The sequence below is a fragment of the Oryza sativa genome, chromosome 11 (assembly GCF_034140825.1).
Source record: "Oryza sativa Japonica Group chromosome 11, ASM3414082v1".
Lineage (NCBI taxonomy): Eukaryota > Viridiplantae > Streptophyta > Magnoliopsida > Poales > Poaceae > Oryza > Oryza sativa.
Genome location: NC_089045.1, coordinates 23203235 through 23274326, shown reverse-complemented (window position 1 = coordinate 23274326; position 71092 = coordinate 23203235). Strand labels below are relative to the sequence as shown.

General features: G+C 44.9%; 6 protein-coding genes and 1 pseudogene across 6 annotated transcripts; 5 read left to right on the top strand and 2 right to left on the bottom strand.

Moving 5' to 3' along the window:
* Nucleotides 1-1086: 1086 nt before the first annotated feature.
* Nucleotides 1087-4170, bottom strand: LOC107276651 (pectinesterase). The gene is made up of 2 exons (XM_015761237.3): nucleotides 3709-4170; nucleotides 1087-2178 (listed from the first exon to the last, which is right to left on the bottom strand). The coding sequence occupies exons 1-2, from the start codon at nucleotides 4127-4129 to the stop codon at nucleotides 1484-1486; spliced, it is 1116 nt and encodes a 371-aa protein (XP_015616723.1). The 5' UTR covers nucleotides 4130-4170; the 3' UTR covers nucleotides 1087-1483.
* Nucleotides 4171-14447: 10277 nt separating this feature from the next.
* Nucleotides 14448-15447, top strand: LOC4350752 (uncharacterized). Its single transcript, XM_015761197.3, has one exon. It carries the CDS (start codon nucleotides 14528-14530, stop codon nucleotides 15185-15187), a length of 660 nt encoding a protein of 219 aa, XP_015616683.1. The 5' UTR covers nucleotides 14448-14527; the 3' UTR covers nucleotides 15188-15447.
* Nucleotides 15448-30228: 14781 nt separating this feature from the next.
* Nucleotides 30229-32179, top strand: LOC136353879 (vegetative cell wall protein gp1-like). The gene is made up of 2 exons (XM_066305170.1): nucleotides 30229-31528; nucleotides 32069-32179. The coding sequence occupies exons 1-2, from the start codon at nucleotides 30426-30428 to the stop codon at nucleotides 32097-32099; spliced, it is 1134 nt and encodes a 377-aa protein (XP_066161267.1). The 5' UTR covers nucleotides 30229-30425; the 3' UTR covers nucleotides 32100-32179.
* A 5920-nt stretch (nucleotides 32180-38099) lies between these two features.
* On the bottom strand, nucleotides 38100-41593 carry LOC4350751 (receptor kinase-like protein Xa21). The gene is given in 2 exon segments (XM_015759592.3): nucleotides 38100-38659; nucleotides 38810-41593. Coding segments are annotated over 2 exon segments (3135 nt in total). The 5' UTR covers nucleotides 41565-41593; the 3' UTR covers nucleotides 38100-38279.
* An 8355-nt stretch (nucleotides 41594-49948) lies between these two features.
* LOC136354051 (receptor kinase-like protein Xa21) lies at nucleotides 49949-54593 on the top strand. The gene is made up of 4 exons (XM_066305639.1): nucleotides 49949-50179; nucleotides 50582-50909; nucleotides 51032-53696; nucleotides 53958-54593. Exons 3-4 carry the CDS (start codon nucleotides 51677-51679, stop codon nucleotides 54311-54313), a joined length of 2376 nt encoding a protein of 791 aa, XP_066161736.1. The 5' UTR covers nucleotides 49949-50179; nucleotides 50582-50909; nucleotides 51032-51676; the 3' UTR covers nucleotides 54314-54593.
* LOC107279528 (receptor kinase-like protein Xa21) lies at nucleotides 50916-51671 on the top strand (annotated as a pseudogene).
* A 7411-nt stretch (nucleotides 54594-62004) lies between the features above and the next one.
* Nucleotides 62005-66054, top strand: LOC107276510 (receptor kinase-like protein Xa21). The gene is made up of 2 exons (XM_015760811.2): nucleotides 62005-64732; nucleotides 65530-66054. Exons 1-2 carry the CDS (start codon nucleotides 62020-62022, stop codon nucleotides 65928-65930), a joined length of 3114 nt encoding a protein of 1037 aa, XP_015616297.1. The 5' UTR covers nucleotides 62005-62019; the 3' UTR covers nucleotides 65931-66054.
* Nucleotides 66055-71092: the final 5038 nt, after the last annotated feature.

Here is a 71092-nt window from a genome sequence, read left to right as displayed (position 1 = left end):
TAGTAAAAGCCAAGTGTTTTTATGAGGCTTTGATGAGGGTTCGCAAAGTCTCCCTCGTCACTTAGCTCCAGTCCTGCTCAGTGCGAGGACAGTGCGGTGAAATACTCTGGCTAGCGTAAAAATGGGAAGGATGCGTGTTTTACATGCATATGTAAAATATATTTCAAACAATTTTGGTAAGTCTAAAAATATATGTAGTATTATTGTTCCTATATGGTCTTTAACATTATATTTTGATTGTTGATTTCTTTCATAATATTATAAAGGACAAAGAAATCCACATCATGAGAAAATATTTTAGGATCAAAATATAATAATACTACATGCATAAGACTAAGCACGGATATTTTTAGTTCATTTATTGGTCAAGTTTTCAAGTAGTGCTGATTTTTATGAACGTATTATTTCCTTCATCGTATAATAATTTACTATCGTTTGTCATAGATAGTTGACATCGTCGGACTTTTTCTGAATCAAACTTTTATAAATTTGATGTCAAGAAAGACTTGATAATAGGGCACCCTAAGTTCGACCCATATAACGCACTTCTCAAACAGGAATTAGGAGTGGCCTGCTATGTATGCATGCTGTAGTAAGATGTATTTAACTTCTCCATGTATAAGTGCTTCCTTATATTTTATGATGATGATGCCCCCCACCTCTCTCTCTCTCTCTCTCTAAGAATATTGAGATTGGCAAAATAGAATGTGCTGTACGACTACAGAAGTAATTAAGTAGTACTCCCTCCGTTTCGAAATGTTTGACACCGTTGACTTTTTTAAACATGTTTGACCGTTCGTCTTATTAAAAAAATTTAAGTAATTATTAATTTTTTTCCTATCATTTGATTCATTGTTAAATATATTTTTATATAGGCATATAATTTTACATATTTCACAAAAGTTTTTGAATAAGACGAACGGTCAAACATGTGCTAAAAAGTCAACAGAGTCAAACATTTCGTAACGGAGGGAGTAGTATACATATATGATTGCCAAGATACACATGCACCACGTATAGCTAGCTAGCTGCACAACATATATGGAGTATTTCTCATAACGTACGTACACACTACACGTACAGTAGTGAGGAACCATGATTGAATTAAGAAGGTACAAATTAATAGTACAATAGGATATTATATAGATGATGAATGCATGGTCACACAAGCATTTTTGCCGAGCGGGCCACACTAAGGTTGCCGGCCGGCCAAATTGTTGTTAAGATAGAAATTAAAGAGTGAGATTACATAACATAGGGGTGGTACCCCATCAAATTCATTAATCAAAGTTAAGGTACTGCATGCGATGAAGAAAGATCGAAAATAGGAAAAAGATCGAGATACAGCTGATCCAATCATGCACCAACGAGACTTCACTGCAGGGGCTAGCATGAGATGCAACTTATATAATTAAGGAGCTAGCTAGCAATATAAGCAGTATAGCAGTAATAGATGATGCATATATGGATCGATGGAGGGGAGCTAGTAGAGACCAGGCTTGTAGTTGAGAGCGTTGGGCAGCCACTGGGTGCCGTGGATGAAGCGGTCGACGGTGTACTCCTCAGCTTTGCTAGCGTCGACCACGGAGAAGCCCTCCCAGTTGACGCGGCGGCTGGTGTCCGATCCGGGTCCCGTATTGTTGAACTTCATGTACGACACGGTCTTGGTCGTCTCCAAGACGTGCTTGCTCTTGTCCCACTCCACCCAGCCCTTCGGGTGCACGATGCCGTCGAGGAACGACTGCATGAAGATGACGTGCGAGTGGTTCTTCCACGGGCGGCCGAGGAATGTCTCGACGCCCGTCAGGTTCTCGTTGGGCTTGGCCATGATGCTGCAGTTCTGGAAGCTGAAGCCGGTGTCGTCGCCGGGCTTGTCGCGGCCCTGCGCCGTGATGATGTTGTGCGCACCTTCCCTTCCGCGGCGCACGAGGAGATGGCATCTCTGGAACACCGCCTTGGCGTTGCCGAAGACGAAGTCCACCGTGCCTGAAATCACGCTGTCGAGGTACAACTGCAGTCCGTTCTCAGCGTACAAGGTGTCCTGAAAGCTCTCCAGCTCGCACCGGTACAGTACAGTGTGGTTGGAACTAGAGCGAAGAGCCAACGACTGGTTCCCCTCCGGTCCCGCCGTGTTCTGTATCGTCAGGTCTCGGGCCATGAAACCGCGGCCTGAGGCAGCTGCATACAGTATATATACGTACATACACTGATCAAAATAAAATTTCATATATATATATATATATATATATATATATATATATATATATATATATATATATATATATATATATATATATATATATGTCATTCCTTCCTATACAATACAATATATAAACATCAGCACATAACATATTATAATGTCATACTATAATTCAAAATAACATATTTCTTTTAGAAGTATTGGAATATAGTTAATATGAGTCTTTAACTGCAAATTAGTTATAAATAATCCAATGTCGTAAGCTTATAAAAATTAGCTATTTATTTTAAAAGATTATCATAAACTATGGTTTATAATCTAAATAATATAGCATGAAAACAATGAAAATTGTGGCAAGTGGATAGACATATTGTAAGCATCATATGCATGATTACATAATCTCGGTGTACTTAATTTATGCTCCAGTGCAGTCTAGCTAAACAAATTATTTGTAGAGAGGTTGGCTTCGAGTACATAATTCCTAATATTAATTATTCCAAAAAAAATGATGCCTTCGTACGTAGTTATATTTTACCATCCAATCGTGTTCTTGCTAGGCTATGTGAAGCTTTGCACACTTGCAAAAAATAATCCTATATAGGTTGTCTCCTATATACTGCGCAATAGATTTGGACTCTACAAGCTTGTGTATTTAACATAGTCTCGAACCATCCTAATCCATCAATTAATAAATAATGAGAACATACTTTAGTCTTAGATGTTTATACAAAAATCGATTCATTTTTTTCGAAAATGGTTGGCATATAAGGTGTAACACGCTGTCACTATTTTGTCATCTCACAAAATCTGAACTTAAAGTAAGATTTCATAAAGAAAATAGAAAATACAATAGGGAGCAAAGTGAACTAATTATAGAAAAACATAGAAAATTCTTAGAAAAAAGCTCTTTGCTTCCACTTAAACTAGAACACCCATTACCATAACCATTACATATTTTTCGAGTGCTCCGATGCTTACATGTAAATATACACGAACCAATTAGAGGGCGATGATTGTATAAAATAACACGTCTATTAAACACTAATAGTTTTTAAGATTTGTTTAAAAAATAAAGCCCATAAACAATCAATTCTAAAAACGAAAACACATTACTTTTAATTTACACTTTATTTGTGAAACGAGACTAAGCCAATCTTCTTTAAACTGATTAAGCAAATTAATGGAGGTAAATTAAATATTATATAATATAAAGACAACAAATAGTTTGTAAAAAAATATTTAAGAAATACTGGTGAAGAATGTTTTTGGGCAATCATACTTTTCCACTGCAGCACGAATAATCCAGTAGATATGTTTTTCTTATAGTTTCTAACACAACTTAATATGTATGCCCGCGCATTCCTTGCTAGTTAATAAAAAATATTCAAGCTAGCTAAGGTACGACTAATTAACTAATTAAATTAAGCAAGGCATATGCATGCAAATTAATTAAACACAGTTACATATTCTTTAGGTAGCCATAAGAGAATAATACTAGGACTACTTACTAACGGTAGCCGATGAAGGCATGTCGCCATGCTTGAGGGAGCCACGGTTGCCGGTGATCACCGTCTTGCCCACTCCGTCGCCGAACAAAGTCACATCACGCCTCGTGATGTTGAGCTGCTCGATGTACGTCCCCTCCCCGATACGGATAGTGTAGGACGACCGTACCTTCTTCGTGCTCTTGGGCGCTGCCGCCAAGGCAGCAGCGATCGTCCTGTAATCGCCGCTGCCGTTCTTCGCCACGGTCACCTCGACCACCGGAGAACGCCTGCCGTGCGCCGCCGCTGATCTGGCGCCGCCGCGCAGGAGACGCTGCAGCCGCGGCTTTGCCCAACCAGGGAGTTCTGCGCCACTAGTTGGGAGGCAGCAAACAAGAGCAGCCACGACGAGAAGAAGAGGCAGCTGCAGACTAGTGTTCTTCATGCTTGCTCTTGGCTCACTCTAACTGGACTGAACGAGTTGATGTGCCAGCCTCTGGTTAATTTCCTTCATATATATATCTATACACACACATGCCCGGCCGGCTGATAGATCATGAGCTGGAGCTAGGGCGAAGCTAGCAGTACAACTCCGAGCCTATATATAGCTAGCTAGGGATTGAAGGCTCAGCCCAAGTATTTAACCTAACCTAATTGCTAGATCCCTCCTACGTACTATTACCCTACTTCCCCTATACCTTGGTCGGCCACTTGTGAGTTAGTATATACTCCCTCCATCTACTTTTGATAGTCATATTTCCAAATCTGAAAATTTTATTTTTGATAGTCATATTTCAATCAACAACCCATCATCTTAATGACTTTCTCGAATTTAATGCGTGACTCTCCATTCTACCACACATGATTGGCTACATGGGTATTGAGAAATGTAAATATTAATGAATCGCTTGTTTACGAGGAATAACTAGTAGCATATTTAAATGAATGATAAGTAGAATTACTTATCCTTGGTCTGTGTGTCAAGGTGAAATATGACTATCAAAAGTAGATAGAGGGAGTACTAGTGTATCAATTATCATAGCGTACAATATTATATTATAAACCAGCTATAAACACGTATCGAAAAGATAAAAGAAGAGAGATAAGCAGCGGGCTACAAATTTATAGCCAGCTGCAGTATTGACTCCAACACACAATGTGTGTATAACGAGTGGGACCATATATTAATACTGTAGTATATATATATTTATAGATAACTATTATATGAATTGACTATTAAATTGACTATATATGATTTGGAGCTGTTAGTTGGCTATACTATTAAACAACTTGCTCTCAGTTGTGTATCCGACCAAAAAATGTTAAAATTAAGATAAGTGGCCTGTCATAATTGTTAGCCTAGCTACTGCTGCTGTATATCCTCCACTATATATTACTCTACTATAGCTATTGTATAGTAGTACTTAATTAGTACTAGTATATATAGGTCTCCTCCCAACGTTCATCTCGATCGATCCGCATCGGTCAATTAATATATGTTTGTGCTGTAGTTGCATGCATGCATGCATGTACGTAGGGCGGGTCTCTAGCTGAAGTAATTCTTTTCGCCATTGATCCCCTTGATGCTTGGTCGGTCCTGCATCGATCGATCATTTCCATCAATATCGATCACAAGCAAGCTAGGTTCCATTTTTTAGTATCGATCGTCTCTGTCTTAATAGTACTGAACGATCGCGAGAGAAGAAGATCGATAATTATGGGGAGCACCAGTCTTGGATGCATATTATTTGTACCTGTATTATTTCGCCGGTGCAATGTTAATTTCCCGCTCCATATTATCACTACCACAAAAATACTCATTGGTGCCAGTTATAAAGGCCTCATAGGTGCCGGTTTTGGGCCCGGCTCCAATTGGTCGGTGCTAGATCTGGAACCGGCACCTATAGCTTTCAACAAATAAAAAAAAAGAAAAATAATCCCGGCAACCCATCGCCGGCCGTCGGCCACCTCGCCTGGCGTACGCACCAGCCATCTCCACCTTCGCCGCCATCACCAGATCTGGAGGAAAAGGGGGTAGGGCGGACGAAGAGGATGAGGGAGGGCCCCCAGGGAGAGAGAGACCTGCATCGATCCATCATTTCCATCCATATCGATCACAAGCAATTAAGGTCAGATTGTCCATTTTTGAGTATCGATCGTCTCTGTGTCTTAACAGTGATCGATCGAGAGAAGAAGATCGATAAGGGAGCAGCAGTCTTGGATGGATATTATTTGTACCTGTATATATATATGCTGCTAGTACGTATACAAGCTAGCAATAGAGTCTGTAATGCAACACAGTTAATGCTTGTGCTATATATCAGATTAATTAATGGCCATACTATTGTCATATATATCTGCAAATTAAGGAGCTTCTTTTTAATTTCACTCTCAAGTTCTCAATTTGTTCAGTAGTACGTGGTCTGCCTATGAATATATGTTCAGACCGGAGACCATGATCACATGGTGGGCGCTGGCTCTGTATCTAACAATATATGCAAGCATGCATGCATGTTCTATGTTCCATCGTATCCTCATAAACCAACTCGATAGATCTACCAGAGATGACTCAAACTCAATGCTGGAGATCGAGACCATGATAGGGAGTGTTTAATTTGTATATTCGGTTTATTAGTCAAACACTAATTTAACCCAAATAAAATATTAGTCTGTTGGTAATTTTGCTGATTATCTTATAATAGTTTCAGTGAATATTTAAAAAGATGAAGCATATGGTTGACCAACGTTAATCACACTTGAATTTATCGTTTAGTCACTGGTAAAAATATTTAAAAGATGAAGCATGGCTGCATCCTGTCGGTCACTACTTCAAAAATTATTTTTGTTGACGGCCAAAATAAAAATTTATATATAACGTATATAGAAATCGCAGTGTAGTTACACTGTAGTTACAATACAACTATAGTGTAATTACATTATACTTGCGCTACAACTATACTATAGCACATCCACACAAGTAATATACATCACAAATTGACACAACTTTGAGTAATAAACTACAAATCCACATAAGCAACCGTGAGTATAACCTAATCTGAAATTTGGCAATGAAAATTTGCAGAACCTACAAGAGTTGGAAATGGCGGCGGCGCTAGCGGGTGAAGGAGACGGTGGACGATGCCGGCGGTCGAGGGTAGAGGCCGCCGGATCCAACGGTTGGCGGTGCGGTGGAGGCGGCTGCCGCCGGATCTGGCAAGCGGCAGTGGGGTGGCGGAGGAGGAGGCGACTGGCGGTCGGTGGAGAGGCGCCGGATCCGCGTCCCCCAAACGTGTCAAGGCTTGCGGTCGTTAGGCGTGTGAGGCAGCGGCGTCCGGCGGTCGGCAGGCGGAGGAGGAAGTGGCCGGCGGTGGGGCGGGGGAGAGGCCGTGGTGGTCGGATCCGCGCTCTGTAGCCCAGATCCAGTGGCCGATGGTCGGAAGGTGGGGGGAGGCGACGGTGTCTGGTGATCGGGAGGCGGAGGAGGAAGCGGCCGGCGGTGGGGAGAGAGGCCGTGGTGGCTGGATCCACACCCTGTAGGCTAGATCCGGCGGCCGGCGGTCGAAAGGTGGGGGAGGCGGTGCTGGCCGGCGGTCGGGAGACGGAGGAGGAAGCGACCGGTGGTGGGGGGAGAGGCTGCGATGGCCGGATCCGCGCCCCGTTGGCCAGATTCGGCGGCCGGCGGTCGGGAGGCGGAGGAGGAAGCGGCCGGCGGTGGCCGCTACTCGCGCGTGGAGTCGGAGGCCGCCGCCGGACTTGGTGCTCGGCGCGTGGATGCTCATTGACGGGAGAAAGAAAGAAAAATGAGAGAGAGAGAGAGGGATGGATAAGGTAAAAGAAAAAACGAGAGATGAGTGGTCTCGGACCGTCGGTGGGAGATAGATAAGGATTGGGTTGGGTGGTTTCTACCTGTGAAGAACAAAAAAAGGACCTGTTAGAGATGGATTGGGTTGGATCTGTGTAACACACTGAAAATTCGACCAACAAAATCAAAAAACTCTAAAAATACGGACCTTCAAAAACTTTTTAAATAAATTACATCATGCCGGTTTTATTCGCCTTTTTCATTGGATTTTGATTTCGTAGTTTATTAATCGCGAATAAAGAATAAGTAATTAGGAATAAACCCTAAAATTCATTTGGCTAAATAAATAATTGAAAAACAATTTAAAATAAAGATTAGGTGAGGAAAGAAATAAATAAAATATTATCGCGACCATATTGGTAACAATCAAATTTAAGTGCGATGGAATAAGAATTAGCCCTAATTAAAAATTCAAATAAATTATATAAAAATAAAATATGGGTAATATTAATCTAGGGTGAATACATTGGTTAGAATAACAGAGTAAACTTCATTTATGCAAAAATAAGGATTTATAGAATAAAATATATATAGGAAATAGGCTAAAATAGGGTTAAATGGGACCTGGCACTATTCATTGCACGCTAGGTGTTCGAGAGCGTCCCTAGCCCTGGCCCCTCCTCTGCCGCGCGCGCCTCGCGCCCCGAGCCGCCGCGCGCCCATCGCCATCGCCACATCGCGCCCCGCGCCCTTGCCCTGCCGCGCGCCTGTCACGCCGCCGTCGCTGCGCGCCGCTCGCCCGTCGCCGTCCCGCGCGCCGAGCCCCGTGCCGAGCCGCACCAAGCCCCGCGCTGCGCCGCCCGCCCGTCGCGTCACCGCCTCGAGCCCCGTGCCGCCGCGCCGTCGCGTCGCCACTCGTCGCCGTCACCCTGAGCCCCGTGGGCCGCCGTCGCGTCGCCATTAAGCCGGCCACCCCCCTCTCCTTCTTCCCCCTCTTCCCTATAAATACCTCCACCCCCTCCCCATTTCTTCCCACCCCATTCCCCTCTTTTCTCCTCTCTTCCTCTCAACCGCGCCGCCGCCTTCGTGCCGCAGTGCCGCCGCGCTTGGTGCCGCCGCGCCGTGCGTCGCCCCGCCTTGCGCCGTCGTCGCCGCCGCCGTCGTCGGTAAGCCGCCCCCCCCCCTTGTTCGGTCGCCGTTGCCGCCTGGGTAGGCAGGGAGCCGAGAGGGAAGGGAGAAGCCGGGAGGGAGAGAAAAAGAAAGAAAAGAAGAAGAGAGAAAAAGAAAGAAAAGAAGAGAGAAAAAGAAATGGAAAAATAAATAGAAAATTAGAGAGAGATTAAGGAGGTTTAGAACATTTAAAATAATTAGAATTTAATTATAGATTATTTGTAGTCGTAGAATTGCAAAATTTTATATAATTATAGATTATTTTTGGTAATCTCTATAACTAATCAATTCGCGGTAGATATTCGGATTTAATTACTAAGAGTTGTATTTTTCGTTGAATTTTAAAGAAGATACTTTTAAATCGCAAAATGACTTAGGTTGAATGAGCTTAAAATTGGAATAGCGTGGTTTCGCAAACTTTGTAGTCGATATAGAAAGATCGATTCGCGTTCGACTTTTTGAGTTTATTGGATTTTTATTTGAATTCTAATTGAATTCAAATCGTTTCTTCGCATGTAATTTTAGGGCACAAGGGAGTTGCGGATCCGAGCGAGGATCAAGACCCGCAGGACTACGAGCAAGGCAAGTCATCACTATTCTTTGAACATGTTGATCCCAATTGCGAAATTGTTCTGTTTACAAATAAAATTGCATGCAATGATGAACATCCTACTTGAGATGCGGCATGTGCAGACATGAGCGCCACATTGCCATGAAATTGATGACATGATTTGTGAAAGGAGAAATAAAACTAAACAACTATTTTCGACTGGGGCGGACGGAGGATTTGGGTGATATCTGGAAAAGGCTAGTACCGTCCCCGGTCAATTAAGGACCGAGCCATGAAGTTAAGCATGAAACGACCCCCGTACAATCGTACATCTCGAATGGGTATAGACCTAGCGGATTAGATAGCCGAGCAGAGGCAGTATCCCTGCATAGATGGTTCACCCCTAAGTGAGGCATGTGCGCTACCGTGGGGCAGCCGTTGAGGTAGGGCCACGTGGCGTGCTCCTACATCGGTGTCGCTATTGGTAGGACTGCCATAAGTGTGTGTGAGAGAGAACTTAACTTGAACCATAATTTAATATGTGTGTGAGATGTCTCTTTCCCAGGAGTGCCAGAACTCCTCTCACTGCTAGAAACATGGACGCCTAGAGTGCATGAGGATTTAAGTTCATGGAGTGGGTACTGCCAATGCGAGGTTATCGAAAAGCTTTGCCGTGACGCGTCTCATGTGTTGGGACGAGGCTCATGTGTTGGGCAGTCGCGGAGTACGGGTAAAGTGTACATCCACTGCAGTGTGAGTAAACCAAATCTATTCGAATAGCCATGCTTGCGGTTATTGAGCACCGGGACGTGTATTACACTTGGCTAGACTCAAAATTCTTAACTTGTGTGGGAGGGAAGGTGGACGTCCTCAGAAAACCATGACGACTCAATGGCGGGAAGCTATCCTTGGGATCACAATGGATGGTGGACAGAACCGTCGTTGTTTAATGTGAACACTGGTACTAAAATTTGATCAGTCTATGCTAGGTTTTAGGCTTGTGAAAAGAATTACAAAACTTGCTTTGCGCAAAAGAACCATAGCCATTCCTTGAATACCCGCTATCATGTACATTGTTGTTGTGTTGGCTTGCTGAGTACGGTTGGTACTCACCCTTGCAATATACAAACTTAATCAGAGGTTGGAGATGAAGCTTCGGAGGATCCCTACGCTTACTACCAGGAGGGTGATGAAGACGATGGCGCTCAGTAGGTCTTAGTTACGGTCGTTGCCTGTGGCAATGGTGTGCCGCTGCCTTAGCTCCGCTGCCTTATCTACTTCTGCTTTTGGAATGTATTCCGGACCATTCGGTCCTATGTTCTATGACTATGCCTGCGGGCCTATGATGTAATAATTCACACTAGAATCTCGTGTATGTGCACTTGGTATTTCTGCTATGAACTCGTGTGTACCAGACTACTTGATCCAGGGAAATGGTACTATTTACACAATTGATTCCTGTTATGAAAACGGGGGTCCACAATCTGTATGGCCCATCACAGGTATCTAATCACCTGTGACGGGTTGAGAATGCAACCCGTCACAGCTCTGACGGGTTGCATTCTCGACCGTAAACGGGTTGCATTCACAAGTGAGTAGATACCTGTGACGGGCTATAGCCGGATGGCTCACTAATGACGGCATCCCGTAGAACCCGTCAAAGGTAACCCTCATCACTGACCAACACTTATGCCCATCACAGGTATGCAGTCAAAGGGGTGAGGATATGGTGTAGTGTGATCATTTGCCTAGCCACAAGATATCTAAAAGTAGTGAAAAGATAATACTTCTTACCACTAGAATGCACCACGCCAATACGCAATTATAAGCCGTCAGATCTAAGACAGATTTAATCCCAACTATTAAATCAAGAATGAATCTAAGAGCTCCTTTGAATCGCAGGAATGGAAAAACAAAGGAATAAAAAAACACAAGATTCTGATAGGAATGTAAGTGCAAAACAGACGATTGCTAAACACAGGAATGACCATTATTTGATTGGACCGCAGGAATCAGACGAGAGATAAAGATTCATTCAAAGGATAATTTCTAAGATGTTAAAGCACTTACTAAATTGTCTCCAAATTCTCTATACGTTTGTCCATTTCAGAAGCATTTTAAAGGATATGATAGAATTTAATCCTTTGTTTAAAGATAGCGCTATTCCGAGCGCAAGAGCACGGAATATTGTTTCGAGCACCGCACATCATGTCCAGAGTCCACAGAAACTGGTGTTCGGTTGCCACGTTCGATCTGTGTAGATTAGTTCTATTTGAATTCGGGGTAAATCAATTACAGATCCGTAAAATTGGTGGTCGGATGAAAATAATCGTTGTAATTGGTTTATCTCTGTTTCCAATCGAGGTAGTTACGATATGGTGTGCAACAAACTGAGACCAAATCTTGTAGTAAACGAATAACCGTTGATATAAATAAAAATTGATGGTGCATGTACCTGCAGTAATTGGATTAACGACAACCATGCTTGGTAAAATCTTGTAGTAATCGAGTTACTGTTGACATAAATGTGCATGTGCTTGTAGTAGTTGGATTATGAATAACATTGGTTGATCAAATCATGTAGTATTCGTATTACTGTCGATGTAAATGAAAATTGATGGTGCATTAACTTGTAGTAATTGCATTATTGCCAGCCTTGGTTGATGATTTCTTATAGTGAGTGCATCAAGCAAGAAAAAAAGGAAAAATAAATAAGGAGGGAGTTACTGGGGCCTAATTAGTTTGCCCCAAATAACACGTGAATCAATTTTTTACTTATACATTGAATCACTCCATCCTAAATCACGGGACAAAAAATAAAGATTTTACATGCACATCATAGTAAAAGCACAAGAATAAAAATTTTACACACAAACACATCAATACACGCCATCGCCAGTTCCTCGTGACGGCTGAATGGAGTTTTTGTCCTGGTAGTGAGAGCAAGAAGACAAAGCGGTAGAGATGCAGGCTGGAGCCGAGGCAGCACCAAGTCTGGCCTCTACGACCTCGGTAGGAGCCGGATCCGGCGACGGAGCTAAAGATGGAGGTCGCCGTTGCCGTTGTCACCGCCTCACTGTCATAAACTGGGCAACGACAGAGGTGATGAAACAAATCACAGTTTCTTGCCGATGTTACCAAATCGATTGACCATCACAAACATGATCTCCGCCATGCAAGGGAGAATAGAGAAGCACGCCAAGCTGAGTGCTCAACCCAATCGAAGTCAGACTGCATAGAATCAAGAAGGATATAGAATTTAATTAATCATAGATTGTATACAATTCTTGCGAGAAATCAAGAATCTCATTAGGAATTGCTGAGAGAACTCACCGTCCCCATGACGTCCACCTTGTTCGCCATGGGCCAGACGTCTCTTCAGCATCGATCTGAAGCAGATGCTGCGGCAGCGAGGCCTAAAGCAGTGCCTTCGCCTCAAGCGCCGCCGGCCACTGCTCGCCGGCCACCGCCATCAACCGCCACGGTGTCGTTGTCCTCCTCCATGGTGCGTCGCCGATCTGTGGGCTGGGATGGTGGATCGATTCAAATCTAGAAAAAAAAAGGAAAAAATGAAGTGGGGGCGAGAGTGGTTGGTTGGGTACGGGAAAAATAGAATAATAGCAGAAATAGAGTAGTTTTTATCGGAGTAAATCATTTTTTCCAATGATTTACTCCGATAAAAACTACTCTATTTCTGCTATATATTCCATTAATGGTGGGAGCACGATGTGGGACGTGGGGTGGGATCGAAAGGGAAGTTGTTTTTATTATCGAAGTAAATCGTTTACTCCGATAACGGTAGGAGTGGGATGACGGAAAGTGCGGATCGTAACCAGAGAAGTTGATTTTATCGAAGTAAATTGTTACTCCGATAACGGTGGGAGTGGGAGTGGGATGATCGAACATGGGGTGAGGTGGGCCTGGCTGATACACGTTTGGCGCTTGGAATATAGGAGCGCGCAGCGCTCCCAATAATAGTTCTATGAAATTCTTTAAAATTCCTATGTTTCCTCCAAATCAAAGGGTAGTAAGTAAAAGAGACTCGGTAAAAGTAGAGTAAAAGGAAAGAGTTTTCACAGGGCTCTACGAGGGTTCGCAAAGTCTCCCTCGTCGTTCCAGTCCTCCAGTCCTCCTGCCAGCGTGAGGATAGTGCGTTGAAATACTCTGGTTATAGGGTAAAAATGGAAAGGATGCATGTTTTACATGCATATGCAAATATCTTTCATACAATTTTGGTAAGTAAATATCCCCTTCGTTCTAAAAAATATATTTAGTATTATTGTTTCTACATGGTCTTTAACATTATATTTTGATTGTTGTTTTCTTTCATAATATTATCAAGAACAAAGAATTAAATCCACATCATAAGAAAATATTTTAAAATCTAATATAATAATACTACATGCATGCATAACACTAAGCACGGATATTTTTAGTTCATTTATTGGTCAAGTTTTCAAGTGTTGATTTTCGTGAAAGCAAGAACACATTATTACTTTATCATATAATAATTTACTCCCGTCTGTCATTGGTGGTTTATATTGTTTGGCTTTTTTCCGGATTAAACTTTTAATTAAAGTTCAGTTCTATCTGCCAAGAAAAACTTGATAATTGGGCACCTATGCCCGACACATAAAACACACTTCTCAGACAGGTATTAATAGAGTCGTGCAAGACGCGACTTATGTACGGCTAGTATTGATTGATGTCGCCAGGCGTTAGCTAGATGGCTAAGCTGCTTTGCTATATCCCGGCGCCTGGCCTATTCTCAATCTACCGACAAGCTAATTCTCTAATGAAAGAAGCAAATTCAGATTTTATGGACGATGGTTGTAATATTTGTTAATTTAATTTCGAATTAATAATTGTAAAATTATGTTTACCTTGAGTAGGTAATTTAGAAAATAACCAACATATTTAGCCTACAATTAAATATTTACTATATATATAAAAGAATATGCCCCCATATAAAAGCCCGTGCAATGCACGGGCTGATGACTAGTATTACTAATTGGTGAAATCCCATATTGATAACATATATTCACAACGATGATTCAGCATTGTGGGTTGTGGTCTGAAGAAAAAACAGTCAGTTTCCATTAATTAATGGGCGCCATAGCTGTGTACCATTGTATAAATAGAGAACTCTAAACAAGGAAAAAGAATGTAGGGAGGGTATTCGCAGCCATACTTGTGAAGTCCTCCGGTTAGACAGAGCCTAATTAAGGAGGTCACTTGTTATACTAATATATATAGATATATAAATACCATGCAGAGATATCGTGGCGTAGAGGAAAACAGCTTGATTCTAATTAACGACCATGGCTTCATTCACGCCTAATTGCTCTACGTTGTTCTTTTTCCTTGTCTTCCTTGCTGCAGTATTCGTCTCTGCTGCGGCAGCCTCCGAGCACGGCCGGGTGTTGGAGGAGGATCAGAACATTCGGTACCGTGTGGAGGACTCGGAACTTCCGGACCTCTACTACGAAATCTGCATGTATGCGAGGGAGCACAGGCCATGTAGGAGGGTGATGGCCACCATCCCGGATCTAAAATTCAAGCTCTCCGGCCAGGTTGATTTAGCCTTGCTGCTCTCTCACGTCATAGCCAACCGGAGCGCCGAGGCCAAGGCCCTGGCCGATCCGTTGCTCGCCGCCGCCGCCGCAAAGAAGGGCGGTGATGAGCTCCCCAAGTGTCTCGCATCCTGCGCCGCCAGCCTCGACGACGTGTCCAAGGCCATGTCCGGGCTCCCCGCGGATATCGATGTCGAGAGGTACCCGAAAGTCCAGAGCTTCCTCCGCAACAAGTTCGAATCGGGCGCCGCTCCCCCACTATGCAAGAGCGGCTGCCCCGACAAGACTTCCACCGCCGATGAGGCCGCCATCGCCGACAAGTTTCATGCCATCTGGGCGCTCATGGATTGCGCAGAGACACTCGCCCAATACTACGTCCTCCCTCCGCCTCCGCCGCCAAAACGCTAATTAATTAATTGACCTACTACTACGTACGACAGGGAACATGGTCGTCATCACTCATCATATTGCAGACAAATACTGCATGCGTCCATTCCAAGTTTTTTTTTTGATAATCGATTAAGTTCTCAAATCAATTATATGTACTCCTATACTTGGAGACTGATTACAGTACATTTATATCGCAGTTCGTTCATTCACATGTACTCGCAAGTGCTATATATATTATATTTTGATATGAGATAACATTCACGAGAGTCTTCCGGCCATTCATCCCTGTGCGCTTGATCAAACCGAATATTCCTACAGTTAAGCCGCCTTGAATATAATGCATTCTTTCATTTTTTTAACCATAAGCTAGCCGGCAGTTGCTGCCTCTCTTCCTCCTCGTCCGAGCGGCCTTGGTCTTCTCCGCTAGCTGCAGGCTCCGAGCCTACGACGGAGATGGGTTTTAATTACTCGGGTGGATATTCACCAATTTATTGCATGTTAACTAAATAATCATAAAAAATCTCAAAAAAGTTGACAAGAAATATTGATATATAATATACAAATGCAAGTTCAAATTCAACTTTTATAAGTTAGAACAAAAATAATAAATTTAACTATGAATATGCATACATTAATCAGAGATTGATTTGTTACAACTTGTAGAAATCTTGCATGTTTGTGGGGTGACATATTACATATGAATCTATCTTGTCAATTTTTTTTTGAAATTTTCTTATACTCATTTTGTTGATATGCAACAAATAGGTGGATATTGTCACGCCCAGTAATTCACTAGTAATTTTCGAACTAATTTGTGCATAAAATCCTCATTCAGAAATCAACCGAGGTATACACCTGACAATTTAATATACAGATTCATCAAAATAACTAAAGCGATAAATACTTACATAAGAGACAATTAGTCCTCACCACAAAGAAAACTGCAGCGGAAAAATAAATCTAGCGAAGCTTCAGATCCACTCCCACGGGCAGCTCAACTGGGATATAAGCCAAACGTCTTATCCTTCGCAACGTTTTTTCAACTGAGGTTTGATTGATTATTGCAAGGTGAGTACATGAATACTCCGCAAGCCACAAAACAAATATGCAAAAGCACGGGGATACAAAAGAATAGCATAATAGAGCTCATATGCAAAAGCAGCATTTAGCGAAACATTTAAGAACTATAAAACCATAGAGTAATTAATTATCAATATTAATCAACAGTAAACAACACTCCAATGCTCCCCAGGCTCAACCAAACCTGAACAGCCAACCCCGGTCATACAGATCAAACCTCTAAACTAGGAATTAATCATTCCAAACCAGGAGTTAAATTAACTATCATTAATTATCACATTATTATTATTAATGAGTAGTGTTGAACTAATCACGAAAAACATTGTTAGACCCACCCATAACCGCGGGCACGGCTATTCGAATAGTTTTACTGTGGCCAGAGGTGCACAAATTTACCCACAAGACACAACTCCATAATATGTCACCATGTCATCATGTGCCCATACTGAACATGTCACCATTTGTGTAGTTGTGACAAGACCCCTCACATAACTCAACTCAGAGCAGTGCACCGTTCCTGGTTCTTCCGCGAACGGCATGGTTATGAAAATAATAAAGTCATGCTCTCTTAAGCATGAGCATGATGTTGAAAAAAAGAAAAGAAGAGAATAATGTATAGCCATGCCTTCTCCTTAATTATAAAAGAAGGATTTTGGAGAAGGAAGAAAGCACAAAAGAGAAGCATTTTCTTTATTTTCCACATTTCATTTCCACCATATATCACACACACACTTTGCACGATCTTGATCTTGAGTATGTTTAGTCATCTATTTTAGTTTAAGTTTTTGACTTAGTAATAAATGTGAATGCAAGTATGCCATATTTGATCCCTACCAAACTCCACATATCAACCTTAGAATAGGAATAAAAAGGCAAACTGGTGAGGAATTCTTATTAATACACTTGGAGAGATCAAGTGAATCATTTGAGGAACTTGGATTTCTTTTGCAAAATCATTTGAAAACCTCCGGAATAAAAGTTGAATAAAGATTGGGTGATTAGTGTTCTAATTGTTGTTCTGTCTCTCAACCGCTCAAGACAAGGAGAGGCACTGTCTCATGGGAATCTGTCGCGTCCCAAAACGACTCTAAAATACATCCTCTAAATTATGCCTAGAATAATTAAAATCCATGTGAAAGCCTTCAAAAATTAAAATGTGCAAAGTTAAAAATCAAATAGGGCTTGGAGGATTTTTGTATATTTCCTAAAAGCCTAAAATGCGTAAATAAATTTTAGTGGAATTTTTAGAGCACAAATAATAATTAAGAAGAAATAAACAAAGTTAAAAAGGTTTTATAAAAAGAAAAACCCTAAAAGTTCCCTTTCCCTCCCCCTCTCCCTCTTGGGCCGGCCCGGCCCAGCTCCCTCCCCCTCTCTCTCCTCTCCCCGCGGCCCATCCAGCCTCTCCCCGCACGCGCGCCGCTGACGGGCGGGCCCGCCCGCCACCCTCGCTGACGGGTGGGGCCCACCCATCATCCCCTTCCTCCCGCCGCTCCCGCCGCCCCGCCCGCGCCATGCGCCGCCGCCGCCGCCGATTCCGCCGCATCCCGCCATCCCCGCGTGCATTAAAGTGGGGGGAATTATTCCCCGGGATCCCCTCCCCCTTTCCCCCCATTTTTCCCTCCCTCTCTCCCTCGGATTCGTTTGGAAACCTCTCCCCTAACCTCGCCGGCGCCATCAATGGCGGCCGGATCTTCCGCGCTCGTTTCCCCCTCGTCCGGCCGCCCTCTCTCACTCCCAACCCTATATAAACCCTCCCCGAGCTCCCCACCTCCGTTTCCGCCACTCGTCGCCCTCTCTCCCCGTCTGTCACGACCGGAAATAACCCCACGGGCGTTCCTTACGTGCGTGTATTATTCCTTGTCCCAGGAGGCAAGGTACACCAAAAGTTGATACAACTCAGAGTTTAACAAGCGGAAGCGTAAATAGATAATTATTACACGGGCAACGAAGGCCCAGCACACACAAAGACAACGAAAAACAGCGGAAGACTAAGGCGACGACCACAGGCGCTTGACGGCAGGCACGAGCTAGACACCAAAGCCTTCATCTTCCAGGGGCTCCTCTTCTGGGTTTGGGAAAAATTGAGCAAGACTGAGTACAACCACCATACTCAACAAGACACACCCACAAGTGCAGCATAAATGTAAAGGAGTACAACGGAGTTATAGTATAGGGGTTAGGAGTTGCAGTAAATAGCATTAAAAGACACTTAGTTGCTCAAAGCTATTTTGTAAACACGATTCTAGAGCTATACAATATTATTAATCAAGGCCGTGAACCCACACGAACCTGCCTTAACCCAAGGCCTATGATGATTCAGACCGAACTGGCAACCCGACCCTGGGTCCCAGCTCGTCCCAAGCCAACAAAGGCCAACCATTCCTCATTTTAGTTGTTAAGCAAGTTTTAAGAATTAAAACACTAACTTGGGTACATTGCTCGGCTTGCCCATAACCGAGGGCGCGGCTATTCGAATAGATTATACTCTGATCAGAGGTGTACATCTTTACCCACAAGACACATCTTCCTCACGTGTAACCACGTGCCACATACCACCACGGTATACGAACGGAAGACGTGACATAGTTTCCAACCCATCCTAGCCATAGACAAGAGTACCGACCCAACCCCACCTACGGCCGGAACCCCCGGGACAGGCAGGCAGGATTGAGCCCCCTAGCAGCAGGACACCCGCCCTGTGCCATGACATCTCGACTACCGGGCCGCAGCTCGTGTAGCCTTCATTTGTCCTAGAGATGTCCATCGAACCCCCGACTTCGTCCATCTCCATCCGTGTACTTTTGTTTATAACCAGACTGAGCCACAAACTAAGCCTTACCCACTAGACATGTGGAAGTACGGTAGTGCTTTGCAACAGAGGCCCGAAGACCGATCCTTATATGGCCGAGGTGCTACTATCAAAACCATGCACCACGAGCCCAGCCTAAAACCATTTTGAGGATTTTGAATAGAGGGGGAGGTGTGAATCCAATTCCGCAACAATCCAACAATTCCATAGTATCCAAGTGATATGAATATTACCACAGTCTAGAGTTATAAAACCACCTAATGTTGCCTAATTAATCAGCGAAGCATCTACCTAAAATCATACTAGTGATACCACAGGTAGAGTGTCCACTAGTTGGGGTTTTGTTTATTCTAGGGTGAACAAAGAAATAATAACAATAACAATAATAAGGTCATAACAAAGGTAAATAGGCACGGCTAAATAAAACAGTGATAACGCGGGAATTTAAATAAAGCGATAATGCAATAATTTAAATCAAAGTAATTTCACAAAATGGGATCCAATATGTTCAAAGAATGATGTGACTTGCCTTGCTCGCTTTCCTAAACGCCGGCTTCAACTTCCACGAAGAGCGGATCCTCCGAAGCTGCAGTGTCTACACGACCAACGGAAAAGAAAAGGCTTTTACTCTAATAAACTCCATATAACAAGTAGGAACAAAGCACAAAAATGGGTTCTTGACTTCTTAAGGAAAAATTAGAGACTTGAACGGTCCAATTCCGAGTTCAAATGGCCAAGTTATAGCCATTTGAAGTTTATATGCTCTTTAAATGAATATTTGCGAATTTCTTCATTTAAATTTTAATTTAAAATTGAATTTATTGCGTCAGCCGAGGGGAGGGGCGCGCGGACCGGGTCCACGGGAGTGGGGCCCACGCGGCAGCCTCACGGTCCACGGTGGACTGGGTGCACGCGGCTCACACCGACCGGCGCCGTGGGCCCCACGCGTCAGCCGCACCCGAGGGCGCGGGCGGCTGACGGCCGGGCCCCACGCGGCAGCCGCTCGGTGCGCCCGAAGGCAGCCACGGCGGCGCGGCCGGCGGGAGGCAGCGCCCGCGCCCCGATGGTCGCCGCTGGCGACCACCGGCACGGCGGAGCAGCGGCCGAGAGAGGGGAGGGAAAGGGGGAAACGACGCGGCGGTCCACGGCTCACCCCGAGTCGACGGCGATGACGGAAACGGCGACCGGAGCGGAGGAAGGCGGCGGCGCAGCTCGGGTCGATGGGGTCGACGGCGTTCCGGCGGTCGGCGAGCGAAACGGAGGGGTGGACGGGGTCGGCGAGGACGCGGCGAAGCCGAAGGAGGCGGCGCCGAGGCGGGAGATGGTCCGGCGACGGCGGAGAGGATTTTGAATAGAGGGGGAGATGGTCCGGCGACGGCGGGTCGCGCCGTCGTTCTCTCTCTCCGCTGTCGCCGCCGAGCTCCGGTCCGCCGCCGTCGTCGCCCCGGACCATCTCCCGCCTCGGCGCCGCCTCCTTCGGCTCCGCCGCATCCTCGCCGACCTCGTCCACCCCTCCGTTTCGCTCGCCGACCGCCGGAACGCCGTCGACCCCGTCGACCCGAGCCGCGTCGCCGCCTTCCTCCGCTCCGGCCGCCTTTTTCGTCGTCGCCGTCGACCTAGGGTGAGCCGTGGACCGTCGCCTCGTTTCCCCCTTTCCCTCCCCTCTCTCGGCCGCCGCTCCGCCGTGCCTATGGCCGCCGCCGGCGTCCATAGGGGCGCGGGCGCGCCGCCTCCCGCCGGCCGCGCCGCCGTGGCCGCCTTCGGGCGCACCGAGCGGCTGCCGCGTGGGGCCCGGCCGTCAGCCGCCCGCGCCCTCGGGTGCGGCTGACGCGTGGGGCCCACGGCGCCGGTCGGTGTGAGCCGCGTGCACCCGGTCCACCGTGGACCGTGAGGCTGCCGCGTGGGCCCCACTCCCGTGGACCCGGTCCGCGCGCCCCTCCCCTTGGCTGACGCAATAAATCCAATTTTAAATTAAAATTTAAATGAAGAAATTCGCAAATATTCAATTAAAGAGCATATAAACTTCAAATGGCCATAACTTGGCCATTTGAACTCGGAATTGGACCGTTCAAGTCTCTAATTTTTCCTTAAGAAGTCAAGAACCCATTTTTGTGCTTTGTTCCTGCTTGTTATATGGAGTTTGTTAGAGTAAAAGCCTTTTCTTTTCCGTTGGTCGTGTAGACGCTGCAGCTTCGGAAGATCCGCTCTTCGTGGAAGTTGAAGCCGGTGTTTGGGAAAGCGAGCAAGGCAAGTCACATCATCCTTGAGCATATTGAATCCCAGTTTATAAAATTAATTTGATTTAAATTAATGCATTATCGCTTTATTTAAATTCCCGTGTTATCATTGTTTTAATTAGCCATGCCTATTTACCTTTGTTATGACCTTATTATTGTTATTGTTATTATTTCTTTGCTCACCCTAGAATAAACGAAACCCCAACTAGTGGACACTCTACTCGTGGTATCACTAGTATGATTTTAGGTAGATGCTTCACTGATTAATTAGGCAACATTAGGTGGTTTTATAACTCTAGACTGTGGTAATATTCATATCACTTGGACACTATGGAATGGTTGGATTGTTGTGGAATTGGATTCACACCTCCCCCTCTATTCAAAATCCTCAAAATGGTTTTAGGCTGGGCTCGGGGTGCATGGTTTTGATAGTAGCACCTCGGCCATATAAGGACCGGTCTTCGGGCCTCTGTTGCAAAGCACTACCGTACTTCCACATGTCTAGTGGGTAAGGCTTAGTTTGTGGCTCAGTCTGGTTATAAACAAAAGTACACGGATGGAGGTGGACGAAGTCGGGGGTTCGATGGACATCTCTAGGACAAATGAAGGCTACTCGAGCTGCGGCCCGGTAGTCGAGATGTCATGGCACAGGGCGGGTGTCCTGCTGCTAGGGGCTCAGTCCTGCCTACCTGTCCCAAGGGTTCCGGCCGTAGGTGGGGTTGGGTCGGTACTCTTGTCTATGGCTAGGATGGGTTGGAAACTATGTCACGTCTTCCGTTCGTATACCGTGGTGGTATATGGCACGTGGTTACACGTGAGGAAGATGTGTCTTGTGGGTAAAGATATACACCTCTGATCAGAGTATAATCTATTCGAATAGCCGCGCCCTCGGTTATGGGCAAGCCGAGCAATGTACCCAAGTTAGTGTTTTAATTCTTAAAACCTGCTTAACAACTAAAATGTGGAATGGTTGGCCTGGGTTGGCTTGGGACGAGCTGGGACCCAGGGTCGGGTTGCCAGTTCGGTCTGAATCATCATAGGCCTTGGGTTAAGGCAGGCTTGTGTGGGTTCACGGCCTTGATTAATAATATTGTATAGCTCTAGGATCGTGTTCACAAAATAGCTTTGAGCAACTAAGTGTCTTTTAATGCTATTTACTGCAACTCCTAACCCCTATACTATAACTCCGTTGTACTCCTTTACATTTATGCTGCACTTGTGGGTGTGTCTTGTTGAGTACGGTGGCTGTACTCAGTCTTGCTCAATTTTTTCCCAAACCCAGAAGAGGAGCCCCTCGAAGATGAAGGCTTTGGTGTCTAGCTCGTGCCTGCCGTCAAGCGCCTGTGATCGTCGCCATAGTCTTCCGCTGTTTTTCGTTGTCTTCGTGTGTGCTGGGCCTTCGTTGCCCATGTAATAATTAACTATTTACGCTTCCGCTTGTTATACTCTGAGTTGTATCAACTTTTGGTGTACCTTGCCTCCTGGGACAAGGAATAATACACGCACGTAAGGAACGCCCGTTGGGTTATTTCCGGTCGTGACAAGTTGGTATCAGAGCCCCCTTGACCCTAGGACGAGCCGTAGATCCCAAGCCTTAGTGATATTTTCGAAATAAAAATCCTTTCTTACTTGTGAAAATCCTCTAGTCTTTCTCTGTCCTGCTGCTTCATTTATCGCCAAAATCTAATCTTGAAAATGTTGCTTTTCTATTTTGTTTTTGTTTGTAGATGGCCGGCAGCATCAACCGTCGTGGTCTGGACTTGACTGGCTTCGTTTTGGAGCTGCGGGGCATGTGCGTTGTCTTGGGGTATCCACATGGAGTGGACTACCAGGGCAAGCCGCTCCCGGAGCAGGAGGGTGACGATGCAGAGCCCCACGCTGCTTGGGAGGTCACTGCAGTGATCCTCTCTGGCTCACCCGAGAGGACTTCGTTGGCAGTCACCGCGGGTGGAGATTCCTTCTCCGCCGCTTGCCAGAATGCCGCACTCCTCGCCATCGGCACTCTTCAGCAGCGCTACCCGGACGAGTTGCAGCACTCGCCCTACCGCTACCACCCTCGCCGCGGAGGAGCCCGCGACTACGCCACCTTCGGGGATGCTAGCTCGGAGGATGACGCTACCATCATGCACCTGGCGCGCATGGTGGAGGCGTACGACGCGGCCCGTATCGACTTCCACCAGATGGTGCGCCGTGGGATGGTCGAGAACAACATGAAGATCCTGGAGCTGCGTCAGGAGAATCTGCAGCTGAAAAAGGATCTGGACGCGCTGGAGGCGCAGCTCTGTCAGCTCAGGATCGCCCAGGGAGAGGTCTGCCGTCCCAAGCGCCGCCGCGTCTGCCGTAGCCAGAAGATCACCGCCCGCAAGAGTACCTCCAGGCCCGAGCTTATTCGTCAGTCCCTAGCGTGGACCTGCTTCGTGGAGACCCCTCGTGCCGAGCCCGTGCTCGTGGTTCCTCAGGAGGGGGAAGCCTCCGGCGTTGGCAGCACGGAGGATGCGCTGCTGCTCACCTTCCGCCCTGGCCCGTCGCAGAAGTAGACGAGCAGTTAGTAGGCTTGCGCGTGTGTTCTTTCTCGTTTGTCTTCCTGTTGGAGTCGTTCGGGGCATGGTTATGCCGGTGTGTGGTATAACTATGTCGGAGCCTGTCTTTATTTTATTTGTTTAAGCAACTTGAACCTTAATGAACCAATTTAATAGCAGTATTAAATTCAAGAATTATGGTAGTCGTGGGTGGTTAGTTTTAATTGTCAGCTCTCTCTGTTTGCTGGTTCCGTGTGGGGTTTTCAGATGGTGACAACCAGGAGAACCGCTGCTACCGGTGAAGGCAGCCAACCCGAAGGCAGCAACCTCAACGACCATGGCAGCCCACCTCCACCTCCTCCTCCGCCTCCACCACCACCACCAGACACCAACGCCATCCTCACCCAAATCCTCGTCCAGCAAGCCAACATGATGGCTGCTTTCCTCTACCACATCCAAAATCCACCACAGCATAATGCTCCACCTCCACCACCACCCCCACAACACTCTAAGCTCGCCGAGTTCCTCCGCATCCGCCCACCTACCTTCTCTAGCACCAACAACCCCGTGGATGCGTTGGATTGGTTGCACGCCGTGGGGAAGAAGTTAGACACTGTGCAGTGCAATGATGAGGAGAAAGTCATCTTTGCCACCCACCAGCTGCAGGGGCCCGCATCTCTATGGTGGGACCACTTCCAGGCTACGCAGCCCGAGGGGCAGCCTATCACCTGGGCCCGCTTCACCGCCGCTTTCCAGAGAACCCATGTGCCCGCCGGAGTCATGGCTCTTAAGAAGAGGGAATTCCGGGAATTGAAGCAAGGCAACCGCTCCGTGATGGAGTATTTGCATGAGTTTAACAACCTGGCCCGGTACGCCCCGGAGGATGTTCGGGAAGATGAGGAGAAGCAAGAGAAGTTCTTGGTGGGAATGGACCCTGAGCTGTCCGTACGTCTGGTCTCCGGGGACTATCCGGATTTCCAACGCCTGGTGGACAAGAGCATCCGCTTGGAAGCCAAGCACAAGGAACTGGAGTCGCACAAGCGTCACTTGGCGAATTTCCGCAACCAACAGAGGGCTAACCAAAGGGTCCGCTACACCAACCCCTATCCAGGGGGATCGTCCTCGCAGCAGCAACAGCAGCAGCAACCTCGCTCCGCGCCCCGACCTCAATTCGTGGTGCGCGTCCCACAGCCGCAGCAACAGCAGAGTCAGCAAGGGACTCGTGCGCCCCGTCCTCCTACGCCAGCCGTGTAGCCTGGTCAAGGCCGCAGGGACGTTCAAGGTCAGCAGCGTCTGTGCTTCAACTGCTTCGAGCCTGGGCACTTTGCGGATAAATGCCCAAAGCCGAGGCGCCAGCAAGGCCAAGCGCCGCCCCGCTCCAACAACGGTAGTAAGGACGTCATTCGGGGTCGTGTGAACCACGTGACTGCCGAGGATGTGCTGACAACTCCAGACGTCATCGTTGGTACGTTCCTCATCCATTCCATCCCTGCTACCATTTTGTTCGACTCTGGAGCTTCCCACTCGTTTATATCTGTGCCATTCGTGGGGAGAAATCAGTTGGGGGTAGAAAGGCTTAGGAACCCTATGCTCATCACCACCCCTGGAGGGGTTATGACAGCGAAGTTTTATAGCCCTGCCGTTCCTATAGAAATTCAGGGAATTCCGTTTCCCTCGGATCTGATTCTTCTAGACACCAAGAACTTGGATGTGATCCTTGGGATGAATTGGTTGGCTCAATTCCAAGGAGTAGTGGATTGTGCAAGACGCACTGTCACTCTGTACCGAGGGCCGGAACAACCGGTTGTTTTCTTTGCACCCTCAATCACTGTCGGCAATTCAGAACTTCATCAGATAGGACTGTCGGGAACCCCTATCGTCAGTGAGTTCGGAGATGTGTTTCCGGAAGAACTACCCGGTATGCCGCCCAAGCGAGAGATTGAGTTCCGGATAGATCTTGCTCCAGGAACAACTCCTCTGTACAAACGACACTACCGTATGGCAGCAAATGAACTGGTCGAAGTCAAGAAACAGTTGGAAGAGTTAAAAGAGAAGGGGTACATACGGCCGAGCACTTCCCCCTGGGGTGCTCCCGTAATTTTTGTGGAGAATAAAGACAAGACAAAGAGGATGTGTGTTGACTACCGAGCTCTCAATGAAGTTACTATCAAAAACAAGTACCCTCTTCCTCGGATCGATGATCTGTTTGACCAGCTTAAAGGTGCCGCGGTATTCTCCAAGATTGATCTTCGTTCCGGTTATCACTAGTTGCGCATCCGTGAAGAAGATATCCCGAAGACTGCATTCACCACGCGATACGGACTGTATGAATTCACGGTGATGTCGTTCGGTCTTACGAATGCTCCTGCTTTCTTCATGAACTTAATGAACAAAGTGTTCATGGAATACTTGGATAAGTTTGTTGTGGTCTTCATCTACGACATTCTGGTGTACTCACAATCAAAGGAAGACCATCAGCACCATCTCCGTCCGGTGTTGGGAAAGTTGCGGGAACATCAATTGTATGCCAAGCTTAGCAAGTGTGAGTTCTGGTTGTCCGAAGTCAAATTCTTAGGGCACGTGATATCTGCTAAAGGAGTTGCTGTGGACCCCGAAACAGTGACCGCTGTCACTGATTGGAAGCAACCCAAGACAGTTACTCAGGTTCGCAGCTTTCTGGGTTTGGCAGGATACTACCGGAGGTTCATCGAGAACTTCTCCAAAATCGCTCGACCCATGACACAGTTGTTGAAGAAGGAAGAAAAATTTGTATGGAGTCCGCAGTGTGAGAAAGCGTTCCAGACGCTCAAGGAAAAGCTGGTTTCCTCGCCAGTTTTAACCTTACCGGATACTCGCAAAGACTTCATGGTGTACTGTGACGCTTCGCGCCAAGGATTGGGGTGCGTGCTCATGCAGGAAGGTCATGTGGTAGCCTATGCCTCACGCCAGTTACGGCCCCATGAAGGCAACTACCCTACCCATGATTTGGAGTTAGCCGCTGTAGTTCATGCTCTAAAGATCTGGCGACACTATCTCATTGGGAATCGCTGCGAAATATATACCGATCATAAAAGTTTGAAATACATCTTCACCCAGTCGGATCTGAATCTTTGGCAGAGAAGATGGTTAGAACTCATCAAGGATTATGATGTGGGAATTCACTATCATCCTGGTAAGGCCAATGTGGTTGCCGACGCTCTAAGTCGAAAAAGCCATTGCAACACTCTTGGCGTCCGTGGCATTCCACCGGAACTTAATCAACAGATGGAAGCCCTGAACCTAAGCATAGTTGGTCGTGGATTCTTGGCTACGCTGGAAGCCAAGCCTACCTTGCTCGATCAAATCCGCGAGGCTCAGAAGAATGATCCGGATATGCGTGGACTCCTCAAGAATATGAAACAGGGTAAAGCCGCTGGTTTCACAGAAGATGAACACGGAACCCTATGGAACGGAAATCGGGTATGCGTTCCCAACGATAGAGAACTTAAACAGTTGATACTTCAGGAAGCTCACGAAAGTCCTTATTCCATCCACCCTAGCAGTACGAAGATGTACCTGGACTTGAAAGAGAAATACTGATAGGTTAGTATGAAGCGGGAGATTGCAGAGTTCGTAGCCCTTTGTGATGTGTGCCAGCGTGTCAAGGCAGAGCACCAACGACCGGCCGGACTTCTCCAACCTCTCCAAGTACCAGAATGGAAATGGGATGAAATTGGGATGGATTTCATCACTGGACTTCCAAAAACCCAAGGCGGATATGATTCTATATGGGTAGTTGTGGACCGACTAACCAAGGTAGCTCGGTTTATTCCTGTGAAGACCACCTATGGAGGGAACAAACTAGCTGAACTCTATTTCGCCAGGATCGTAAGTCTGCATGGCGTCTCCAAGAAAATTGTATCTGATCGGGGAAGCCAGTTCACCTCTCACTTCTGGAAGAAGCTCCAATAAGAGTTGGGTACCCGATTAAATTTCAGCACCGCGTATCACCCGCAAGCAGATGGTCAAACCGAGCGTCTAAATCAGATCCTAGAAGATATGCTTCGCGCATGTGTCCTAGATTTCGGGAAGACCTGGGATAAGAGTCTCCCCTATGCCGAGTTTTCCTACAATAACAGCTACCAAGCCAGCATACAAATGGCACCCTATGAAGCGTTGTATGGACGCAAATGTCGGACACCGCTATTGTGGGACCAAGTTGGGGAAAGCCAAGTGTTCGGGACAGATATCCTGAGAGAAGCTGAAGCTAAAGTCAGAACCATTCGGGATAATCTTAAGGTGGCACAGTCTCGGCAGAAGAGTTATGCAGATAACCGACGCCGTAACCTGGAATTCGCAGTGGACGATTTTGTGTACCTTCGGGTCACGCCATTGCGAGGTGTACACAGGTTTCAGACGAAAGGGAAGCTTGCACCTCGGTATGTGGGTCCTTTCCGTATCATTGCTCGACGCGGGGAAGTCGCTTACCAATTGGAGCTGCCCGCCTCCTTGGGCAACGTGCATGATGTGTTCCATGTGTCACAACTCAAGAAATGTCTTCGAGTGCCATCCGAGCAGGCCGATTCAGAGCAAATTGAAGTCCGCGAAGACTTGACCTACGTAGAAAGACCAGTGAAAATCCTGGACACCATGGAGCGCAGGACCAGGAATCGGGTAATCCGTTTTTGCAAGGTCCAATGGAGCAACCACACCGAAGAAGAAGCTACTTGGGAGCGTGAAGACGAGCTGAAGGCAGCCCATCCCGATCTCTTCGCCAGTTCTTCCGAATCTCGGGGTCGAGATTCCGTTTAAGGGGGGTAGGTTTGTCGCGTCCCAAAACGACTCTAAAATACATCCTCTAAATTATGCCTAGAATAATTAAAATCCATGTGAAAGCCTTCAAAAATTAAAATGTGCAAAGTTAAAAGTCAAATAGGGCTTGGAGGATTTTTGTATATTTCCTAAAAGCCTAAAATGCGTAAATAAATTTTAGTGGAATTTTCAGAGCACAAATAATAATTAAGAAGAAATAAACAAAGTTAAAAAGGTTTTATAAAAAGAAAAACCCTAAAAAGTTCCCTTTCCCTCCCCCTCTCCCTCTTGGGCCGGCCCGGCCCAGCTCCCTCCCCCTCTCTCTCCTCTCCCCGCGGCCCATCCGGCCTCTCCCCGCGCGCGCGCCGCTGACGGGCGGGCCCGCCCGCCACCCTCGCTGACGGGTGGGGCCCACCCGTCATCCCCTTCCTCCCGCCGCTCCCGCCGCCCCGCCCGCGCCAAGCGCCGCCGCCGCCGCCGATTCCGCCGCATCCCGCCATCCCCGCGTGCATTAAAGTGGTGGGAATTATTCCCCGGGATCCCCTCCCCCTTTCCCCCCATTTTTCCCTCCCTCTCTCCCTCGGATTCGTTTGGAAACCTCTCCCCTAACCTCGCCGGCGCCATCAATGGCGGCCGGATCTTCCGCGCTCGTTTCCCCCTCGTCCGGCCGCCCTCTCTCACTCCCAACCCTATATAAACCCTCCCCGAGCTCCCCACCTCCGTTTCCGCCACTCGTCGCCCTCTCTCCCCGTCGGAATCGAGCTCGCGCCGTCGTTCTCTCTCTCCGCCGTCGCCGCCGAGCTCCGGTCCGCCGCCGTCGTCGCCCCGGACCATCTCCCGCCTCGGCGCCGCCTCCTTCGGCTCCGCCGCATCCTCGCCGACCTCGTCCACCCCTCCGTTTCGCTCGCCGACCGCCGGAACGCCGTCGACCCCGTCGACCCGAGCCGCGCCGCTGCCTTCCTCCGCTCCGGCCGCCTTTTTCGTCGTCGCCGTCGACCTAGGGTGAGCCGTGGACCGTCGCCTCGTTTCCTCCTTTCCCTCCCTTCTCTCGGCCGCCGCTCCGCCGTGCCTATGGCCGCCGCCGGCGACCATAGGGGCGCGGGCGCGCCGCCTGTCACGTCCTGATAAATTCATCCCGAAATAAAATTCATTTTCTAAAAGGAATAATAGAATTAATTAAAATTCGAAAAGAAATTGGCAAACACTAAAATACGTACAAGAAAAATTCGAATGTGGCCCGGAGAATTTTTGTTAAATTCTCCTTGGTCTAAACGGAGCCCTCAAATTTTACTTGAATTTTCAGAGCACTGGAAATAATTATTAAGCAACAAAAACAATTATCGGAGTTTATTAAAAAGAAAAACTAAAAATAATCCCCCTTCCTCCTTTGGGCCGAGTTTGGCCCAAAGTCTTTCCCTCATCCCTCCTTTTTCCCCTTCTCTCTCGGGCCTCCTCTCCCCTCGGCCCAGCTCCCTCCCCCTCCCTTCCTTTCTCAGGCCGCCCCTCCCTCCTCTCCTTCCCGGCCCACTCCCTCCTCTCCCCTCCCACCTGGGCCGTGTCCCGGCCCAGCCGAGCCTCCCCAGGCCGCGCCGCACGCGCCCGTCACGCGCGCGCCCACGCGCGCTGACCACGCGCCCCGCGTGGGTCCCACCGCCCGGTCGTCGTCCTCCTCCCGCCCAGCTTCTCTCTCTCTCTCCCGTGAACCCTAGTTTCTTCCTCCCTCAAATCCACGCGAATCAATGCCATTCTTTCCAAATTGATTGGGGGGAATTAATCCCCATTCCTTCCTCTTTGATTTCCCCCGTTTTCCCCCTTGAATGGCGCCCCCAATCGTCGGGAACGGCCGCGCCTTTCCCGGCCACCTTCCATGGCCGCCGGCCGCCTTTTCCGCCGCCGTTCCCACCACTCCCGTGCCCGGCTCCCTCTCCTCCCCTATAAAATGGAACCCCCTCCATGCGTTCTCTCGTTTTGGCCCCTTCCCGAGCTCCCCCGTGGCCGCATCACCTCTCCCCGCCTTCTCCTTCTCTCTCTCCGGCGCCGGCCAGCATCCAGCCGCCTCTCCCTCCTCGCCCGAGCACCATCCGGTCGCGCCGTCGCCGCCCTCGGCCTCGCAGCCGCCTCCTCTCCCCCGGTCAGCCCTCCGTTTCGCGGGGAAATCACCGGAGACGTGTCCTCGCCGGCAAAACAGTGGCGTTGCCGCCACTGTACTGCCTCCAGCCACCTCTGCCGCGTCCCCTGTGCGCCGGCCGACGTCGCCACCACCTCTCCCGGCACCGGAACGCCATCCTCTTCCCCGGCCAAGCCACGGCGTCGCCCGTATTTCGCCGGAACGCCGTCGCCCGCGCCGTCTCTCCCTCGGCCTCGTCGGCACCCACTCCGGCCGCCCCTTCCGCCGTGCCAGTGCGCCGGCCGACGTCGCCATCTCCACCTCCGGCCTCGCAGCGGCAAGGTTGCCCTCGGCCTCGCCTCCCCTTCGACCGAACCCCGCCGGTGTTCGTCGTCGTCGTCATCGTTCCTCCTCGCCGGCTCGTCGTCTCGCGGCGCCGCCTCCGTCGTCGGCATCGCAGCGGCGTGTTCCACGCCGTCCTCGTCTCCGTGCAGCCATTGCCGGCTGCCCTCGTTGCCTCCTCGCCGGCCCCGGTCGTCATCGTTGTCGTCCTCTCGTCGTTCCCGGTCGTCGTGGCATTCGTCCCTCCGTCAAGCCGTTCTCGTCCGTCGTCCGCGTCTGTCAAGTGTGCCGCTGCAGCCCCGTCGTCGTCTTCGTCCTCGCCTCCGCGTCGTCAAGCCCTGCGCCGGCCGTGTCTCGCCTTCGTCCAAGGATCGCCGCCGAAGTCGTCCCCTCGCCGTTCGTCTCCGTCGTTCCCGACCGCCTCCGCCGCGCCCGTTCGTCGTTGTCGTTCCCACGCCTCGTCGCGTGGTGGTAAGGATCCCTCTCCCTCGCTGCCCCGTCCTCGTCCTTTCGGTGTCGCCTGTGCCTGTTGTGCGGTTGTCGGCCCCGGTACCCGTGTATCGGTGTCGGTAGTCGTTCGCTTGTGCGTGTGGTGACCGTGTTAGTGTGCCCGCTCGGTAGCCGCGTGGTTTCCACGTGAGCAGCCCGGGTGGTGTCTAGTGGAGTCCGTTTGTCGGCCACTCGCCTCGGTTGACACACGGGATCCGCTTCCGTCGACCCGTGGACCGTCTCTGTGTACTCGGTCCACCGTGGTCCCTTAGGTTGACATGTGGGGTCCGCATGTCAACAGTGCAGCCTTCCTGTCTTTTCCAGGCTAGCGCTTACACATGTTTTATAGTTGCAAAACCTAATTACAATAATCCGCAAATCTCCATATAACAGCATTAAACTTCGGATGATCATATCTTGGTCATACGAACTCTGAATCGACCCGTTCAAGTCTCCTAATGTTTGTTATAACCTAAAGAACCGTGTGCTTTCTTTTTATGTATTGTTATTGCTTCTTTATAGGCTTGTAGCTTTGCTTGTGTGCTTCGCGTAGCTTCTGTCGTTCCGGAGGATCTCGAAGCGTGGTTTGCGGTCGTCGCCGAAGGTTCGGAAGGCCGTTCTCTCTGAGCAAGGCAAGTCACATCATCCTTGAGCATATTGAATCCCAGTTTATAAAATTATTTTGATTTAAATTAATGCATTATCGCTTTATTTAAATTCCCGCGTTATCACTGTTTTATTTAGCCATGCCTATTTACCTTTGTTATGACCTTATTATTATTGCTATTGTTTATTATTACCTTGTTCACCCTAGGAAAATAAAACCCCAACTAGTGGGTACTCTATTCATGGTTCCACTAGTATGAATTTAGGTAGATGCTTCGCTGAATAATTAGGCAACATTAGGTGGTTTTATAACTTTAGACTTTGGGGATGCTCATATCATTTGGACACTGTGGAATGGTTGGCTTGTGATGGAATTGAACACACACCTCCCCCCCCCTCTATTCAAAACTCCCAAAATGGTTTTAGGCTGGGCTCGAGGTACAGGGTTTTGCTAGTAGCACCTCGGCCACTGTAAGGACCGGTCTTCGGGCCTCTGTTGCAAAGCACTACCGTACTAACCACATGTCTAATGGGTAAGGCTTAACTCGGTGCTCAGTTTAGTCCTGAACAAAAGGACACGGATAGAGATGGATGAAGTCGTTGCGACGATGGATATCTCTGAGGCAAATGAAGGCTACACGAGCTGCGGCTCGGTAATCGAGATGTCTAGGCAAATGAAGACTACACGGGTCGGTGCCCGTTAGTCGAGATGCCATGGCACTGGACTAGTACACGGGTGGTCTCACCCCTTTGTGTGTGGCGCACCCGGTCTAGATCTTGTTGCTTGGGGCTCAATCCTGGCCTGCCTGTCCCGGGATACCGGCCGTAGGCAGGGTTGGGTCGGTACTTCTGTTCACGGCTAGGATGGGTGAAGGGTTATGTCATATGTTTACGACGGGTTCCAAGGCCATGGAATGCGGAGTAAGGATGTGTCTTGTGGGTAAAGATGTACACCTCTGATCAGAGTAAATCTATTCGAATAGCCGAGCCCTCGGATATGGGCAAGCCTAGCAATGTACCCAAGTTAGTGGTTTAATTCTTAAAATTTGCTTAACAACTAAAATATGGAATGGTTGGCCTGGGTTGGCTTGGGACGAGCTGGGACCCAGGTCGGGTTGCCAGTTCGGTCTGAATCATCGTAGGCCTTGGGTTAAGGCAGGTTCGTGTGGGTCCACGGCCTTGATTAATAATATTGTGTAGCTCTAGGATCGTCTTTATAAAATAGCTTTGGGCAACTAAGTGACTTTTAAATGCTGTTTACGGCAAAACCTAACCCCTATTATTATCCCCTTGTACCCCCTTGCATTAATCATGCATCTTCCGGTGTGGCTTGCTGAGTACTGTGGTTGTACTCATTCTTGCTCTATCTTTCCCCCCCCCAGTAAGAGAAGCTTTGGAGAAGATGTCTTAGGTGGAGTCCTGGCTTATACCCCAGTTGAGCGCCTGTGAAGATGGAGCCGTAGGCCCGCTAGTCCGCTGCTGTTTATTTTTGATTGTCAGGCCTTAAGTGCCTTTGTAATAATGTAAATATTATCGATATAATAAAGATGTGTCTTTTATATCATGTTTGTGTGGTGTACCCCGGCTTTTCCTGGGACGGGGATTAATACACTAGAGTTCGGGAAAAGGCAATTTTCTCGGTCGCGACACCGCCTCCCGCCGGCCGCGCCGCCGTGGCCGCCTTCGGGCGCACCGAGCGGCTGCCGCGTGGGGCCCGGCCGTCAGCCGCCCGCGCCCTCGGGTGCGGCTGACGCGTGGGGCCCACGGCGCCGGTCGGTGTGAGCCGCGTGCACCCGGTCCACCGTGGACCATGAGGCTGCCGCGTGGGCCCCACTCCCATGGACCCGGTCCGCGCGCCCCTCCCCTCGGCTGACGCAATAAATCCAATTTTAAATTAAAATTTAAATGAAGAAATTCGCAAATATTCAATTAAAGAGCATATAAACTTCAAATGGCCATAACTTGGCCATTTGAACTCGGAATTGGACCGTTCAAGTCTCTAATTTTTCCTTAAGAAGTCAAGAACCCATTTTTGTGCTTTGTTCCTGCTTGTTATATGGAGTTTGTTAGAGTAAAAGCCTTTTCTTTTCCGTTCGTCGTGTAGACGTTGCAGCTTCGGAAGATCCGCTCTTCGTGGAAGTTGAAGCCGGCGTTTGGGAAAGCGAGCAAGGCAAGTCACATCATCCTTGAGCATATTGAATCCCAGTTTATAAAATTAATTTGATTTAAATTAATGCATTATCGCTTTATTTAAATTCCCGCGTTATCATTGTTTTAATTAGCCATGCCTATTTACCTTTGTTATGACCTTATTATTGTTATTGTTATTATTTCTTTGCTCACCCTAGAATAAACGAAACCCCAACTAGTGGACACTCTACTCGTGGTATCACTAGTATGATTTTAGGTAGATGCTTCGCTGATTAATTAGGCAACATTAGGTGGTTTTATAACTCTAGACTGTGGTAATATTCATATCACTTGGACACTATGGAATGGTTGGATTGTTGTGGAATTGGATTCACACCTCCCCCTCTATTCAAAATCCTCAAAATGGTTTTAGGCTGGGCTCGGGGTGCATGGTTTTGATAGTAGCACCTCGGCCATATAAGGACCGGTCTTCGGGCCTCTGTTGCAAAGCACTACCGTACTTCCACATGTCTAGTGGGTAAGGCTTAGTTTGTGGCTCAGTCTGGTTATAAACAAAAGTACACGGATGGAGATGGACGAAGTCGGGGGTTCGATGGACATCTCTAGGACAAATGAAGGCTACACGAGCTACGGCCCAATAGTCGAGATGTCATGGCACAGGGTGGGTGTCCTGCTGCTAGGGGCTCAGTCCTGCCTACCTGTCCCGGGGGTTCCGGCCGTAGGTGGGGTTGGGTCGGTACTCTTGTCTATGGCTAGGATGGGTTGGAAACTATGTCACGTCTTCCGTTCGTATACCGTGGTGGTATATGGCACGTGGTTACACGTGAGGAAGATGTGTCTTGTGGGTAAAGATGTACACCTCTGATCAGAGTATAATCTATTCGAATAGCCGCGCCCTCGGTTATGGGCAAGCCGAGCAATGTACCCAAGTTAGTGTTTTAATTCTTAAAACCTGCTTAACAACTAAAATGTGGAATGGTTGGCCTGGGTTGGCTTGGGACGAGCTGGGACCCAGGGTCGGGTTGCCAGTTCGGTCTGAATCATCATAGGCCTTGGGTTAAGGCAGGCTCGTGTGGGTTCACGGCCTTGATTAATAATATTGTATAGCTCTAGGATCGTGTTCACAAAATAGCTTTGAGCAACTAAGTGTCTTTTAATGCTATTTACTGCAACTCCTAACCCCTATACTATAACTCCGTTGTACTCCTTTACATTTATGCTGCACTTGTGGGTGTGTCTTGTTGAGTACGGTGGTTGTACTCAGTCTTGCTCAATTTTTTCCCAAACCCAGAAGAGGAGCCCCTCGAAGATGAAGGCTTTGGTGTCTAGCTCGTGCCTGCCGTCAAGCGCCTGTGGTCATCGCCATAGTCTTCTGCTATTTTTCGTTGTCTTCGTGTGTGCTGGGCCTTCGTTGCCCATGTAATAATTAACTATTTACGCTTCCGCTTGATAAACTCTGAGTTGTATCAACTTTTGGTGTACCTTGCCTCCTGGGACAAGGAATAATACACACACGTAAGGAACGCCCGTTGGGTTATTTCCGGTCGTGACAGAATCAGGGGTAAGGGTAAGACACCGTGCCAAAAATTATTTGATTTGAGAAAGAGTACACATACGTTGCACCTGTACATTTGAGATATACATCATAGTAGCAACTCCTGATCAACAATCAGGACTTTGTTTCCTTTCGTCCTTTACTCGGGACGAGCAAAGGTTCAAGCTTGGGGGATTTTGTTGACGGTCGTTAACGATCAGTTTCGATTGTCAATAGTACCAAAATAAAGGAGAACTAGTCATGCTTGCAATGCATATTTATGTTTGATAATAAATATTTCACTAGCACTAGGATTACTAACCTCTCGCAGAGAATAAATATAAGATGGAGAAGAATCGACATCAAAACAGGCGATCAATCAATCGGACAATGTCGAGAATTAAACTTATCAACGAATGGGCCAAGAACTCAGAAATGACACGATCAATTGGGCCAAGATTCACAAGTCCGCGAAGAGAAGAAGTCCAGGAGGCCGCCAGCCGAAAATGGGCTAGATTGGACCAGCCCATGGTTCAGCCGAACCCCCATCTCCACTGTTGAAACCAAGGTTCGGCGTGGACGTCTGGGATTGCATCCTAATGACGGTTGGAGGGTATTTCCGATCATTCCAACTGTTACAACCATCATTGGGAGGCTATAAAAGGGCTTCACCTTCTCACTTTCTCCACACATCTTAAGCAAGAAGCTCGTTTCATCTCTCAAGTTTAGTATAGTCTCTAGAGTATAGTGGAATAGAAATAGAATATAATCTTCAGTCCTCAAAGTCTTCGGAAGAATTCGGGTGTGGCTCTAGTAGCTTTTCTTTCTTTTGTAAGACTTGTACTTTATTTAGAATATTCTTCTTTATACTACTTTGGTATTGTATTACTTTCCGAGTATATGAATACCAATTTTATTATATGTCCAAGTTACATTTATTATGATGCTAGCTTATCTGGGAGATGCAATGGTGTGGGTATAATGATCGTTTATACGATGACTCTATGTCATGACGATGATATTAGAGTAGTATTTGGTAATTTAAGCGTGGTGTTTAGATTACTGGATATCATTATTTGGGGTTATATGCTGCGGAAGCGAGGTGGGCCGCTGATGGTGACAGCTCAGTACGGGTATTCCTCCGCACGTGTATATAGTCCTAAGTTAATTTCCTGGGGAGGGTACTCCGTATTTAGCCCGGTTGGACAGTCATGACGGATTGTCGTAAGAAACTCGGCAATCAGGGGTGACTTCTCGAAGCACCAAGAGGGTATCGGAAAGAGGATATTAGCTAAGTAATAATATGCCTAGGATGTATGTATAATATGTATGTATACTAGAAGTATAGGAATAGTATCTTTCTATGTTCTTTCCACTTAGTTTAGATAATTATGAATGAGAGTATAAATGCTTCTGCTTAGTGTCACTCTACCCTCTGAATTATATTAACCCATGCTTAGACTTTGGATTATTACAAGTCATATATAAATTATTAGTATGATTCTCTCTATTATAATCTTTTTATGGGATTAAACAAATACGATACCCTTGGAATACTCTCGAGTGAAATGCTACAATGGTATATCCATACACTTGCGGATGAACTCTGTAACCATAATATACTAGAAGTATTTCTGCGCTATTGTTGGGAATTATATTTCTAGTAATATCATTAAGAAATAGCAACAACGAACTGTCGCCCGCGCGGCCGTGGCGGAGACGGCGAGAGCCGGCGGCCAGTTCGCCGGGAGTGCGTGGCGCGCCGCTGGTGGGAGCGGACATGGCTATGATACGAAATGATAGCCGAGCGCCCGAGCCCAAGATTGTGGATCCTCACTATCTCTCTCTCTCACGCAAATTCTCTGAGAATGGTAACGATGAACACGAACAGGATTTTGGTGCCACGAACCAACATGCGACGTTTTCTGATGCTCATATATATAGCCAATATGTACAAACTCAAACTGACACCATTACGCCATCATCCACGACGACTTGACCACGACGCTGAAACCCGGATGACTCACACACGACGCACGACCCGGAAGACTCGGCTTATAGGAAAAAAGAAACAGAGAAACAGACGCCGAAACAGACTCTGACGAAACTGAAGAAACGACAATGCTAGACGCGTTACTGGTAAACGATAATACGGCACAGGATTATAGCTGAAGCTAATAGACTGCTACTGCATACTTGATATACTACAGAGGTTCAGCATGCAGTGGAGGCTTATGAACTAGTATTGAGCTCTGACTAAAATACAGGAAATAATTCTCTCAGGTTCACAGATTAGCAGAAAGATACAATTTCAGTGATCATTCGATGTTCAAAACATTTCATGGAACACTTGAGAAAGGAGCCTAATGTCATCCAACAGCATATATATCATCGATACATGAATCATCGCAGCATGACATTTGGCATATATATCTTCCATCATCACATCTTGTGCTCGTCGCCTGAGAGAGATTCTTTGATGGCCAGAAGCTCCTTCACAATATCTCCGGTTGACGATCTGCTTGAGGGTAATTCCTGAGAGCAGGACATTCCAAGTTTAAGAAGTAAAACGATGCATTCAACCTTTCTTTTGTATGTGGCATCATTCCCAGTTGGAATGCCGTTCGTAAGGTCCATACATAGACGCATGTCAACAATTTCCATCACTTCGTCTTCTAGACCAGACTTCACGTATTCGCGAAGGCTTAATCCTTGTCTGAATTCACTACCAGCAGGCTTCTTCCCGGTAACTGTTTCCAACACTAGAATTCCATAGCTGTAGATATCTCCATTTGTTGATACCATATTTCCAGCACCATACTCTGTTGAATCAAACATTTGGAAATACAGAACAGAAATGTAGGATAAGCTAGAAATCGGAAAACAAAAGGTTGCATCAAATTAAACATTTTCTTCTGAATTTTGAAAAGGTGATTGGGGTGCAAACAGGTAAGGAAACATATAACACTAACCTGGGGCAGCATAACCAATTGTCCCTCTAAATCCCATTGAGCTTGTTGACTGTTGGAACATTGAGCTTCCCTCAACAAGAATTTTTGCGAGGCCAAAGTCTCCAACATGAGCTACCATATCAGCATCCAAGAGCACATTACTTGACTTAAGATCACAATGCACAACAGGTGTTGGGCCATGGCAGTGAAGGTAATCCAACCCATAAGCCACATCAAGCAGTACACAAACTCTCTCAAGGAGACTTAAGTACCTCTGGTCTGTTTGGTCATTTTTGTCAGGATGCAGCCAGCCTTCTAAACTACCATTAGACATGAAATCAAGTACAATTGCTTTGAAGTCATTCCCTCTGTTATCAATACTTGAGCAGACTGTAATTATCTTCACGAGATTTCGGTGCCGTAAGTCTCGCAGTGCTTCGCATTCGGCTGAGAAACTCTTGAGTGCCCCAGGAGTTTGAAGTTTTAGGACCTTTATAGCAACAAGACTTGTATTTTCACCATCTTGAGCACTTATATTTCCTTTGAACACAGTCCCAAATGTTCCAGAACCCAACAAATTGGTTGTCGAGAAATCATCTGTTGCTCTCACTATTTGTTGGTAAGAGATCAATGGGTAACCTTGCATAGATGTTGCTGAAGGAAGTTTGCTCATAGGTTTGCGCCAGAACAGAAATGCAGAGATCAATGAAAGGATGAAAATCGTTGCAGCGAGAGAAACAACAACAGGGATCAGTGGAAATTTATGTCTTCTCTTTCCCGATTCTGAAGAACATGGAGGCAAATGTAGATCAGGTATGCCACCACAAAGTTTGTCATTGCCTTGGATTGATATGGCAGTAGCATTTGCAAAAACACCAAAGTTTGGAATATCTCCAACAAAGCTATTGAATGAAAGATTTAGATAATAGAGAATGGTAATGTTTCCAAAGAACTTGGGAACCTGACCGGATAAATTGTTGCTTGAGAGGTCAAGATTTTCTAGACCTTTCAATTGACTCAGGAGTCAGGGAATGCTACCAGTTAAATCATTGTTTTGGAGATAGAGATTCCGGAGAAGTTTGCATTCACCAAGGGTGCTAGGGATTTCACCTGATAATCTGTTGGAATATGCATGGAACTCCACAAGATTTTTAAGATTCCCAATTTCTTGTGGTATTGGTCCCTCCAAGTTATTACTGGATAGCTCCAAAATATCGGAGAGCGTAGGGATGCTAAGTATTCAAATTGGAATTCGGCCTATGAAGTTATTGTCGGAAAGGCCTAGTGCCAACAAGTTTGTCATGTTTCCGAGTGTGCTTGGTATACTGCCACTAAAAGCATTGGAGTCGAGGTCCAAATAATTCATTTCTGTAAGATTTCCAATGGTTGATGGGACTAATCCACTGATATTGTTGCTATAAACAGAGAGAGCTTGCAATTTGTTGAGCCTACTCAAGGAAGATGGAAGAGTTCCTATGAAATAGTTATTACTGAGATCAATCTGTTGTAAACTGATGAGGTTACCTATATCTTTGGGTATGCTCCCTGTAATCTCATTGACTGAAAGGGAGAGAAACCATAGTGAACTGGAATGGTTGGAGAGTGAATCAGGAAGAACTCCACTAAACTTGTTAGCACCCAAGTCCAACATTTCTAACTGGGAGCAATTTGTCAATGCCGATATGAAGTTCCAATCTTTCGTCTCCTTAGCTTGAAGCAAATTGTTCGAAAGCTGCAGCCAATTGATATTGCTTAACCTTCCAATCTTGGGAGGAACAATACCGCGTAAAGAGTTACCACTGAGTTGAACAAAGGACAGATTGGAAGCATTAGCAAGTGATGCAGGGATATAGCCTTCAAACTTGTTGGTATCCATTGAAATGCTCTGGAGACGAGGCAGACTATCGAACGCATTTGGCGGTATTGTTCCACTCAGCATATTTACTTGGACAGAGAGCACTGTCAGAGAGGAGATGTTCCAAATAGAATTGGGGATCAATCCACTTAAGTTGTTATGGCCTAAGTTGAACAAAGATAAGCTAGACAACTGACCCAGAGATGAAGGAATAGATCCTGATAGCTTGTTGCTCGCAAGGTCAAGATACCGCAGCTTGGTGAGATTGCCCAGAGCAGGTGGTATCTCACCAGAGAACCAGTTATCTCTCAAATACAGGTACTCCACCGATAGCAAATTTGATATGTGCAAAGGGATCTCTCCTGACAAACCATTCTTGTGAAGTCTCAGATCAACAAGATTTTCCAAGGCTCCTACCTCAGTCGGTATCTTATCTCGGAGTTTGTTACTGCTGAGGTCAAGCACCGTGAGATTGGTGCACCTTCCCAGAGCCACAGGAATGCTTCCATCCAGAGAATTTGTGCTCAGATTCAGCACCCGAAGCCTGCTGAGATGGCCGAGCTCCGATGGTATCTGCCCAATAAATCCGTTGCCGTGAAGGTCCAACCTGTTGAGAAAGGACAGGTTACCCAAGAACGGCGAGATGCGGCCCGAAAGGCTGGAGGAGTTCATCAGCAGCGCGACAACCCTTTCAGGTTGCCGACGGCCACTGCAGACAACCCCTGTCCAATCGCAGTAGTGGATTGAGGTGTTCCATGACGCGAGCAAACCATCGGATGGGCCTGACAGCATGGACTTGAAGGAGAGGAGCGCGAGCTCATCGACAACAGTGGCATCGCTGCTCCCTGGAGAGACCAGGGCATAGGAACAGAACAACAACAGTGAGAAGCAGGACAATGCTGTTGCTCTTGCTCCTGCCATGAGGAAGACTATCCTTCTCGCAATGTCTCTCCAGGAAGTAAGGTTAGAATGCATATGTATACTAGGCATATCTACATAATTGGTTTGGCTATAGTTTCTATCCAAGCAAAAGCCCGAATAAATATCTAAAAAGAAAACGTGTGAAGAAGGCCACTGTCAATTGGATATGCTCAGCTGACCTATGGTATGAATGCATGCATCCACTAGGGAAAAAGAATCCATCTTCTTTCCAGCTAGAATGCTACCACCACCAGAAGCTGATTTGTGCACATGGGACGACATTGACTTGAAATCGATGCCCATCTAGGTCTTCGATGCGGTAGTGACCAGTAGTCTAGAGCATCAAGTTGCGGGATTTGAAATGAAGTAGACTAGGGGTCAAGTGATGTTCTCACTTGTCACTCTCGATGCGAGATTTCTTGGTCCTGTCCGTACGTCGCCAATAATTAATTGCACGAAACCAGGCCACTCATCAGCGCTGGCTGGGAGGCGGCGGCGGCAGAGAGGCCAGCCCGCCCGCTGCGGCCTGAGAGCTCTAGCCGGACGGCGCCAAGACGTCGCCTTCGTTTCCGGTCGCCGGAGGGGCTCCACATCCGCCGCCCCCTACTAGTCGGCACGCCGGCCGCCGGCGTCCGTGAGTATTTTGGTTGGTTTTTTTTTTCCGGCCGTAGCCGGGGATGTGGGGAGGAAGAAGGAACTTACACGTTGGTCCACATTTTAGTGACATTGGAACGGACAAGTTTGACTCGGCTTGGCTCGGTAAATTTGTGATAGAAGAAAAAAAATAAAAAAGTAAAGTACATAGACACTCATTAAATTTATAGGGTTGTGTTGTCTAAGTCGTCAAACTCTTAAAATGGATTATAAGTCATAGAACTTGTCTAACAGTATCATTAGTATCATTTAGGTCTCAAGTCGACACAACCTCTTTAGTATCATACGTGGTGCTGATGTGGCATGCCACGTGGACGTGATGTGCCATTTTCTTCTTTTTTTTCCTTCTTTTCTTTTTCTTTATTTTCTTCTTTTTTCCTTTCTTTTGCTCGGGTCACGGAAAAAGGAGAAGAAAGGGAAAAAAAAGAGAAGAAGGAGAACAAAAAAAAGAAAAAAGAAAAGGGAAACTTTTAAATGTCAGTGTGGCACGCCAAATCAGCACCACGTAGGATTCTGAAGAGGCTGTGGTGATTTGGGACCTAGATGACACACTATGACAAGCTCTAAGATTTGGATATGCATTCTAAGATTTTAGAGACCTAGATGACACATCTCTATAAGTTCTAAGATTTAGATATGCATTCTGAGATTTTAGGGACGTAGATGGCACATCATTACAAGTTTAAGTACCGTTCGTGCACTTTACTCAAAGAAAAAGATAAGTCTAACTATCTAACTTACACCCCCTTAAAATTTTCGCTATGTCTAAAGCACACCAACGCATGGTGGGAAGGAGCTGCGCTGTGCACCAGTGTATGTAGTGCCATAGGGAAGGAGGTGCATGAATGCATCCTCTACCCAACAATATCGGCGTTGTCCTTTGTCACCCACCAATATATCGACTCGAGGAGAAGGGGGCAGCGGCGAGCACACATTGGTTGTTTGAGCTCAAGCTTGCCAAATCCCTCTCTCTTTCTCTCTGAACGGCGGTATCCCTTGGGAGGATTCCAATGGCGACGAGCATCGGGAAGGAGCTCAGTAAGCCCACAACACCAAAAGAGAGGATTTCTGTAGCGCCCGTTCCGTCGTGGCGCCTAGCGGGAAAATTATCTCTTAAAAACCCTAATTGCGAAATTTGTTTCTTTGCTTGTCGTCTAGTGTCCGTGCCATCTCAAGATCTCAATCCCCGATCTATCGTCGAGTCCAATTCCGAATCCAAATTCTTCCAAATCAAATTCCTCCGCAAAAGTCTATTTGCCTCCCGGGGTCGATGGGCCGATTTCCTCCCGGCCCATCTCCCCCTCTCCCCCGGCCCTCTCTCTCTCCCTCTCCCGGGCACTCCCTCTCTCTCTCTCTCTCGCCCTCTCTCCTCCCCGGCGCGCTCCGTTCCTCTCCCCCGCTCAGCTCCGCTCCGCCTCGCCCGCGCGCCGCGCGCGCATGCGCGAAGAGCCGCGCCAAGTGCTCCTCCTCCTCCGCTCCGCCCGCGCGCGTGCGCGGGAGTCGCCCGCGCCGAGCGCCCCCTCCCCTCGCTCTCCTTCTCCCCATCCCTGGCGAGCTCCCCGCTCGCAAAGCCGGCCCCCGCGCGCCGTGTTCGCGTGCGCGCGCCCGCGTGGTTGCCGCCCGGCCCCGCTGCCCAGCCGCGCCTCCCGTTGCGAGCCGCGCGCGCGTGGCCGACCGTCTGGTCGCCGCCGTCGTCAGCGCCTGCCGCGCCTGTCGTCCGTGTCGCCGCTCCGCTCCACACCGCCCGCCGTCATCGCCGTCGTCACCGCCCGGCCCCCGCCACTCCGCGTGCAAGCCGCCAAGGGACGGAGGCAGCGCCCCTCCTCCCTCTGCCGCGTCGCCCCCGCTCCCCTCCTCCTTTTTCCCGAATCGGCAAGGGGACAAGCCCCCTTTCTCCCCCTCCTTTTCCCCTTTTCCTCCTCGCCGCCGTCATCCTCCCTGTCGCCGCTTTGGCCGCGACCGCCGAGCGCCAGCTCGCGCCCTTGACCGCGCAAGTCGGTTCCCAAACCGACATTGCCGCCCCCTTTAAACCCCAGCCTCCCCCTTTCCCCCCCCATCCATTCGTCTCCGCGCCATTGCCGCCGCCCCCGTGCTCTGTCTCGCCTCCGCCGTCCTTCGCCGAGCGCCGGGAGACCCGGTGCGTTCGAGGACGCGGAAGGGGACTTCGGCCGCGCCACTTCTTCCTCTTCCCTGGCCCGAGGCCGGAGAGATTACTCCCGCGCCGTCGGCCTCTCGTCACAGCGCCCCTCCTCTTCTCGGTGATGCCTCCCTCCGTTCTTCCTCCTCGCTCCATCTCCTCCCCCTAGCTTTCGGTGGTAGCCCGAGTAGACTCCCCGTAGTTAGCCGGCGCCGCCCCGACCGTTGCCGTCGCTCGCCGTGTCCTCGCCGCCGTCGCTGCTCGAGCTCTGTAGCACCCGCACGTCGCCAGCCTCGCTCGGCGTAGCTCCGTCCAATCCGACGCTGGCATCGAGTTCCCGAAGCCGCGTAGATGCTCTCACCGCCGGGAATCGGTCCCTCGTGACCTCGTCGGCGTTTCCCTCTTCCCTCCCCGCCGGTTGTCGCCGCCGTGATTCGCCGCCGTCGAACTCCCTCTGGCGAATCCGAGCCGTTGGCTCGTCTCCCCTCGTCTCGAGCAACCGCCCGGTGTGCTCGCTTTTGCCCGTATCGCCGTGGTTCGCTCCGCCGCTCGCCGCCGCCGCCCGCCGTCCATTCGCGGCCGGGTCGTCGTCTACCTCCCGCCGGCCCGCGTGGCAGCCACGTAGGCGCCACGTCGGTGCCAGCTCAGCCTAGACCGGGCCGAGCCGACCCCGGTCAGTCCCTCCCCGTGCGCGCGTTCCACCGCGAGCCGTGAGGCTGCGCGTGGGCCCGCCGCACCCGCGTCCACCGCGAACCGCGCGCGTGCGCCGCGTCCCTCCCCCGCCCGCGCGCATGAGCCACGTACTCCCTCCGCATGGTGAGCCGAGCCGCTGACAAGCGGGTCCCACCCGGGACCGCGCGTGGTGAGCCTGGTCCACCGGCTCTCTCTCTCCTCCCTCCGCGCGCGCGCGTCTTGGGCCGCTCTGGGCCGCCTTCTTAGGCCGGCCGGCCCGTTAAGCTCGGCCGAGCCGCTCCAATTCCCTTGGGCCGCGCCTTAGCCGCCCGAGGAAAAGTCTATATTCCCTCCCTCTTCCTTTTTCTTTTCTTTTCTTTTCCAAAAAAAAGGGGGATTTAATTAAATCCTTTTCCTTTAGACCAAAAATCCAATAATCTTAGAAATTCAATATCATCCCAACCGTAAATCCGTTTGACTCCGTTCAACTTCCAAAATTTCTCAAATCTCGAGATCTATTTAATGGCACGCTTAGAGGTCATTAATAGGGCTTTATTTTCGCCCTTTGTTGAGTTGTCCCGTTTCGCGTATAGTTTCGGAGCCCGAAGACCCACAGTGCGAGGATTTCGAGGATCAAGCTCCAGATCTCGAGCAAGGCAAGCCACCTTTGAACATCTTGAGCCTATATTTGAAATCTAATTATGTTGCTTGAAAAATATTATGCATTGATAGGATCGCACTTAATCTGTTGTTCCGTCTGCAAGACAGATTGGCAGGCCTACCTAACTTGTTGCATTGATCCTTCCATTGATAATTTCTATACCATGTCCCCTTGTAACCATCTAGTTGCGCCTCGATATTCGTGCACCCTGTGCCAATATCGACGGCCGCCTTCAAACTTAAAATCTGAGTAACAACTTGGGTAAAACTGGAGTTTTAAAAAGACTTGGAAAACCCGACACCTGGGTCGGTGCTTGCGAACTAAATGAATTTCCAAAAACCGCGGACCGGGAAATGTACCGGGTGTACGGTTTCCCGCTCTCGCACTTAAGGACCGATTCCTTGGAATTTCATCCAAACATAAGACAAGTACGACCACATGGGTGGAATGGGACACCCCTGGCTGAGTAACTAGCTTATCAGGGGAACCTTGATGCCGAGAGACATGTGGATTCACCGGGGTGGTGTCGGGGAGGACCCCTGGGCTTCCTGGCACAGTATGGTCTGGGACCTAACCTGTTGTTGGTCTGGGACCCCTCTCGTCGGCATATGGTAAACCTGTGTCGGCTTTAGAAATGCCTTGTCATGAAAGCTTGGAGGTCTCCCGACGTGGCTGATCCCCACGGGCTAGGTGACCCGGGTTAGTAATGTCGTGTGGGTAAAGTGTACCCCCTCTGCAGAGGTTAACAAACTGTTCGAACAGCCGTGTCCACGGTCATGGGCGGATGTGAGGTGATTCCTAGCGTAGTTTGGTTTGACTACTGCTTGTGAAATTGCTGTGTGAAAAGGGGTTCGGCGTTTGAAAAATCTGCAGCTGATGGGATCAGCTGGGCCCGGGTGGCCGTTTGAAAAGTTGTTGGCCCGGGTGGCCGTTGAAAAAGCTGTTGGCCGGGTGCCAACCTTGTTTAAATTCTAAAGACTGATACATTGCACATACTCCGACCGGACGAGATGCACTGTCTCATCCGTGTCGTTTGAGAAGCACTCACTTAGTCGTTTCAGAAAATAGTTCAAATAAAATTAATTGCAAAAACATCAGCCTTTCCTTGAAGCCCGCATTAAACACTTATTTCCCATGGCTTGCTGAGTACTCCCCGTACTCACTCTTGCTCTATATAAATAATTGCCCCCAGTTGCTGAAGAAGATGAAGCGGATCCTGCTGATGAGGAGTTCTTCCAGGAGCAAGCCGGCTATGAAGAGTTTTAGGGTTTCGGCCTAGTTCCCAAGTCGCGCCTGTGATGTTTGGTCCAAATCCTGGCTTCCGTTTCCCTTTTGTATTGCAGTTGTGAGCTCGGGATCTGTCCGCAGCCCAACATGACTGTACATCTACTCTATAATAAAGAGACCTCTGTTGCTGTGATATTCTGTCTCCCTGTGATACCAGCACTGTTTCCTGGGACTGGTATCGATTAACAGGTTAATTTGGAGCGTCACGGGCTAGTTCCGGTCGGGACTAGTTCGGGGCGTGACAATTTCGGTGCCCTTCCTATCGTCCTAGCCTCCCACCTCTGCCACCACACCAGGGATCAAGGACATGACAGCGGCAAAAGTTGGAGAAGGTCGTCTACTTTGGGGAAGTCGCTACCATTTGCTCCTCGTCTTGCCTCTCTCACTGGTCACTGCGCCTTGCTGGCACATTGTTTCATCATCGCACTAGGCTGGCACGTACAAATTTGAAGGTGTCTAGCCACCGCGCAAGGGCTATAAGATACCACGGTTAAGGGGGATGGAGGAGGTTGCCACCGTCCACCTCTTGTGCTAATGTTGTTTTCTCGTGTCTGAGGTGAAAGTAGAGGTAGAGGTAAAGGCGCATGTATTTCACTACAATGTTGGGGAATATACGTAGCATAGTCATCTTTGATGGGTTAAAATTTTGAAACTATCAGCAGTTATATCTCATTTTTAATGGATGTCGTATTGCAGGCATCGAAATTTAACGTGTACTAAGGCCTCGTTAGTTGGGAAAAAAATTTTGGGTTTGATTGTCACATCAGATATACGGACACACATTTAAAATGTTAAACATAGTCTAATAACAAAATAAATTACAGATTCCGCTAGGAAACTGCGAGACGAATTTATTAAGCCTAATTAATCCATCATTAACAAATGTTTACTGTAGTACCACATTGTCAAATCATGGCGTAATTAGGTTTAACAGATTCGTCTTGCAATCTATTATATTATTAAAGGAATAGAAAAAGGAGCCTCCACGTTCGCTCTCACGGCCTAGAAATTCTCACATTAATCGGAGAAAAAGAAAAAGCAGAGTCCATATAGAAATACAATTTAGAAATAGCTGAAATTCGGAATTAAAAAAATAAGAAATATTAGAAGAGGAGACTAGAGTACATATAGAAATACAATTTAGAAATAGTTGAAATTTAGAAATTAAAAATAAGAAATATTAGAAGAGGAGACTAGAGTCCATATAGAAATACAATTAGGAAATAACTGAAATTCGGAATTAAAAATAAGGAATATTAGAGGTAGAGTATAGAGTCCATATAGAAATACAATTAGGAAATAACTGAAATTCGGAATTAAAAATAAGGAATATTACATGTAGAGTGTAGAGTCCAAATAGAAATACAATTAGGAAATAATAGAAATTTGGAATTAAAAATAAGGAATATTAGAAGTAGAGTGTAGAGTCCATATAGAAATACAATTAGAAAATAATAGAAATTTGGAATTAAAAATAAGGAATATTAGAAGTAGAGTATTTTTTTTGATACCAGATCATTATGACCCGGCTTTTGAAGAAAGCCCAAACATAACTGAGTTTTTACATAAAGGGAAAACTGTAAAAGATAAAGTTTGCTGGGACCGCCAGCTTACAAGAGCAAACACTTAAGGAGCCTATAGCATCCATCCAACAAAATACAACCAGAACCCCCACACTTCCTTACACTACAGACTCAGGGACACAGGTAAAGCACGAGGTCTCAGATGATTCAGCTTTTCCAAGATCTTCTCACACCAGCTTCTCAGCGTGGCTCGTTCCTCTTCTCCTAGCAGAATAGACCATTTCTATACAAAAGATAAAGTTTTATAAACTGCCTGTGGAGGTGAGGACAATAAAACGTTCTCAAAAACCCAACCATTCCTAATAATCCACAAGGACCAACAAACACAGCCCACAAAGAAAACCCAAAGCCTCGAATCTTTTTTGTTCACCCAAAGCCTCAAACAGTCCCAGAAATTGGCTGGATGAGAGGAGAGGTGCAGGGCCTCTCTAATTACACACCAAACAAAAACAGCCAAGGGACAACCACACAAAAATATGATTAGTTGTTTCAGTATTAAGACACAGTTTACAGAACTTAGTACCCCTCCACTTTCTTTTAACAAGCTGATCAGCACAAGGCAGTCTCCCTCTACATACTAGGTAAAGAAAATGTTTGATTTTAAGAGGCAGATTGCACTTCCAGATTTCCCACATATCAGTATCCCTGACCCTCCCAAAAGACAAGATCCTATACATTGATCTAGTAAAGAACTTCCTGTTTTTGTTGTGAGGCCAGATGATTAGAAAAATACAATTAAAAATAAGGAATATTAGAAGTAAAGTATAGAGTCCATATAGAAATACAATTAAGAAAAATTAAAAATTCGGAATTAAAAAATAAGAAATATTAGAAGTAGAGTATAGAGTCTATATAAAAATTTAAAATTAACCTAAAATTTAGAATAAACATAATAAAATTAAAGTAGAGTTTAGAGTCCGTATAAAAATATAATTTACAAATGGAAGAAGAGCCTAGAGTCTATATAGAAATACAATTTACATATAACGGAAATTTGAAATTAAAAAAAGGAAATATTGAAAGACGAGTCTAGAGTAAATATAGGAATATAATTTACAAATAACTAAAATTTGATATTAAAAATAATTAATAACTAGCACGTATATATAATACAATATAAATATTACATATTAGTTTCGTAAAGTTAGTACAAAATTTAAAATTATATTGCCATTTTAATATATTTGAATAATACATTGAGAAAACATATATGCTATTACATGAGAGAAAATATAATGATACTAGCCGCGCAATTTACGCGGGCCACCATACTAGTTTAGATGTTACGTGTGTAATTGTTTTTCCTATGTTTAAATAATGTATGCACGTGTATCATGAAATTTTTTATTTTGGGAACTTAATAGGGCCTAAGTTCCTTCTTCCTCGGTCCGTCCACCGTATTCCCCCTCCGGCTAGTCCGAAAAACCAATCCGAATACTTCCTCTCGGACGCCGATGCGGCGGACCCGTAGGAGGCGGCGGAGGTGGAGGCCCTCTCCGGCGATAGGAATGCAGGCGATGCCCTGGAGCCCGGCTTGAGCGAGCAGGCGGCAAAGAGCCGACGGGTTTCGTGGTTCTTGGCGACGGGCAAACCACCGGAGGAAGATCAGATGGCATCGAGGGTTAGTCTTCTTCGCTTCGCTTTCCGCAACTTTACTGTAGACTATTTGGTCACTGCTGCAATGAAAAAACTCCCGCTTTTCTTGATACCATGGGCGTAGACCAAAAGCAAAGGGGGGAGAAAAAAAATTGGCTCAAAATTTTCCTGAAAAAGAACCTTTTTATTTTAAAAAAATGTTTTTGCAACTTTTGCAACCCAGATAAAGTTTGGGCTGCTAAGAACTTGAGGATAAAGGGGGAGTCATATTGAGTAATGAATACTGGGTATAATGAGGTGTTCTTGATTAGTTGATTGATTGGATATGAAATAATTTGGGGACAGTCGTGTGAAATTGGTGAAGAGCGCAGCTAGTTGCTGTCGAAATTTTCCTTGTTGATCGGCATATGATATATGCAACTTGCAGATCTGTGCTTGTGCAGTTGGAAAGCGAAAGGATGAATCCTATCATTCAAAAGAGTACTGCTGAAGTGATGCAGCGCCGAATTATTGGCTGCTTTTCAGTGTCTGTATCGCCTTCCCACTTGACAATTTATCTTGGAAGGTTTCCCATGAATGTTAAGAGTGTAGTTCTTGGATGCATCTTCATGAAAAGAACATTGACCAAAGACTGGTGCGAGACAACCAGTGACTTGTTGTCTAGAAAAATAAAACCAATGACTGACAAAGCGACAGCTTCCTAATTTGTCAGAGTTTCAGACATAAATATACACATATGCAACGATATGAAAAATGTAAGTCATTTAGAGAACATAGGCCTGTGCTTATAGTCACTTCCTCATGGTCATGGCAAGAACAATCATATTGTTTTTCTTCTCATTGTTTCTCTTCTGTTCTGATGCTCTGGTGTCTCCAGGGAGCAGCAGCAATGCCACTGCCGACGAGCTCGCTCTCCTCTCCTTCAAGTCGATGTTCGCATCCGATGGCTCGTTGGCATCATGGAACAAGTCAATCCACTACTGCAGCTGGCCAGGAGTCGTTTGCAGCCGTCGGCACCCTGAGAGGGTTATCTCACTGAGATTGGGATCTTCTAGACTCTCTGGGCTCCTCTCACCATTCTTGGGCAACCTGTCCTTTCTCAAGATTCTTGATCTTCATGAAACCGCCTAGTTGGGTCGATACCTCCAGAGCTTGGTCGCCTCAGCAGGCTGCGGCTGCTTAACCTGAGCACAAATTCTCTCCAAGGTAACATTCCTGTTGCTCTGGTAGGATGTACCAATCTCTCCTTGCTCCACCTAAGCGATAACCAATTTCAAGGCGAGTTCCCTACCGAGATAGGAGCCAGTCTGAAAAATCTTGTGCTTTTGAACGTCGAGAAAAATGGTTTCTCTGGTGAGATCCCTCGGTCATTGGCCGATTTGCCTTTGCTCGAAGAGCTGAATCTTAGAGTCAATAGATTCTCTGGTGAGATACCACCCGCTTTGGGCAATCTCACCAACCTCTGGATTCTTGGTCTCGATTACAACAGGCTATCTGGTGCATCCCTTCATCCTTAGGCAAGATGTCTGGTTTATCTAGGCTCACATTAAGCTCTAACAATTTAACTGGGCTGATACCCAGTTCTATTTGGAACAACATGTCAGCACTAATGGCGTTCACTGTCCAGCAAAATTCGTTAAGTGGAACCATTCCTCCAAATGCATTCAGTAATTTTCCCAGTCTCCAGCTTATAGGAATGGACCACAACAAGTTTCATGGTAGTATCCCTACGTCGATTGCCAATGCTTCCCATCTGTGGTTGGTTCAGCTTGGTGCTAACTTCTTAAGCGGTATCGTTCCTCCAGAGATTGGAGGCTTAAGAAATCTCAAAATTCTACAGCTTTCAGAAACATTTCTTGAAGCTAGAAGCCCCAACGATTGGAAATTCATAACCGCATTAACAAATTGTTCCCAGTTTAGCGTGTTGTACTTGGCTAGTTGCAGCTTTGGAGGAGTTCTTCCTGATTCACTTTCCAATTTGTCCTCTCTGACAAATCTTTTCCTTGACACAAACAAAATTTCGGGAAGCATACCTGAAGATATTGATAACCTCATCAATCTGCAAGCATTTAATCTCGATAACAACAATTTCACAGGGCATCTTCCCTCCTCCATTGGTAGGCTTCAAAATCTGCATCTTCTCTCCATAGGGAACAACAAAATTGGTGGGCCAATTCCATTGACATTAGGAAACCTAACAGAACTATATATTTTACAACTCAGATCAAATGCTTTTAGCGGTAGCATACCAAGCATTTTTAGAAACCTTACAAACTTATTAGGACTAAGCCTAGACAGCAATAACTTTACTGGTCAAATCCCAACAGAGGTAGTCAGCATTGTCAGTCTCTCTGAAGGTTTGAACCTGTCGAATAACAACTTGGAGGGATCAATACCACAACAAATCGGGAATCTGAAAAATCTTGTAAACTTAGATGCCAGATCAAATAAATTATCAGGTGAAATCCCTACTACCCTTGGTGAATGCCAACTTCTCCAGAATATCTATCTCCAAAATAACATGTTAACTGGTAGTCTTCCATCACTCCTGAGTCAATTGAAAGGCCTACAAACTCTTGATCTTTCGAGTAACAATTTGTCTGGTCAAATACCCACATTCCTATCAAACCTTACCATGCTCGGTTATCTCAACCTTTCATTCAATGATTTTGTTGGAGAAGTACCTACACTTGGTGTCTTTTTGAATGCTTCTGCAATTTCAATTCAAGGGAATGGCAAACTTTGTGGTGGCGTGCCTGATCTACATTTGCCTAGATGTACATCACAAGCACCGCACAGAAGGCAGAAATTTCTGGTAATTCCTATTGTTGTGTCTCTTGTGGCAACATTACTCCTGCTTTTATTATTCTACAAGCTTCTGGCTCGGTACAAGAAAATAAAATCAAAGATACCATCAACCACATGCATGGAAGGCCATCCTTTGATCTCTTACTCTCAGCTGGCAAGGGCAACAGACAGTTTCTCAGCGACCAATTTGTTGGGATCAGGATCATTTGGTTCTGTGTATAAAGGAGAATTAGATAAACAATCTGGTCAAAGTAAAGATATTATTGCTGTCAAAGTGCTAAAACTCCAAACTCCTGGAGCGCTCAAGAGTTTCACAGCTGAATGTGAAGCACTGCGAAATCTACGACACCGGAATCTTGTCAAGATAATTACAGCTTGCTCAAGCATTGATAACAGCGGCAATGACTTCAAAGCAATTGTGTTTGACTTCATGCCTAGTGGTAATTTAGAAGGCTGGTTGCATCCTGCCACAAACAACCCAAAGTACTTAAATCTTCTTCAGAGAGTTGGCATACTACTTGATGTGGCTAATGCGCTGGATTATCTACATTGCCATGGACCAACACCTGTTGTACATTGTGATCTCAAACCGAGCAATGTGCTTTTAGATGCTGAGATGGTAGCACATGTTGGAGACTTTGGACTTGCTAAGATTCTTTTTGAAGGCAACTCATTGCTCCAACAGTCTACAAGCTCGATGGGACTTAGAGGGACAATCGGTTATGCTCCCCCAGGTTAGCCTGATGTGTTTACTGTAACATTTTTTTTTTTTTAAAAATATTGTTTACTGTTCTCTCATTTGCTTCCTTAATGTTGTCTAGTACTCTAGTGCTTTTATTAATGACGTGTGCAGCTAAACAAACTTTTAAGGAAGATGCAAAAGAAAATTTGTTTTTAGGGAAGCAACTTATGGTTCTTGCCAATAATATTATAAATCTATGTTAAATTTTGGATTACAAAAATCTTAACTTTTTGGCAAACTTTTGATTGAACAGAGTATGGTGCTGGAAATACGGTATCGACTCAAGGAGATATTTACAGCTATGGTATTCTTGTGCTAGAAACGGTAACTGGGAAGAGGCCCACAGATAAGAAATTCATACAAGGATTGAGCCTCCGTGAGTATGTTGAGCTGGGTCTACATGGTAAAATGATGGATGTTGTCGACACTCAGCTATCTTTGCACCTTGAGAATGAACTTCGTACCACGGATGAATACAAAGTCATGATTGATTGCCTGGTTTCATTGCTTAGGCTTGGATTGTATTGCTCTCAGGAAATACCGTCGAATAGAATGTCAACTGGAGATATTATTAAGGAATTGAATGCCATAAAACAAACCCTCTTGTAGGGAATAGATAACATCCTTGAACCCCTTGTCAGATTTTGGAGCTCATCCCTGGAGTGTTCATTTCCTACCCTTCCCTTGTTGGATTATGCATGGCACTGAAGTATGTCTCACTTGTAATTTGGACATCTGAGAGCAAAAACTGATTGTTATGCTGTTGTAATTATGTCTATAAACGTATCCAAGATTATGTTTTTTCACTTGTAGTATGCAACTTTGTACTTTGTGATCGTTATAACGAGTATATCATGTGTCTCTAACAATAAACATATTAGTTGTACTACCTCCATTTTTATTTATTTGTCACTTTTGAACATGTACACATACCAATGCAATCAACTTGTTTAAGGTAAAATGATGAAAAAGACCCTAGTTGAGTGGGATGTATGATCTAAACCTTCTAAATACATATGTCAACTAAATATCATCCTTGAAAAGCATGTATTGACTAGTATTTTAAATATCACTTTTTGGCCTACAAAGGACAAAAAGGGAAATCACCACCTTGGAAAGAATGTATTGATTAGTACTCCCTCCGTTCTAAAATAAGTACAGTTTTGCACTATTTACGTTTAACATTTGACCTTTCGTCTTATTTGAAATTTTTTTATGATTAGTATTTTTATTGTTATTAGATGATAAAATATGAACAGTACTTTATGTGTGACTAAATATTTTTAATTTTTTCACAAATTTTTCAAATAAGACGGACGGTCAAACGTTGGTCACGACTATCCACAGCTACACTTATTTTGGGACGGAGGTAGTATTGTAAAACCTTGAAAAGTGGTCAAAGTAACAGGTAAAATAAAAATGGATGAGGCAATTTTATTATCGTGTTTAGTTGCTAGCATTGATTTGTACAGGCTATGCAGTAGTATGGTCCTGTTTAGTTCCAAAGTTTTTTTTTTTCTAAACTTCTAACTTTTCATCACATCAAACCTTTCATACACACACAACTTTTCTGTCACATCGTACCAATTTCAACCAAACTTACAAACTTCAGTGTGAACTAAACACAACAGCGAAACATTGATACAGTCGAGTCGGGTGAATGTGGGACCAACGTGTCACTGAGACTGAGCTGTGGGACCAACATGTAAGTCCCTCCTCTTCCTCCTCCCATTCAATATTGCTTCTATTATTGATCTAATCATTAGGATTTTAGAAGCTAAAATTCCAATCAGGGCCCAAAAATACTCATTTCAAAGGACAAGAGGCAATTGGTTGGCTGTGCCTGTTTTCAGTCTCTGCTGTCCCACTTGGTATAATAAGATGCGCAAATGAATCCACATGTGCTGCACACTAATGCAGAGTAGTTAGAATTTGGCTAGATGTAAGATACCTCTTCCTTTGAACATGAACATCTAGCCACCAAAAGATTGGCCGCAACAGATAACTAGTGATTGGGCATATCCTGGATTATCACAGATATCTATGCGGCTGTTCGCAGCTCATAAAAGTGATGGATCACTGGCGCATGATTAATTACGCTTTTTTTAGATTTTTCGATAAAATTTGTTAGTGTGCACGATGTGTAAAAAAAAAAAAGCTTGTGTACACAGGATATTTCCCCTCCATTATAACTTTTCATGACATAATAATTTGATATGCATAATTAGTTAGTATATAATTGTATATTTTTTGAAGTCTAAAATGATTCACGATTCATGATTAAAAAATATCGGTTGTACTCCGTTTGGGGTCTTGATGTTTTTCTCAGAGAAAAGGCTTTGGGGGTCTTAATGTTAGCTTTTTCATGATTTAATAATGCTAAAATCATATTTAATAACTATTGAATTGTAATTGGTTTGGATTCTCATTTATGGATTTTCATTATTTTGTAATTCTAAAATTCATAATTAGTAAGTATCGATTTGTACTGTTATTGGAGTAACAATTATAAAATTTTACATGATTTAATATTTCTGAAATTAATCACTTCATGTTTGTTCTTCTATTTTACTCTCAATTTGATAGTTTTTAGTTTGATATTCAAAAATTAGGAAGTAATAAGTTGCAAGTTGTAACTTTAGAATCTTCCTTCCAGACTAAACTAAAAAAAACAAAATAAAAGAACTAAAGGATTGCCTATACGGTATGTTTAATTTAAAATAAATTCTTGACCAGATCTACTATTGATACATAGTAACATCGACCTAAACTAATGGAGTATATATAATATAAAAAATATTTATGTCATATGAAATAGAAGTATATTGTGCTTATATGTGTTATTTTCTTCACCTTTTATGATTCATCGACTTGATGCGAAGTAACATGCTAAATATATATTAGTCACATATGAATTAAGAAATGATTCACTTACGGCCGTATGAACATATTGCTTATACTACTTAAAACATATTTAAGTCCACACAGAAGATCGAGCTGGATCGGTTTGCAATGCTTTTGTAAGGTTGTAATGATATGGAAGCGTAGTTCGGTAATTTTCAAAAGAAATTTAGCATGAATATACTTAAATATGGAGAATTATTGGAGGTACACTACAATTAGAAATAGTGCATTGCCTCGAGGTTAACTAAAAAGGTATTCAGTTATGATCTTCGAGTTACCTCTTCCAGCAGATCTAGCCTGTATCCCATCCTATACTAACTCGTTGACTCAGAAAAAAATATATTAGCAAAAGCAACATAATAAATAAATAAATAAATAAATATAATATTAGCATGGACTAGCCACCATGATTTGAATCTTGACACCACTATATATTACGCAGATATAGATGCACGTTTAAAAGAATTTTAGAGAGCTAGGGATTTTGGTGTTGGTCTTTATATGTGTTGAGAGTACATTCAGGTGCATCGATATTGCATTACGCTATTAAAATATTCATTCATTTGTGCACGCATGTAGATGGTTGGGTACCATGATTATTGCAATTCACCCCGGTCTTCTTTCGCATAAGAACATGTTGTGCAGGAAGAAAAATAAGGTCAAAATTTTAAAAACTCTGTGTAATACAAAGTCATCCGATAATTTCTCCATATATTTAAATCTTAATGAGAAAAGTATTGGAAACGGCGGAATAAGCAATACAACCAATGAAGTAACAGCTCGGTTCTACAGGAGCGACAACAACAGTAGCCCGTCATTGTGTGCCTTTTTTCAGTCAATTAGGCCGCAGGATGGTTGCATGCCATAGGAGGATTCAAAAAGCAGTGTTAGGAATGCCAAGCAAATCAATCGATGCTGTATGTATAAGTACGCACAACTACTGTTTGCAGGTATCTTCTTTTCGCTTCAAATCAGGATGAACGGTGAGTCGTTCACAGCAGCAGGTAGCTCGTCGGTGGTGAAAATAATCTCATGCGCCGCCGTTCGCCGTTCGCTTGAGTTCGCATCTGTTCTCTCGTAATGAAGGTAGGCTCGTTCTCATCTATGGTGATTTTTTTTCTCATCTATGGTGATTTTTTTGTTAGATGATACATAGATATGATTCGTTTGTTACATGATAAAGCACACATAACAGTCAGATGGGTTTTAAATGTACCGTGGTCAGATGGGTTTTATAGGTAGCCCATGAGGTTATATTTTATTATCTTCGGTTGTGATAATACAATCTAAATAATTAATAATTAATGGCTAGATTTTTCTGATTAACGTGAGAGCTCGTAGGAAATGCCTAATGTATAGGATAGATAGATAGATAATATTAATAACTATTATAAATTTTTTAAAAAATAGACTTATTTGATTTTTTTAAGAAAAGCTTCTATACATATTTTTTTTATAAATAAACCGTTTAGCAGTTTGATAAACGTGTCAACAGAAAATCATTTCGATTTACTTAAAAAATAACTTTGCCTTAGTCCAGACACAAACACGTATGAATGTCGGTACGTTAGCTTGCTGGGAGTAAAATGGAAAATTGAACCTGCACATCAATCCGTAAATGCAAGATATAGCGCCAGGTGTGAGCACATGACCCAAAGTCTTCCTAGAAAATTCTTCAGCATATGAAAAGAACAAGTACAATATGGCATCGAATGTAAGCACTTGATCCATAGTTTTTGTGATGTTCGGTACATGAAAGATGGCATTAAGGTCTGGTTTAGTTCCTAAATTTTTTCTCAAAAACATCGTATTAAATCTTTCGACATATGCATTGGATCATTAAATATAGATAAAAACAAAAATTAATTACACAGTTTGTATGAAAATCGCGAGACGACTCTTTTGAGCCTAATTAGTCCATGATTAGCCATAAGTGCTACAGTAATCCACAATGTGTTAATGACAGCTTAATTAGGCTCAAAAATTTGTCTCGCGGTTTCCAGACGAGTTATGAAATTAGTTTTTTTAATCGTGTTCAAAAACCTCTTCCAACATCCAATCAAACATCTGATGTGACATAAAAATTTTCTTTTCACGAACTAAACACACCCTAAGTGTGAGCATTGACCCAGAATTAGTTGCTATTGGTCTTGGTCACTGCTCAATGAAAAGACTCCGGTCCTTTAGAGAATTCTGGGTACTTTCACGAGAAAGCCTATTAGGTTGTGTTTAGTTCGTGTACCAAAATTATTTGAAGTATACGAACACACATTTGAAGTATTAAATATAGATTAATAACAAAACAAATTATAGATTCCACAGGTGAACTGCAAGACGAATCTATTAAGCCTAACTAATCTGTCATTAGCAAATATTTACTGTAGGAACACATTGTCAAATTATAGCGTAATTAGGCTTAAAAATTCGTCTCGCGATTTATATGCAAACTGTGCAATTGTTTTTGTCGTTCACATTTAATACTTCATATATGTATTTAAACATTTGATGTTATAGAAAAATTAGAAGTTGAAGAAAAAAGTTCAAATCTAATTAAACACAGCCTTAGACATAAAGTTTTGATTGCCTGAAGAAAATTATTTATTACGAAAGCCTAGTAACTTTGGCAGCTCAGAATGCTAAATTTGAGGCAAAAGACAGTCGTCTTGTCTTGTGTGAGGTGTTCTGATTTCTGAGGGTGTATGAAATTGTTTTCTTTTAGAACTCATAAACTTTATTAAGTGGAGATTAGAAACATATTACATGAGTGATGGTAACTTCTACCAAAGGGAGATTTCACAAGCAAATTTGCTAGAATTATGTCGACATATTTTTGGACAGGTAGCAGTCGGTTTTTGGGCCACTCGATTCCGTCCCAGATTCTTTCAGGACAGCGCCAGAATACGAAACTACTGTTAGCCAATAAATAATTACTTCTTCTATCTTTAAATATAAAATATTTTAGTTGGATGTGATACATCTTAGAATCGTTATACTAATATATATTATATCCAATTAAAATTTCTAATATTTAAAAACGGAGAGAGTAAAGTGTAACCAAGCTATTGAACAATGCCTATGCCCGCGCTCTGACACAATGAATATTACTCGTTCACACTGTCCAATCAGTGATTCAAGTTGATTAAAAATATTTTTTTAATAGAAACCAAGGAAACAAAACTATGGTGTATATTATATTTACATATAAATTATATAAAAAATATTTACATCCTAATACAATATTATACTTACATCCTACTTATAGTTGGGGATTTACGTTATAAATATACTAAATTACATATGTAATTTAGAAACTTATAATATAAATACATGCTAATTATTTTTGGTAAAAAAAATAACGCTATAAATGTAGCTACTCCCAAGATTAATTGGTGCAGACACGATAAATGCGTTGCCGGTGCACTCTTTCTGCCCACAGGGCCCATGCCCTATTCTCTCGCAGATTCTAAGGCTGTGTTATTTCCTCTTCTTTCCCAACTCACATCTCTCGTTTCGCACGATGCTTCCCAAAATACTAAACCGTATGTTTTTTACAAACAAATATTAAAAAAATACTTTAAAAAAATCATATTAATTTTTTTTAAAAAATAGCTAATACTTAATTAATCATGCGCCGATGAGTAGCTCCGTTTTACATGCGCGGAAGATTACCTCCCAACACTATCTAAATATATGCCATCTGGGGCTGTAGTCCTTGGAATTAAGCTTTCTAAATTATTTAACTCTAAGTCTGTTATTACCCCCAAGTACATCATCATCATACATAATATTTCATATTCACGACATCCTTAAGCTAGATGCTTTTGGCCATTCTCTTATCTTTTTAAAGAAATTCTCTCCCAATTAAGATGAGAGTGTCTTCTAGCAATTTGCCAGTTTTTACAATGTCTTTGAGTCCTCACACATTTTCATGATGTTACCAATAAATTACGAACGCCGTGTTTAGTTCTAAAGTTTTTCTTCAAACTTACAACTTTTCAATCGCATCAAAACTTTCTCCTACACACACAAACTTTCAACTTTTCCGTCACATCGTTTCAATTTCAAGCAAACTTCCAATTTTGGTATGAACTAAACACAGCCGAAAACAAAATTTGTGTGTTATGGCCCTGATTAGATTCCAACTTTTCCATTACATCAAACTTTCCTACATACACGAACTTTCAACTTTTCCGTCACATCGTTTCAATTTTTTAAAACTTCCAATTTTAACGTGAAACTAAACACAGCCTATGTAACGAAATTTGTCAAAAACTTAATGGTGAAAGTCACACCTCAAAGGAAGGGCGCGCCTCTAGTCAAGAACATCAATTAAAAAGGTACACCTCTAGTCAAGAACATCAATTAAAAAGGTACACAGGTTGTACTAGCTTGTTCATGTTTAATCTTGCGTCTGCGAGACGCTAAATCCATGCCAAACAAAAGTGCTTCTATAGAGATAATCATAAGAATATGGTTTGGGACCATATCCAACTGCTCAGAAGAATCTCGTTCGGAGGTGAAGGTTAAGATGTTCACCTCTCCACACATAAAACAAAGCGATCTTTTTCGCATAATTAATTAAGCATTAGATAAAATAAACTTAAAAAATAAATCAATATGATTTTTTTAGAAAAAAATTATATACACTAAGTATAGGCATTGTCAAGGAGGAACAAACACACGCTTCCATATAGAGAGATAGAAACATAGCTATAGGTAGTGTCACTGAGTATTTTTCATCACGCATATGCATATAAAATTAGGGGGTGTTTACATCCATAGGTGTAAAGTTTTGGCATGTCATCTCGATAACGTAGAGTGTCGTATTAGGTGTTCGGGCACTAATAAAAAAATAATTACAGAATCCGTTAGTAAACCGCGAGACAAATTTATTAAGCCTAATTAATCTATCATTAACAAATGTTTACCGTAACACCACATTGTCAAATCATGGAGCAATTAGGTTTAAAAGATTCGTCTCGCAAATTAGTCATAATCTGTGCAATTAGTTATTTTTAGATTATATTTAAGACTTCGTACAGGTGTTCAAACGTTCGATGTGACATGGTGCAAAATTTTAGGGTGTGATCTAGACACTCCCTTAATTAGAAAGTTAGGAAGAGGCGGTAAAGAACGCAGCATGACTGAAACTTTGAAAATTTGATAAGGTACACCAACTGGAGTATCTTTTATTTTCATTGAAGACTTTGACCAGAAGAGCTTGATCCGTTTTTCTTGGAGTAGCCAGTAATGTTTCATTCTTTTCCTTTTGCTGGGACTTCTTTTTATTTTTTTTGACAGGAGCCATTTGTTGGGACTTGGGATCCCTTTACTGTTATAGGACCAGTGCTTGAATCCAAACACTGCATTGATCAGCTCAGCTCATTGTAGCGCACTCCTCCTCCGCATGCATGGCGAGATCACCAACGTCGGTCATGATCTCTTCTTTGCTGCTGCTGCTGTTGATCGGCCCAGCGAGCAGTGACGATGCTGCTGCTGCTGCTGCTGCTCGTACCAGTACAGGCGGCGTCGCCGGCGACGAACTCGCGCTGCTCTCTTTCAAGTCATCCCTGCTACACCAGGGGGGCTTGTCGCTGGCATCTTGGAACACGTCCGGCCACGGCCAGCACTGCACATGGGTGGGTGTTGTGTGCGGCCGCCGCCGCCGCCGGCACCCACACAGGGTGGTGAAGCTGCTGCTGCGCTCGTCCAACCTGTCCGGGATCATCTCGCCGTCGCTGGGCAACCTGTCCTTCCTCAGGGAGCTGGACCTCAGCGACAACTACCTCTCCGGCGAGATACCACCGGAGCTCAGCCGTCTCAGCAGGCTTCAGCTGCTGGAGCTGAGCGGTAACTCCATCCAAGGGAGCATCCCCGCGGCCATTGGAGCATGCACCAAGTTGACATCGCTAGACCTCAGCCACAACCAACTGCGAGGTATGATCCCACGTGAGATTGGTGCCAGCTTGAAACATCTCTCGAATTTGTACCTTCACACCAATGGTTTATCAGGAGAGATTCCATCTGCTTTGGGCAATCTCACTAGCCTTCAGTATTTTGATTTGAGCTGCAACAGATTATCAGGAGCTATACCTTCATCGCTAGGGCAGCTCAGCAGCAGTCTATTGACTATGAATTTGCGACAGAACAATCTAAGTGGGATGATCCCCAATTCTATCTGGAACCTTTCGTCTCTAAGAGCGTTTAGTGTCAGCGAAAACAAGCTAGGTGGTATGATCCCTACAAATGCATTCAAAACCCTTCACCTCCTCGAGGTGATAGATATGGGCACTAACCGTTTCTATGGCAAAATCCCTGCCTCAGTTGCTAATGCTTCTCATCTGACACAGCTTCAGATTGATGGCAACTTGTTCAGTGGAATTATCACCTCGGGGTTTGGAAGGTTAAGAAATCTCACAACACTGTATCTCTGGAGAAATTTGTTTCAAACTAGAGAACAAGAAGATTGGGGGTTCATTTCTGACCTAACAAATTGCTCCAAATTACAAACATTGGACTTGGGAGAAAATAACCTGGGGGGAGTTCTTCCTAATTCGTTTTCCAATCTTTCCACTTCGCTTAGTTTTCTTGCACTTGATTTGAATAAGATCACAGGAAGCATTCCAAAGGATATTGGCAATCTTATTGGCTTACAACATCTCTATCTCTGCAACAACAATTTCAGAGGGTCTCTTCCATCATCGTTGGGCAGGCTTAGAAACTTAGGCATTCTAGTCGCCTACGAAAACAACTTGAGCGGTTCGATCCCATTGGCCATAGGAAATCTTACTGAACTTAATATCTTACTGCTCGGCACCAACAAATTCAGTGGTTGGATACCATACACACTCTCAAACCTCACAAACTTGTTGTCATTAGGCCTTTCAACTAATAACCTTAGTGGTCCAATACCCAGTGAATTATTCAATATTCAAACACTATCAATAATGATCAATGTATCAAAAAATAACTTGGAGGGATCAATACCACAAGAAATAGGGCATCTCAAAAATCTAGTAGAATTTCATGCAGAATCGAATAGATTATCAGGTAAAATCCCTAACACGCTTGGTGATTGCCAGCTCTTACGGTATCTTTATCTGCAAAATAATTTGTTATCTGGTAGCATCCCATCAGCCTTGGGTCAGCTGAAAGGTCTCGAAACTCTTGATCTCTCAAGCAACAATTTGTCAGGCCAGATACCCACATCCTTAGCAGATATTACTATGCTTCATTCCTTGAACCTTTCTTTCAACAGCTTTATGGGGGAAGTGCCAACCATTGGTGCTTTCGCAGATGCATCCGGGATCTCAATCCAAGGCAATGCCAAACTCTGTGGTGGAATACCTGATCTACATCTGCCTCGATGTTGTCCATTACTAGAGAATAGAAAACATTTCCCAGTTCTACCTATTTCTGTTTCTCTGGTCGCAGCACTGGCCATCCTCTCATCACTCTACTTGCTTATAACCTGGCACAAGAGAACTAAAAAGGGAGCCCCTTCAAGAACTTCCATGAAAGGCCACCCATTGGTCTCTTATTCGCAGTTGGTAAAAGCAACAGATGGTTTCGCGCCGACTAATTTGTTGGGTTCTGGATCATTTGGCTCAGTATACAAAGGAAAGCTTAATATCCAAGATCATGTTGCAGTGAAGGTACTAAAGCTTGAAAATCCTAAGGCACTCAAGAGTTTCACTGCCGAATGTGAAGCACTACGAAATATGCGACATCGAAATCTTGTCAAGATAGTTACAATTTGCTCGAGCATTGATAACAGAGGGAACGATTTCAAAGCAATTGTGTATGACTTCATGCCCAGCGGCAGTCTGGAAGATTGGATACACCCTGAAACAAATGATCCAGCAGACCAGAGGCACTTGAATCTGCATCGAAGAGTGACCATACTACTTGATGTTGCCTGTGCATTGGACTATCTTCACCGCCATGGCCCTGAACCTGTTGTACACTGTGATGTTAAATCAAGCAATGTGCTGTTAGATTCTGATATGGTAGCGCATGTTGGAGATTTTGGGCTTGCAAGAATACTTGTTGATGGGACCTCATTGATACAACAGTCAACAAGCTCGATGGGATTTAGAGGGACAATTGGCTATGCAGCACCAGGTCAGCAAGTCCTTCCAGTATTTTGCATTTTCTGATCTCTAGTGCTATATGAAATAGTTTTTACCTCTAGTGAAACTGATGGAGAATATAAGTAATTAATTGAACTAATTAAATTGCACAAAAATAAGATTATTTGCCATATCTATTCAGATGCTAAATATAGCTAGTTCATAGAGGTACAGATTTTTTTTTATATAGGACTCTAGAGCTACTACACACTCAAATCAAATTATGGGTGTTTTCTGCTCTACACTGCAATATGAAATGATTATCAGAAGGATCAAATTTGAGTAAATTTGTCAATTCTACATTTAAGAAACACTTTTTTTTTGTATGTACTAGTTATTACAATTTTTTATTTCAAGAACTTGCATTGACCATGAAAAATACTTGGTACTACTTCTAATTCCCACATGGAGGTGGTGAAAATAATATAGATACAAAAACGAAATATCCTATGTTGTGTGATATACTATAATCACAATGAACACAAACAGGATTCGTACAAAAGTAATTAGCCATTATAGCAACTGATTGCTTGGGGTAACTGTATAGCACAATCATACCAAATTTCTTTAGATATGTATTTGTAAATTAGATTCTTAAAGTTAAATATGAAATTTCATTGGTATTTATGTTTCTTTATATAATAAAAATTAATCCAACCTTTACATCTACCATTTGTCCAGCCATCCTTGTTATTTGTGATATTTAACACGTAATTTTACATAATTATACATCCAAGTTCTTTTTTATTTAACACTGGAAATTTGAAATCGTATTTCCTACTCAAACAGAGTATGGCGTCGGGCACATTGCATCAACACATGGAGATATTTACAGCTATGGAATTCTAGTGCTGGAAATAGTAACCGGGAAGCGGCCAACTGACAGTACATTCAGACCCGATTTGGGCCTCCGTCAGTACGTTGAACTGGGCCTACATGGCAGAGTGACGGATGTTGTTGACACGAAGCTCATTTTGGATTCTGAGAACTGGCTGAACAGTACAAATAATTCTCCATGTAGAAGAATCACTGAATGCATTGTTTCGCTGCTTAGACTTGGGTTGTCTTGCTCTCAGGTTTTGCCATTGAGTAGAACGCCAACCGGAGATATCATCGACGAACTGAATGCCATCAAACAGAATCTCTCCGGATTGTTTCCAGTGTGTGAAGGTGCGAGCCTCGAATTCTGATGTTATGTCTTGTAATGTTTTATTGCCACTAGTCTTCAGATTGGAATGCTCTTCCGATCAGACTTCTTCAGTGGTATCTACCACACGATCACTAAAGTCATCGTGGCTATTTCCTGATCCAGCATATCTGATCATGCATGTTCTGTGTTTTATACCTGTATTTTACTCTGAATCGCCACACCTCAACCCTGCCTCTGTTTGTTTGGTATACAGAAGATAGTGATGAGTATATTGTTTCAGGGGCTTCCTAGTTGACGTGTGTGCTTACCGGCACGCACGCAGCCCGAGGGTGGGTTTCTTTTTTTTTTTTCCATTGTTATTCCGTTGCTTTTTTCCACCACGGTAGATTTTTTTTTCTGGATTTCCATTTTTTCCGTTGTTTTTCTCTATCGCTTATGCTGGCGGATTTTTTTCCGTGGTTTTTTTTAAGACGAGTATATCTAACGTAACTAACATGTTACTTTTAGATAACGATGGTTATTAAGATAAGATTTTTTTCTGGAAGATTTTTGTAAGTAAATGGTAAAAAATATGGAAATGGAAACGGAAATAGTTTTGCTGTTATACCGATCATTTCCATATTTACCGTATTCTTATAGAAATTATCGTTTCTTATAATATGGTAATTACCGTATTTCTAAATATGTTGATATCGATTTTGCTATATATTTGTCGACAAATTTTCTCCCAAAAATTTGATAGATGTAATTACAGTACAATCGTAGTGTAATTACACTGTAACTATAGTGTAACTTGTATGTAACTTTCAAAAATCTCTCTGTAATATGTTATTTTGGTAAAATAGAGGTCGTGGGAACAAATCCTTACACATATGTGTGCGCTGTGATTTTCTTTCTTCCTCACCAAAACAAAACTTATAATAGATTTAACAATTCAAAATTACGTGAAACTTATACAAGTTACACCGTAGTTACATGCAAGTTACAGTGTAATTACATATAAGTTACAGTGTAATTACACTATGATTGTACTATAATTACATCTGTCAAATTTTTAGGAGAAAATTTGTCGACAAATATATAGATGGTCCCGTTGATATTTATAGGGTATGTCTCTACTTGACTTACAGTTTAGAGATTGATTGACTATTTAATCAAATCCCTAACTTGATTGCATGGCTAAAATGGAGTTGATTTCTAATTTATATAGTATAGCTTGAATTTATTTGTACATATAACATACTTATGTAAAGTTAAATATATGTTTTCTATAGTTTAATGTTTCTGTATTTGTTACCAGTTTTCGATCTATACCGACATGTTTCCTTCAGTATTATTCCGTTTCCGGTTTTTCGATATTTCTGATATCGTTTTCGTTTCCGAGTTTATCGTTTTCGATTTCATTTCCGAGAAAAATATGATTATGGAAATGGTTGAGGCTGTTTTCCGATCGTTTCCGACCGTTTTCTTCCCTACCCATAGCAATAATATATAATATTTTATCTCTAATCTTTCTCTCTCTCATATCAACGAATATTCGCTAAGAGACTGCTATTAACAAGGCTTATATATGTATATATATATATATGTATATATATATATATGTATATGTATATATATGTATATGTATATGTATATGTATATATATGTATATGTATATGTATATATATATGTATATGTATATGTATATACATGGTATATCCCATCGATCGGACATCACCTGTTAGCGCGTACGCCATCGTCGTGATCAACCTAGCTAGGGCAAACGCACCTTGCTGAGCTCCGATCCTCCGATCGCCACCATCACCAATGAACAAGCTGCTGCGGCCTCTCGGTGGCCTGAGGTTGCTCAACCGAGAAGAACATCCGTTCCGATGCTTCTCCTCCTCCATCGATCTCGTCTTCCCAGGTCGCCGCCGCCGCCACATGGCAACCACCGTGACCCACCCGCCGCCGACGGAATCCGCTGGTTCGACGGCGGCGGCCGCGACTGCTGACCCGGCCTCGGTGATGCTGGAACGTTGGGGCTGCCTCAGGGGCTCCACGCCGGCGAACGTAGTCGCCGACGACAACACCGCCGCGGAGTCCCGCACCTCCCGCGGCCAACCCCTCCGCGTCGCCCTCGCCCGCGCGTCGCCGCCAGCGATCTCCTTCATCTGCTTCGATCGCGGGGATGATGGCTACGTCATCGCGGCTCACGGCGACTCTGTCCTCTTCCGGATGAGTTGGAACGACTACTTCGTCTACATGGCCGCCGCCGGCAAGCCGCCGTCGCTGACGCTGCTCCCCGTCTGCGACATCCCCATGAACGAGCGCTGCTGGGTCAGCAAGCACCGTTTCAAGGACAGCTTCCGCACCACGGGCCGGGTGTTCGACCAGCAGGACACCGGCATCCTGCGCCTCCGCGGCGGCGACGGCGGCGAGGAGGCGCCGCCGCCTCTAGTGGCGCAGCTCCAGATCGCGCACGAGCCGCCGTTCGAAACGGCCGAGCTCTTCGTGCTCCGCCCCGGCCACGGCCACCGCGAGTGGGAGCTCAAGACGGCGGTGCCCATCGTCCACCATGACGGCGGCGGCGAACGCCGCCATGGCATGGAGATGTGGCAGGAGACCAACGTGGCCGTCCCCGTCGGCGACCGCTTCATGTGCTGGGCCAACTACGACCTCGCCACCTTCCTCATCTGCGACATGGCGGCGGCGGATCTCGACAACCCCAAGCTCCTGTACGTGCCGCTGCCGGTGAAGCCAGTTCCACCCAAGGAGAGCGACTTCGACGACGACCACCACCACGACGAGCTGATTCCATGGGAGTATTTCCGCAACATCGTCGCCGCCGACGGCGACGACACAATGCGGTTCGTCAGCATCGACAACCGCTGCTGCTGCGGCGCGCCGGTGATACGCAGCCTGTGCGACCGCTCCAGCTCGGCGTTCATGGTGACCATCTGGAGGCTTGCCCTGCGGAACGCCGGCGACGGCGACGGCGGCGGCGAGCCGATGGCGTGGGTGAAGGAAGCCGTGCTGGACTGCGAGGAGCTCTGGGCGATGCTGGCGCCATGCGACGGCCTCCCGCGTCGCGTGTACGTGGTGTGCCCGTTCGTGAGCTCGGAGAACCCCGACGTCGTCTGGTTCGTCGCATGCGATGACGACGAGGACGGCAAGAATTGGACGGTCGAGATCGACGTGAGGAGGAAGACGCTGATATCGGTTGTCCCCTTGCCGCCTCATCCGCATTCGCATAGATGTATAGGTTACGGCAAGCCTTTACCGGCAAAACTTTATGGCTGCTAAACGTACGTGTGACAAAATCTTGTGAAACGACTCATCCGACCATTGATCTCCATAGATTGGCAGTGTTCAACTATAATCGGCGTTGAACTTCTGTATACACTAAAACGGGATCGGTTATCTCTAACGGGCTTAAAGCCTTGTTTCTTTCGGGTAGAGCCCCCGTCACTAAGCAAATATCTCAATCGGGCATCCGGCCATCACGGATAGGTGTCATCCGTGGCGGGCCCGTGCCCGATTGAGATATGGAATGTTATCTAAATCGGGCCTAAACTACAGACCGTCACTTATAGGTGTTATCCGTGACGAGCCTGAGTTTTATGCCTATCTAACATGTCTGTGTGACCATATCTCAATCGGGCGATTGAGATAACTTCCTTGTGACGGCCCGCTAATTCTAGGCTTGTTAGAGGCCATCACGGATGGAAGTTATGTACTACTGATATATTCTAAACAAATCACAAATCATATGTAACTAGCTAGGTGGCCCGCGCAATTGCGCGGCTAGCACCCATACAAAATTATATATATTTTAATATTATTTTACTTAAAATTTATTAAATGGTTATCTCGTTGTGTTAATATTTTGAAAGACCAAACCTTATCATCCTCCTATTTCTAATTTTCTAGTTTTTAAAAGTCACACCAATTGCTACCCCTTATGTCATTGGAACCTTTAAAAATTGGATCTTATAGTTTTTAGAGTTCATTGTCTTGTTGGGTTTAGTTTTTATAATTTCTAGAAGTCCCGTCAAACGCTGCCATTATACTCCTCTACGGTTGTCCACTACCTCTTCTCTTTATTGTCATTGGTATTTTAAAAATCGAACATAATAATTGTTTAGGTCATTTTTTTTTACTTTCTTGAAGTTTCGCCAAAACGTCAGCAACTTTGTCACTGTACTCCTCTACAGCTCGCCTGTTAGCTCCCTTCTTTATTGTCATTGAGATTTTAAAATCAAACATGATTATCATTGGGGTTTATTTTCTTACTTTTTAGAAGCCCGAACCTTTAAAAATTGGACCTTATAATTTATTGAGTTTATTGTCTCGTTGGGTTTCATTTTATATAATTTTGAGAATTCCCATCAAACGTTGCCACTGTACTACTCTACGACCCGTCCACCGCCTATTCATTATTGTCATTGGGACTGTGAAAATCGAACATAACTATCATTGGAATTCATTTTTTACTTTCTAGAAGTCTCACCAACTATCAGAGGCTCTGCCATTATACTCCTGTACGACCCGCCCACTGCCTCTAATTTTTATTGTCATTGAGACTTTAAAAATCAAATATGATTATTATTGGGGTTTATTTTTTTTTTACTTTCTACAAGTCCCACCAACCGCCTTAACCAATTGCTTCACAACCTACCCGTCGTCCTTTCTTTTAATCATCATTAAGACTCTATTTGGTGTTTTATTAATAGTTTTTAGATATCCCATCAACTGCTAGCACTCTACTTATTTATAGGTCTGTTACTTAATTAATCTCGCCATGTGTTTTACATAGTATTTTTTTCAATAGTCTTTATTTTTTTATCACCAATTTAATTGGTTATTTACAAATTGTATTTCTAGATGAAATCTTATTTTTCTTTTCCTAATTTCAGAATTTATTTTATTTTTTGTTTTGAATTTTAACTAATATCATATTATGTTCTTTTAATATTTTTATTTTTTATTTTCAATTTAAGTTGTTTCAAAATTGTATTCCTATTTGAACTCTCTTTTTAATTTGTATAATTTTAGATTTTATTTTTTTTATTTCAAATTTTAATTAATCTCGTATTGGATTCTTATATGTACTCTTATTTCTTATTTCAATATTGCTTATATTTAATTCTGAATTTTAGTTTTCTTTTCTTTTTCTATTCTCGAATTATTTTTATTTTTATTCCGAATTTTAATAAT

What these genes read in the sequence shown, in the direction of transcription:
- LOC136353879 (XM_066305170.1), top strand. Translation starts at nt 30,426, where the DNA reads ATGGCGCCCCCAATCGTCGGGAACGGCCGCGCCTTTCCCGGCCACCTT. An exon ending in CCACGCCTCGTCGCGTGGTG is followed by an intron (nt 31,529 to 32,068) that starts GTAAGGATCCCT and finishes GCTTCTTTATAG; the next exon opens with GCTTGTAGCTTTGCTTGTGT.
- LOC107276651 (XM_015761237.3), bottom strand. Translation starts at nt 4,129, where the DNA reads ATGAAGAACACTAGTCTGCAGCTGCCTCTTCTTCTCGTCGTGGCTGCT. An exon ending in GCCTTCATCGGCTACCGTTA is followed by an intron (nt 2,179 to 3,708) that starts GTAAGTAGTCCT and finishes TACTGTATGCAG; the next exon opens with CTGCCTCAGGCCGCGGTTTC.
- LOC107276510 (XM_015760811.2), top strand. Translation starts at nt 62,020, where the DNA reads ATGGCGAGATCACCAACGTCGGTCATGATCTCTTCTTTGCTGCTGCTG. An exon ending in AATTGGCTATGCAGCACCAG is followed by an intron (nt 64,733 to 65,529) that starts GTCAGCAAGTCC and finishes CTACTCAAACAG; the next exon opens with AGTATGGCGTCGGGCACATT.
- LOC136354051 (XM_066305639.1), top strand. Translation starts at nt 51,677, where the DNA reads ATGTCTGGTTTATCTAGGCTCACATTAAGCTCTAACAATTTAACTGGG. An exon ending in AATCGGTTATGCTCCCCCAG is followed by an intron (nt 53,697 to 53,957) that starts GTTAGCCTGATG and finishes TTGATTGAACAG; the next exon opens with AGTATGGTGCTGGAAATACG.
- LOC4350752 (XM_015761197.3), top strand. Translation starts at nt 14,528, where the DNA reads ATGGCTTCATTCACGCCTAATTGCTCTACGTTGTTCTTTTTCCTTGTC.